Raw genomic sequence first — 72,089 nt, 5'->3', positions numbered from 1 at the left:
TTCCCGAAGAACGCTCCCTAAAAACACTGCCTTTTAAATAAATTCTCTGCCACAAAGCATCTTAAGTGGAAACGCACCTCTATGACATGCCAACAGGGAAAGGCCTCAGAAGCACTGCCTGCTAGGAGACTTTAAGCACCACAGCGTCAGGAGCAAAGAGGGGCAATGGGAAACCATTAGACGCTTTTGAAGGGTAACTCTATTCACATTCCATGCCCATCTCTGTCATAACAGCCAAATGCTCGCGTGGCTGAAGTGAGGCACCCTTTCCCCATTTTAAGCCAGCTCTGCTACGCTGATCTCCAGCAGAATTGCTGGGTGTTCCCCCTCCCTCCAAGAAAACCCATTATCCCATATGAAGGAGCATTGATAAAATAATCATGACTTAAAAATAACTGACCTACTTTACCCAGCCACCTAGGATTCAGCATGTGCCGCCATCCACACGGTGCATTAATCACTGTGCCAACAGGACAAGCCCTCGAGCCGGGCTGGATGCGAAAGCAGCCTCACAAACCCCACTGGAGCTGGGAGCCGACTGGCCGAGCCGCCAAGAACCAACGAGTTATGATCTAATTCACAAGAAGGTGCGGAGGCTGGAGTTGGGAATGCTTCCTCTGCCAGCACACGGCCTCTCCAGCTCAGCACAGCTGGGGGTAGAGATGCACAATGGAAGCTTGGCAAAAAGAGACTAAATAAGATTGCTTCAGACTTTTCAGTTATTTATTCTTTTATTTATTGAAACATTTCTGTCCCTCCTTTCCTCGTGAGGTTCAAAGCTGCTGACCATAATAGTTAAAAACCTTTCCAGTTAAATTCAAAAATAAAATAGCAAACCCCAAATCTCTCCCCCCCTTCTCCCCTCTGCCTGTTCAAACCCCCTCCAAAGCAGGCTTTGAATCACCTCCTGAAGATCTCCAAGGAGGGGCCCTTCCCCTCTTCAGGGAACCCATGTCACAGAGCCAGAGCCATGATGGAAAAGGCCCTGGCTCTGGTCAATGCCAGATGGGCTGCCCTGAGTGGTGGGATACCCAGCAGATGGCTGCCTGAAGTTGGCACGTCTGGAAGGAGATGGTCCCTTGAATATGTGGGACTAAGAGTTTCTATCCCACTTCTCAAATGCTCAGTTGGGCAAACACCAGGCATTCTGCACATCAACCACCCCAGCACTTCAAAGGAGAGGGCTGCAGAAGCCCTGAGCTTGAGACCCCAGAGATCCATTAGCAAGCCCAGGGATCAGGAGTGAGCGAAACAGGGTCTGCAGTAGGAAGCTGCCTTCCACTTTGTGTGAAAGCAGCAAAATCTGTATCCCCAGAAAGCCCAAGTAGACACCCCGAAGCCAAGGCCAGCTGCACCAAAATGCACTTATGAAACTCTTCCACACAGCTGCTCTGCCTGACAGCCACCCCTGGGTCCCAAAGAGCATTAAAGGCCAGGCTGAAAGGTGGGAATTGCAAGAGCCAACAAAACATGAACTTTGTTTGCTTCTAATCTACAATGAACAACAAACCAGCACTGGCCAAAGGGAGGTCTCAACAGGACACTCTGTCCCGAATTCCAGGAAATGATTTGGAATCAGTATGAGTATGTTTGCTTGCTCTCTCTCTCTCTCTCTCTCTCTCTCTGTGTGCGTGTAAAGTGCTCTCAAGTTGCAGTTGACTTATGGCGACCCAGCAGGGTTTTCAAGGCAAGAAACTAACAGAGGTGGTTTGCCATGGCCTGCTTCTGCAAAGAAGCCCTGGACTTCCCTGATGGTCTCCCATCCAAGTACCAGCGAGGACTGACCCTGCTTAGCTTCTGAGATCTGATGAGTTCAGGCTAGCCTGGACAATCCAGGTCAAGGCAAGAGACATACACAAGTCATATGCTATTGCCTTCCTCTGGATAGCAACCATGGAACTTCCTTAGTGGTCTCCCATCCAAATACTAACCAGGGGTGACCCTGCTTAGCTTCTGAGATATGCCAAGATCATGCTAGCCTGGGCGATCCAGAGTTGGGCACAATCTAATTTTATTTCACAACTCAAAAAGATTTTCTTTTAAAAATTCACAGAACAGAAGGTTGGGATCAGGCATAAGTATACTGTGATGGGCATCGGGCGCAGGGAGGGGGGGAGAAGAGCAGCCAGGTGGAAGCACAAGCAAGCTCACCGTTAGGGTACTGACACTCCAAGCCCGTGACCAATGGAAAGCCCTACCCAAGGAGACCAAGAGTTGCCCCAAATATTCAAACTTCTTTTGGCAGTAGTAAGGAAAGGAAATGTGCTCTGAACAAGGGATGCAGATTCTTGTGGATCCAGGGCAGAATTCACTATCCTGCTTGCTTGCATGGCCAAGTCAAAGAGAAAAGCTGCCTGCCACAGAGAACCGGCACCACAGGAAATGTCCAGCAAAGGTTAGCCATCTGTTTCAGATCATGGTTTAGAACCATGGGAACAAGCCCTAGGTGGGCAAAATCCGTCCTCCCCTTGTGAGCTAACTAATGCTTTCAGTGCATCCCACAGTTCCCCATAAACATGTAAGCTATGGCAGTACCTTTCTTCATGACCTGTTGGAGTTCATATGCGCTGATGTGATGTGATTGGCTGCAGATTTTCTTGGTATCTTAAACTGCACCATAACTGTGCCAATTGATGGGAAGAGGGTTTTTTCTGTTCCACTGATCTCCCTGGGAGTGCTTAAACTTACACCAACATTTTCACTGTAGTGTTGCAGGGGACAGGATAAGTCCTGCTCCTACCCTGACCTGCCTTAGCATTGCCTATTTCTGACCCCTTGCCTGGCGTGCTTCCAAGTGACACCACCAGCATGGGACTTAGTTGCTAGACTAAGAGTTCACTGACTGTCCTTAAGATGGTGGCATGACAGGCATTGTCACCAATGCAGTTCCTGAGATGGCTTTCATGGGAGGAGGGCTGGTTGCCAACACTTTGTTTAAAGATTTAATCTTCAATACTAAAATCAAGAGTTTTTTAAATCGTTTAGTATTTTTTTATCACAAGCTCCAACGTTTGCTTCTGGGTGAAACCTGGATAAACCGAGACCTAGATCAAGCCTCCAAAGACACCATCTAGACTTTTTTCCATACATCACCTTGTGGCTTGAAGAGCCTGAGGCAAGAGCCACACAGGAACCAGCAGCCGCTCAGGAGGAAGTGGGGAATCACCAGATTAGCCTCAGAAAGACGTCACAAAGGACCTCCCCACCCCACCAAGAACGCACTGAACTTACCCGATTCCAGGAAGACTTGGGGGCATCTCTCACCCCAAATTGGACACAGAACTGCAGCTGCCAAGACGCAAGAGCAGTTCACCCCCATCTGCAAGAGGACCACCACAGCTGGAATTACTTGGAACCACACCCAGGACCAAAACAAATTCAAGCCTCATTTGCTCCGGAATGCAGCTGCCATAGCTATGAGCTCTTGGCAACACTTCAACCAAAGACTGCAGTAGCTGTTACAACTGCGTCTAAAATAACCAAAGGGAATTTTATTGTAGAGGAATAACCAGTGATAGAGCAGCTATTCAATGTTCAATACTTAGGCCGTGCCCCCTCCCTGAGAGGCATTTCATAGAATCCTACAGGTAAATATTTTCAACCTATTTACAGATCATCTAGGTCAGGGGTGTAGAACTCATTTGTTACATGGGCTAGATATGACATAAATGTCACTTGATCGGGCCTTGGCAGCCCAGATTGAGAGTGGAGGGGTGGTGCTTGCCTTGCGGGCCGAATAAGAGCTGGATCTGGCCCCTGGGCCATATGTTTGACAAACCTGATCTAGGGAGTGTGAGGAGGCACAGTCCCTACCAGGAGTACAGTACAGAGCATACTTAATTGGCAAAGTATTGCTACAATCCCTCATGCACAAAACACAGCAAAGGGTTTTAACTTCAGAACAAAAATTAAAGCAATTTCTACCCTACAGAAAGCACAGCAGACAATGAGGGCATTTGTGGGCACAGCTGCTAGCTCAAGGTTGTATTGAGTCCATGGCCAAAGGAAGGGCAGGCACGCAGGTCGAAAATCCCACAAAGCCAAGAATGGCATGTGTGGGGGACAGCTTACCCATTTCAATTCTCAGGAGGGAGTCTCTTGTTACAGGGGGGAGGGGGCTTTCTGCCCCCTTGCCCGGCACCTGTTGGGGTAGCAAAGCTCCCCCTACTGGCCGCCTGCTTTAACTGCAGTAAGCGAGACTTACAGAGCAATCCTAAACAGAGTTACCGCTTTCTAAAGCCACTGAAGTCAAGGGTATAACTGGGTATAACTTTGTTAGAACTACGCTGCAGCCACCTTAGTACAACACCATCCTATCAAAAACTGACTGTTGCTCGTTAAATCATTACTGTTACTTTTTTGTTAAAAAAACTCCTAAAAAACAAAATTTTGAAATGGTTAAGATCACCGGAGCATTCCAGAATAAAAGATAGAGAAGCCATTTAGTGAATTACTTACATTTCTAGAACTGAATAAGTTAAACACATGAACACATGAAGCTGCCTTCTACTGAATCAGACCCTCGGTCCATCAAGATCAGTATTGTCTACTCTGACTGGCAGAGGCTCTCCAAGGTCTCAGGCAGGGGTCTTTCACATCACCTACTGCCTGGTCCTTTCAACTGGAGATGCCGGGGATTGAACCTGGGACTTTCTGCATGCCAAGCAGATGCTCTACCTCTGAGCCACAGCCCCTCCCCAAAGCTGAAAGCCGTAAATGTAATTCCTACATAAGAACATAAGAAAGGCCCTGCTGGATCAGACCAAGAAGGTCCATCAAGTCCAGCAGCCCGCCCACACAGGGGCCAACCAGGTGCCTCCAGGAAGCCCACAAATGAGACAACTCTTATCAGCTGTAAAAAGTTGAACTCATTATTTCAATATTTAGCTAATCTGTTCTTGAAATTAGTGTAAATTGGACTGAAGTTGTTTTTGCTGTCAAGCCACAGCTGACTTATGGGCCACCCTTGTGGGGCTTCCAAGTCTTGTAGAGGTGGTCTGCCATCGCCTGCCTCTGCCTTGAGGCCTGGCCTTCCTTGAGGGTCTCCCTTCTAAATACTGACCAGGGCCGACATTTCTTAGCTTCCAAGATTTGAGGAAACCAGGCTAGCCTGAGCTACGCAGGTCAAGGTGAACTGAAGTTAATGCTTTAAAAATGCTTATGTGATCAATTAGGGATCTATGGGAGGACCAGAAATTAGCCTCCCTGTTTGATCTAACCCAGGGCTTTTGAGAAGTTTTGATCTTACTCCACCTGGTTATTCACACCAAAGTTGTAATACAGAAAAAGCATCTGCCAACACAAGAAGTGAAGTACATCTAGTAATAAGGGTTGAGTATCCCTTACCCGAAAACCAAAATACTCCAAAATCCAAGACTTGAACGCCACACCTCATGTTGCAGTCAAAACACAGTTTGCTGGTGACTGTGAGTCTTCCTGCCCTTTGTTTCATGCACAAATTTAAAATATTGTATAAAATGACCTTCAGGCTTTGTGTATAAGGTGTATATGATACATAAATGAATTTCATGTTTAGACTTGGATCCCTTCCCCAAGATATCTCATTATGTATATGCAAATATTCCAAAATCCCAAACAATCCAAAATCTGAAACACTTCTGGTCCCAAGCATTTTGAAAGGGAGTCACTCAACCTGTGACTCCCTTTCAATCCCCAGTTTCACATATGCAGAAATCAGAAGTACAGACAAATTCCACGGTGAGAGCTGTTGTCTGAATTCTGTGCTGCTGTTATCTGCAATGAGGTGATCACTTCTCTGCAGCGGGACTTTTACTTACACGCATGAATTTCTTACTCTGGCTCTTGGAGTCAGTTGCCGCTATCTGCACCGTCTCATTAAGTTATGAAACTCACTGCCAGAGGATGTTCTGAGAGCCGCCGGCACAGATGGCTTTTTTAAAAAGAGGACTTGGAGAAAGAATTACAGACAATAATTAACCAGTGTAGCCCACGTATGGGTTACAGTGCTTGGTCCAGGATCCGGGAGATCCAATTTCAAATCCCCACTCTGCCAGTGGAAGCCTGCTGGGTGACCTTGGGCTAGTCACACAGTCTCAAGCCTAACATACCTCACAGGGTTGCTGTGAAGAAAAAATGGAGGTGAGAAGATCAATGTAAGCCACTCTGGGTCCTCATCAAAGAGGACAGAAGGATAAAAAAGTAGTAAAATAAATAAGCTAAACTCAACTTCCACATACATGGACAGGAAACACCTGGATATCACATGCTTGGGTACTAAACAGGAGGGCCAATCTTCAGCAGGTTTTCCTTCAAAACTTCCTGGGACATCTGTCCGATCATTCTTTGATCTAATCCAGCACAGCAATACTTACTCTTGTTTTGTATCCTACAAGGCTTCCAAGGAGCACTTTTTGTATGCACCCTTCACACGTATTGGTGAAAGTTGAAATGTGCTCCCTGCCAACTGGAAGGGACAGCGAACAGCAGGGTGCACACATCGACTCTCCTATCTTGCTAGCTTGAGGAAAGCTCATTCCATTTCAGCTGAAGAAAGGGGCACAGGCAGAGAACCATGCAGTAATAGAAGCTTACGGTAGCTTAAAATACACATGGCCAGGTTGGTTTATGAACAGGTGCATTTAATTTGAAGCTGCTAAACAGAACTCCTGCATTTGGAAGGGTCACAATCCAGTCAGTCTCCTTCCCCTTTGGAAGTGCCCTGAGGGAATCAGCATTGTAAACAGAAGTGCTATTGTCCAAGAATCGATTTGATAATAAAAAGAGCTAAGGGACAATTGTCTTGCCGAAAATGGCTGCCAAGTGCTGCCAGACCAGTGTTGCGCCTTTCTGGGCTATTGGCCAGCCGCTAATCACCGTGGGCCTCTGCTAATTTTAAGCTCTGCAAATAAACTGCACAACACCAGAGGCGGCCTGAGCAAAGTTCTCTCTCATAGGCTGTTATTGAACACCATCACGTATTAGCTAACCTTTAGCAGTCTAGAGAGGCTGCAATATTAAACGAATCAACGAAAGACTGGTGGCTACCTTGACTGAGAAGGTCTCTGGAGAGGTGACATATAAATTCTCAAAATGAAAACAAAATATCAAAGACACCTGTAACGCCAATGTGTATTTGCCTTCTGAAAAGGGGGCCAGCCCGTTCATTTCATCTGAGCTTTAATTTTCATGCTAAAAACAGACAAAGAAAAAGTGACTAAAAACAAATAAGATTTTAGTATTTAACATCAATCATGTGCCAGCCATGATATACCTCTGCTCAAACGGTTTACAGTTGCCATGAGGAGGGCTCTTAGGATGAAGTACAGTCTTCCGGAGCAGAAGAGGGAAGAGTCTATTATTAAAGCCCTGAAGACTTAGAGTTAGGCAGTGTGATTTTACAACATGTTCCATAGGAGGGGATTGTAATTCTTCTTTAAAGGCCTGTGAAGCATATTCTGGTGAGATTATAAAGTTGTGACACGCCTGATCAGACAGTGCCACACAGAAGATGACATTTGAATTGGGATTCTAAATTGGTACTGTATTAGGAGAGCTACACTCAGCAAAGAATTGTACCCATTTAGTGAAACTGCTCTGCTGGATTCTCAGCTAGGAACAGCAGCAGGGGAATTGATCATTGCCAGGGACTTTGGCACACAATGCTGGGACTCGGTCCTGGAGATCAGTCGCGCAGGAATCGGTCTTCACCCAACATGAATTTCCCAATCGTGTCAGTTCAATTCACCTTGAATCGGTCAGTTTAGGTTTCCCACAGATTGTCAGAATTGGACCAGCATGGGTACATCATGTTACATGCTCAATGGAAAACTCCCAAGTAGAACTGCACACTGCCAGCCACACGATACTCTTGAAGCTCTTTGACAACAGGGTATATGCATTCTTGCTCAGTTCTGAACGCTAGACAGCACCACTCTTCATATGTGGATCTGAAAACATGTGAACAGTTACTTCTACACACATTCACTGTTGCACACTTTTAAGAAAACAAACACAAGGACACTGACAGAGCAGCAAAAACCAAACGGCCATCCATGCTGCAGACCAGGCAAGGAGTCTCCAACCCTACTTACGTCACACAACAGTGTTGCCACTTTTAAAACACATCGATCTCCACACCGTGACATCCATGACTCCCAAAAGAACCCATGACACACCGCTCTGTTGGTGGGTGCTAAATTAAGGCCGGGGAAGCAGCCTTCCCTTCTCCTCGCCCAGTGAGCTCACGTGACACCATTTTAAGATGTTTGCAGGTGCTGGCATTGCACAAAGAGCTATTCATAAACTTGCTCCCAGGCGAGACGGCACCTGCACAGAAGCAACACACAAAAGGCAAGGAGAGCTTTGGCCAAGTGCATGGAGGAGGCACGCAATGCCAAAGTTTGCGAGCCAATGGTCTGCCGGCAAGGGCTGATCTTCTCATACCTGGGTAAGCCAGACATCATGGCAAACCTGCTTCCTCAGCCCACTTTCTCACACAGTTCCTCTCTTCATCAGTGTCAGGCACAGTACGTTTTTACCCCTTTTGACTCATAACCCTCAGCACCAGGGAAGCAAGCATCACCTGCCTCCACCACTTCCCTTCTCCTCTACAAAAACCAAAGTGACCTCCAACCTCAAACCCACTCTTTTACAGTACACCAGACCCTGACATATTTTTTTTGGCTTGAGGAGCCAGCCCAAAAGCTTAGCAGCCAGACTCTGAACAGTTTGAATGACCAGATTTCTAATTATTGCTATCACAAAACCTAACCTCTTCAGAGTTTCTTGTAATTTTATTAAAATAACGATGAAAGGGTTCTTCATATAAACAAAGACGCTTAGGGCTGTTTAGCTGGAAAGAAGGGGCTGAGGGGAGACATGATAGAGGTCTATAAAATTATGCATGGTTTGGAGAGAGTGGACAGGGAGAGGTTTTTCTCCCTCTCCCATAATACTAGAACACGGGGTCATCTGCTAAAGCTGGAGAGCGAGAGATTCAAAACAGATAAAAGGAAATATTTTTTTCACACAACGCATAGTTAAATTGTGGAATTCCCTGCCCCAGAATGTGGTGATGGCTGCTAGCTTGGAGGGCTTTAAGAGGGGAGTGGACATATTCATGGAGGAGAGGGGTATTCATGGCTGTTAGTTAGAATGGATACTAGTCTGCTTACCTATTCTCTCTAGTATCAGAGGAGCATGCCTATTATTTTGGGTGCGGTGGAACACAGGCAGGATGGTGCTGATGCAGTCGTCTTGTTAGTGGCTTCGTAGAGAGGCCCCTGGTTGGCCCCTGTGTGAACAGACTGCTGGACTTGATGGGCCTGGGTCTGATCCAGCAGGGCCTTTCTTATGTTCAAACGGATAACCCTGGTTACTATTACCAAAACAAAAACTAACTTCTAACACTCGAACATACATGAAGGTGCCTTATACTGAACCAGAACCACCAGTCCATGAGGGTCAGTATTGTCTTCTCAGACTGGCAGAAGCTCTCCAGGGTTTCAGGTGGAGGACTTTCACATCACTAACTGTCCGATCCTTTTTAACTGGAGATGCTGGGGATTGAACCTGGGACTTTCTGCTTGCTGAGCAGAGGCTCTTCCACTGAACCATGGCCCCTGACCCTAGCCTAATTTTGCATAATTCCATTAGTGTTTTAAAACCCTCCATTTGTAATTGAATATTAAAACTAGCATAGGAGGCAACTGGTTAAGAAGTGAATTCATCCGCCACGAATGAGGTGTCAAGAATGTCATGCAGTGAAAACCAAAATCACTGCTGAAAACCCCAGAGCACCACAATAAAATGTGTAGGCGCTGTGGCAACCTGGGATTTGTTGTACCCTGGAGCATGCCATCAATTAAATGCAGCCGTCACACGCTGAGAGACAGGACTGCATATGTCAACATTCAGCAAAGACAAGACAGACCCCGGGCAGCAACGGAGTCTTCAAAGTCCCCAGACCGGTCGTTCCCACGCACAACAGTTTGGAGAACCTGCTGCAGTCGGGCAAGGCCAGGGGGAACGCCTTGCTGCAGGGACTCAGCTGGTGCCGGCCCCGCGCAGCCACGGGTCACGCTGCGCCTGGCCGCACCAGGAGCCCAGAAAGGGCTCATTAATGGAGCGGGGGGGGGCGCTGTTGGGCCCCAGGCACTGAGGTGCGGCACAGACCCCCCCCTCCCCGGGCTCTCTTAGCACGCGCTACCCTGCAAAGGCCTCAGCCCCCCCCCCCGCAAAGCTGAGAGGACCCCAGGCCCCCTCCCACAAGGGAGCCTCCGGGCAGCAAGATCGAAGACGCCCCCCTCCCACGGCTTGGCACAAGGAGGGTCCCACCCCCAGGGGCTATCAGACACGCACCCCTTAACCCTTTGGGGGAGCGAGAGCAGGGAGGGTCACTGACCCCCCCCCACAATACAGACCCCCTCAGGAGGGGGTCTCCAATTCGAGGGGGGAGGGGCTCCTGCAGGCCTACCGGTGGAAAATACGGGGGTGGGGAGCACAAGGCAGACCCCCCCCCACACACACACACACCGAAGGGGCTGCTTGGCCTCAGTCGTTATTGGGGAGGGCCTTCCCCCCCTCCCGGCGTTTTAACCCTTCCCTCACGACTGAGTGGGGGGGAGGCTCCGCGCCCCCCGCCCGCCCGCCCCACCCCCTTACCTGCGCCAGGCGCTCCGTGAACCGCCGAATTCTCCCCCCTCCTCCCGGGCGGCTCCTCAGCGGGCGCGCGGGCGGCAGCAGCAGCCTCGGCGAGGAGACCCCGCCCACTTCCCGCGAGAGCCAAAGAGGCCGAGAAGGACGGGCGGGGCGGGGCCTCACCCCTCGAGCCCCGAACGCGCCCACTGGACGCTCCCGCCGTGTCGCCCCGCCCACGCCTATGGCGCTCAACCAATCATAGCGCGGCGAGCCTCCCTGCCCAATCACGATCTGGTCGAGGCGGGAAGAGTAGGGGGCGGGCAGAGGGCGGAGCACCGACCAATCGGGAGAAAGAATCGGCACATCCCGCCAATCGTATCATGCCAAGGGGCTGGCCGTCTTCTCTCTGCAAAAAAAGAGCTTGGCATTAGGGGCGGGCGGGGCATTAGGGGCAGGCGTGCGCTCCGCCCTCTGCCAACCCAGCACTGATTTGCATATGCAAATAAATGCAAAACGGTTATTTCTTTTCCGCCTCTTTTGCACAGAGGCTGCTGAGCTAAAAATAGCCTCGCTGCCCCTACGCGGGTCCCTGTTGCTGCCGCTCTCGCCGGGGGGCGGAGGACCAGGTGTGCATCGGTGCACGTGGGCCCAGGTGTGCGAAGGAGCAGCTGCCCCCGCAGATGGGCTGCAGGCGGGCGAGGGGGGTTGGCGTGTGCAGCCCCGGTGCGCCGCATTTAGTTGTGTTCTGAAATTGTACGGAATTCAGACTGAAGTGCGGCAGCAGCAATTAAAACCCAGGCAATGAAGAGGCGAGAGCCGCGCAGCCCCCCTGCATCCAGGAACTAGGGCACCGAGGGGAGAAAACGGATAGAAAACAGGAGGGTCTGGTATCTGGAACACGGCAAAGGCGGTGCCAGGCAGCCGTCTCTGGAGAGGGAGTTCTGCCCAGTGCCCGTAGGTGCAACCACAGAGATGGCCCTGCCTTGAGTCGATACCTTTGTTTGCTTTTTAATTTAGAGATTTACAATCTGCTTTTCTCCCCAAAACAGTTTACAGCATCATCCTTTCCTCTCCTAGTCTATCCCCACAACACCCCTGTGAGGTAGGTTAGGCTGAGAGTTTGTGAGTGACCCAAGGTCTCCCAGCCAGCTTTCATGGCAGAATGGGGAATGCCAACCTGGGTCTCCCAGATCCTAGTCCGAATACGCAAACCACACCGCACTGACTCCCAGCTGCACTTCCGGAGGCAGCTCAGGACTGCGTGTGGGCGAGATGGGCCCTTTCACTGGTTTGCTGGAATCAGGAGCCACGGGCAGTGGAGAGAGAGCTCCCTGTGCCTGAGCTGGGCGTTGAAACCCGCCTCTGGCTTTCACCAAGCCCGGCTTCCTCTCCAAGCACTGCTTGTTCCAGGCAGGCCAACTCTTGCCTTCCTCCCTTACCAACCTAAGAGTGGTAATGGGGCTTTGCCCTTTCACTGATTTTAAATTAACCCAAACAACTTTCAGTAAGTGTCTTAATTAAAGCATCATTTTAATTAGCCACCATTAAGCCGTCCACAGAAGGGAAGGTGTTTTGTATAGACCGTTTCAGGCTCCCTTGATGCGCCAAAAGCCGTTTTGAAGGTCAAACACAACTTAATGAGCATTATGCTTTAGACAAAAATGTTCTTGAACTTTTCTCTCCCCCTCCCCCCGCAGACTAAAAACAAATGGCAGCTCAAAGGCTGCAAAGAGATGCAGGGATAATGAGAGGCTGCCACTTTTTCAGTGCATAAAAGGTATGTCTAACCTCCGCTGGCTGTCGCAGGGAGTCATTTCCAGAAATTACAATTGCAAATGCATTCAAAGTGGTAAGGCAGCATCTAGGTGCTGTTGCCAAATGGAAGAATTCATGCATAGCGCTGCCTTTGTGCTAGAGTCTTTTCAAAAGGATTTCCCAGCAAGAGTTGCCTGCGCAGGCTGAGGTGCCCCACATTTTTTTTTAAATGTCATTAATCCTGTAGAAAACTAGAGCCCCCCCTCCTTCCCTTGTGCATCTTTGTGGGCAAGGCTTGTGTCTCTCGACTGGCACGAGTCTTTTTGTGAGACCAAGAAGTGTGATAATAAATACAATAGAGAAAAGAACAATTCCTACCTGAGCCAGCAAGAAGCCCTGTGACAACCGTGGACACAGCTTGGGGGTCAGGGACTTTGGGGAAAGGGACTAACCTGCCTTGCCCCAATTGTTGGCTGCCCTCACTGAACCACAAGTTGTGCCGAGGCCCCGGGGAGGGGAGTTCTGTGGCCACAAGGGACAGCGTCGCATCTCCCACTGGCTCTGGGGAAGTGGAGCGTGCACTAACCTCGGCGGCTGTGTAGACAGGGGGATGGCACAGGAGAACGTGCCAGTGGATTGCCCCCCCTCCAAACTGAACAAGTTCCCTGTGAACTTTTTCTGAGCTCCTTTGTGACCAGCAGTGCATTCCTAAGGAGAGTTACTCCAGTCTAAGCCCATTCATTTCAATTTCATTTCATTGCAGGCCAAGTTGCCCCCTCTCCTAGATTGCACATTACTGCTGTTATAAACTGGGGGTGTCTCACGGTGCCTCATACTGCACCAGCTCTGCAGACCCACCAAAGGATTGATGACCAAAGGACCGACCTCACGCTTAACCTGCTGCTTCCCACTGTCATTGCTATTTTGCAAGGGTTTGTAATTGTCCATTCGTGATGTGCTGGATCACGGGACTTGTTATTAAGCTTTATGTCAGGGGTGGGGAACATCAGGCCCAAGGGCCATTTAAGGCCTGTAAAATCATTTGGTCTGGGCCTTTGTGGGCCTTGCAGATCTCTAGCTCAGAAGGATCTAAGACTGGTGATCCGCCCCCTCCCACAGACCGGAATAGCCTCTATTCAAGGCAGATGTGAGTTTGTTTTGCCAAGAAAAGGAACCTTTCCCCCCCTTGCAGAACAGTCGTTAGCTATGGAGCTGCTATGACCGCCCAAGAAACTTTATTAACCCTTTCCCACCCGGGCCGTGGAGAAACGTATTCCCTCTGTACTACAAGAAGGCTGGGGGGAGAAGTGGAGACAATGGAGGGGTTAAAGGGGGCAGGGCCAGAATGCGCGGGGGTGGAGGGTGAGTTTTTAGCCAGTGTGTCCTCATTTCACCCCTGCAGGCAGAGGTAGCAGGAGCCAGCTGTAGAATCCGGCCCCGACCATGGGAAGCAGGAGCAATTCCGGCGTGCGGCTGGACGTCTACGCCCAGCTGGTGCCACAGACCATCCTGTGCCACCAGGTTGGCGAGTTCGCCACCAGTTGGATGCCTGCCTGCTTGCCTGTGTTGGGGGTGGGGTCATCTTGGGCAGCTGCCTGCTTGGGGCTTGGTCGGCTAATTTTTAAGTTGATAATTTTGTGTGGCCCGCGAATGATGTTAGAAATATCCAAATGGCCCTTGGCGGAAAAAAGGTTCCCCACCCCTGCTTTATGTGATGCCTCCAGCAAAGGAGAGCAGAGGGAGATCGGGAGGCTGATCCAGTCACACCAACCAGGCCCACCAAGTGAAATCTAAGGACAGGGTCAGGTTTATGGCTAGTGGGGTAGCAGAAGTGGGTAGCGGTTTTCTGACCTCCAGGCTTGGCTTCTAGACATCCAACTCCAAAAATTCAGTTCTGCGTCGAGTTTTTCTCTCTTACCTGCGCTAGCCAAGTTACAGCTACAATAGCCGCTGAATGAGAAGCCCCCAAGGAAGCAGTTCCGGTTGTGTATTTGCCAGCACAATGCCAAGGGAATGATGTCTCCCCAGATGGAGGAGAGACAAAACGTGGTTTTTGCAAGCCAAGCACTGGTGTGGTGTAGTGGTTAAGAGCAGTGGTTTGGAGTGGTGAACTCTGATCTGGAGAACCTGGTTTGTTTCCCCACTCCTCCACATGAGCGGCGGAGGCTAATCTGGTGAACCAGGTCGGTTTCCCCACTCCTACACATGAAGCCAGCTGGGTGACCTTGGGCTAGTCACACTCTCTCAGCCCCACCTACCTCACAGGGTATCTGTTGTGGGGAGGGGAAGGGAAGGTGATTGTAAGCCGGTTTGATTCTCCTTTAAGTGGCAGAGAAAGTCGGCATATAAAAACCAACTCTTCTTCTCATCCTGCATCTCACCTGGTGCCAAAATGCTGCCATGAGGTGTGTGTTGTGCAAGGACTCCTAAAACTCACCAGACCCCCGCTCCACTAAAAAGCAGAGGTCCGTTGGGAGCAAAGCCCGACCCTGGGGGGGGGGGGGCAATCCTAGCACTGCTGGCTGAGAACTTGCTAATTGGTTTAGTGAACATAAAGAGTCCCAGCCTTTCCATTGATCGGCTCAGCAAAGAGCTCCAACTTTCAATACCTGGCAGTAAAGAATAATAGAGTCGCTAATATTTTATTCCCCGCAGTAAACGCCGAAATGCAGAGCTGCATTCCAGTTTGGCCTCTTTGTACTCCCTGATTAGTAGAACCCTGTAAAATCCAAAGTACCGTTTATCACACCGAGTCAGGCCTGTCCCAGCATCCTTAAGGGCCATTAAGCACATGAGGGGACTTGATGGGGGTAGCCATACATACACCCTGTGTCTGTACCCTGCAGTTGCTTAACATCAGCTGAACCCGTTTTGAGAACAGGGAGGCAAAGAAAGGGAGGGAAAGGGGGGGGAATAAGTCTACGACCCACTGAAACTAAAAAAGCCAAGAAAAAAAGTTGAGGCCAAAGGGTATATCTGTTCTTAAAAAGCAACGATACTCAAACTTTAATAAGCACACAGCATTCACATCAAGCCAATAAAATATATAAAACAAACTAGAATTAAACAAAGGACCAAGCATTTCAACAGCATCTTCATCAGTGGTCCATTATCACCAAATAACTACAACATGCATTTATAAAGAATGTGTTATGTGTTATCCATACACACACACACATCTTCTAGCCACACTAAATCCTTTAAAAGCAATGCCCAGAAGATAAAATAACATTTCAACACTATTGGCATGCTGTAACTGTCCCATTAAAGCAACTGAATCAAATTTCCCTTTACAGATCAGTTTAAAATGATATTTAAAAAAATAAAACTTTGGGGGAAATTATCATTATTATTTTTTTGAGAAACTGGAAGCTCCACTCTTTGGTATCCCAGAAAATGCACCACACAATTGACATCACAGCTTCAGACTTGTCAGGGACCAGACGGGACACCGGGGAACTTGTCCCTGAATTGGGACATGGGATTCACCTCATCCCACCCAGAGTCCTTGTTGGCGGGTGTTGGAAGTGGAGGGGGCCACGGGAAGCAGAAGGCCAGTTGGCCAGGAGAGGGCTAAAGGCTTAGCCTCTTCTAGCATTTATATCAGGCCTGGCCAATCCAGAGGCTTCATGTTTCTTGCCAGTCGCAGGGGCTGACACTGCATGCCGCTGTTCCCTTCTGCCCCTGAAGGGCATGATGAGTCCGAGGTAGATTTCTCATTTAGGTGCCAGGCTCAGATTATCAGGCTCCTGGTTCAAGCCCCAGAATCCTGGGCACATATGTGAAAGGGGTCTGAATTGGCCAAGACTGAGAGGAAAGAGATCCTGGGGTTATTGTGGACGGCTAGATGAAACTGTCAATTCATTGTGTGGCAGCACTGAAAAAAGCAAACTCCATGCTGGCGATTATTAGGAAAGGGACTGAATAAAACAGCCAGTATTGTAATGCCCCTGCATAGATCTATGGTGCTGTCTCATTTGGAATACTGTAGGCAGCTTTGGTCACCTTATCTCAAAAACAATATTTGCAGAGCTGGAAGAAGTACAGAAGGGGGCAACCAAGATGACCTAAGGGTTTTGAGCGCCTTTCCTTTGAGGAAAGGCTGAAGAGTCTGGGACTTTTTAGTTTGGGGGGGGAATGGTGTGCTGGGGGTGGGTAAGAACATAGAGTTGCCAGGTGCATGCCTTGAACCCTCAGGAGACTTTGAGGATGGGGCATTGGGGGGAAAACATATAGTTGACAACTTTCAGATAAAACCTGGAAGTGATATCACCGATGGTCTAAGATTTCGCCAGTCTCTATGGTAAAACATTTAGAGATGGGCAAAATCCTAGACTGTTGGATGACATCACTTCTGGGTTTTAACTAGAAATTACACTGACGCATTGATGACATCTTTTCCACCTCCCCTCTGCTCATTCAAGTACCAGGAAGCAGCAGCAGGAGATCGCCTGCTATAGTGGGTAAGTTGGCAACCCTAGGGGAACATGAGGTATATAAAATTATGCATGAAGTAGAGAAAATGAATAGAGAGTGTTTTGTGTTCCTCTCTGGTAATACTAGAACTCAAAGGCACTTGAAGTTAATGTGCAACAGAAACTTCTTTACTCAACAAGTTATTAAATGGTGGAATTCACCGCCAGGGGGTATAATGATGGCCACAGGCACAGACGGCTTTAAAAGGGGGTTAGACAGACCCAGGGAGGAGAGAGAGGTCCATCAGTGGCTCCCAGCTAGGGTGACAAAAGGGAACCTCCACATTCAGAGGCAGCAAACCTCCAACTATCAGGGCTTGCAGTCTGCATCAGGTGAAGGCCTCTATGCCCTGTTTGTTGGCCCTTCAGGGCAACTGGCTTGGCTGCTGTGTGAAACAGGATGGACCCCTGGTCTGAGCCAGCAGGGATCTTCTGATGCTCACTCTACAGCCAGACATAGCGACCGGAACTTCCTCAACCCAACCTTGCCCCTTTGCCTCCAAGGAACGATCTGTAAGGCTATCTTGACAAGATGAAGCTACCTCGTTTGGCAAGAACCCTGATCTTGTACCACATCTCCAACATCAGTCAGGAGACCTTCAGCAAACATGGCCAGTCCCCATAATGGAGGCCACACGGGGAGCTGCACAAAGGACGTGGCCATTTCGTTGGGATGGGGAGAAGGATGACTGTTTGACTGAATTTCTGAGCATGCAAGGCCTTAATGTACATCAGCATTAATGTAGCATCTCTAGTGTGAGGTGGTACCCTTGCACTACCGGTAGGGCTGCCAGCCTACAGGTGATGCCTGGAGATCTCCCAGAATTACAACTCATCCCCAGCCTACAGAGATTCGTTCCCTTGGACAAAATGGCAGCTTTGGAGGATGGATTCTATGGCATTACACCTTGCTGAACTCCCACCTCTGAATCTCCAGGAATTTCCCAGCCCAGAACTGGCAACCCTAACTACCAGGTTTATAGACAGCACCTTCAATCACAGCTGGGCCCACCCACCATATGGTACCACTTTTTCCCCTGGCGCAGCGGCAGCTCAGAAAGACATTGATCGATTTCCCAAATTAACACCGGAAACCAACAGGGTGTGTGTTCCTTCCTGTCTGGATGCTATTTCCACCACTCTGCACACAAGCTGTGCCCAAACCCCAAAGCCAATCTTCACACAGCCCACATTATTCTTGGTTTTGGGTCACGAGGCAGCAGAAAGCTTTCTGGGGCACCATCAATTTAAGCCGTCACTCCATGGTCATCCATACCCTTAGTTTTGTCTCGCCATTTTTACCGTAAGGAAATGTCATTCTGCTCCAGACAGGGATTGCAGACTTCCCCACACTGGACAGGTTAGGGACGGGGGAGGAGTATAAAACAGTTCATATTTCAACAAGCATAAAGGCAGTTTTTAGACATCTCTTTTTCAAAAAAAGAAAGAAAGAAAGAAAGAAAGCACTTGGCAACACCCATCTGTTAATTTCAAAACATGCCGCTAGTAGCTATCATTATGTTCCATAGCAGGACTTCCAGACAGCCATATGTGCCAATCTGAAAACAAAACACCTAACATTTCTGAATCTTACTGTGGACATGGATTTACAAAAGCCATAAGCTTTTGATTACTTCTCCCACCGCATCCGTTATCAAACCTGCATTCATTCTCCCTTCTTCTCTTCACTGACAAAATTGTATCTGATAATCACCCATCACTCAGTAAGCTGCCTGCAGAGATGCCCTGGCTTAATTCACATTAGCAGAGAAGATGAAGGGCCAAACTGATCTTCAGATAAATATTATGATGTTCCCTTCAAACGGCAGACCTAATCAGGTCATCGCAGGAGACAGAGGACAGCCCTGGGTCACTGGCAGCAGGCGGGAGCTTTTAAGCGACCTGCATTTTATTCAACATTTTGTCAATTTGGCAGAGGTCTTTGGCAGGAAAGCAAACCTTAAGCCAAGGAGTCAGCTCATCAATCACTGATGTTCCGGGAAGCCAGAGATAGCCAGCTGGCCACATCTTTGCTGTGGCTTTTCGAATCAGAACAGGGAGAGAAGATGTCAGTCGCTGGGCTCATATCTGTACCGACCCAAACAGACATGTAAGTTTCAACTCTGTGACTGCTGAATGTTCCCTGCAAACAAGCTCCTTAGGAAGGGAACCGGCATCCTAATGCAGGGAGAGAAGCAACATGTTTCTAAAACACATTTCCAAAACCCATGGGAACCTTCAGGACTGGACGGTGGGACACCCTCCCACACAGATGCTTTCTCAAGTTGCAGAAAACAAAACAAAAAGACTCTTTTCAGGTAGGTAGATTCCACTGCACATGGCCAAAGGCCATTACAAAATTAATCTAAGTAAAACATAAATAAAGTGAGAGCCAGCGTGGTGTAGTTGGTGGACTCTAATCTGGAGAACCGGGTTCGATTCTCCCCACTCCTCCATTTGACGCCTGCTGGGTAATCTTGAGCCAGTCACTGTTCTCTCTGAACTCTTTCAGCTCACACAGAAGCAGGCAATGGCAAACCATTTCTGTTCTCCTCTTGCCTTGAAAACCCTACAGGGTCGCCATAAGTCAGCTGTGACTTGACGGCACTTTCCATCACCAAAACATAAAGTACAGAAGAAGGCAAATTGCTTTTCAGGAATTACCATGAAGAAAGGTTTTAGAGACACAACAGTTCCCCATTAATTGCTCCATCACTGTGTACATGACTTTACAGACTGTTATGGGATGTGAGGTGGGGGCTGACCAACCCTCGGAAGAGATGACCCGCTCTTGAGCCAAGCAAAGCGGCTGCAGGAACAGCACCCGGGCCAGCGGCTCTTCCCCCTTCAACAGGCAGTGGCGTCTCCAAGCAGCAGAGTTCAACCTCCCACTACAGAGTTGCCACCAACCATCACGGCATTTGGAAGAGGAAGAGGGTGCCCTCCTCTTCCACTCTGTGTCAGGACGAAACACCAGCAAAAGCAGCAGCAGAGGCAAAGGAAGACCAAACCCCTTATCTGACCGAGCTGTTCCCTGATTCGGACCCAGGCCGCAAAACACTAGAGTCAGACCCCGCTGCTTGGGGAGGGTCCATGGCTCAGTGGCAGAGTATCTGCCTGGAATGCAGAATGTCCCAGGTTCAATCCCTGGCACTTTCAGTTAAGGGGATCTGGTAGCAGGTGATGTGAAAGACCCTGCAGAGCTGCTGCCAATCTGAGTAGACCACACGGACCTTGACTGTCCGATTCCGTCCAGGGCAGCTCCATGTGTTCATGTGCGTGCTTCCCAGCGTCTCTTTCTGAGCTTCAGGGCTCCAGTGTCTTGCCGAGAGCTGTAGAAGAGAAAATGTCAACTGGTGCAAGTTTTCTCTTCTGTGAACAAGAGGCCACCCCCTGTGCCCTATTTGATGTAGCTACTGAAAGCACAGGAGCCGCGCTGCCCTCCTAGGCATCCAGGTGTCTGAGGAAAAAGGAAGGTCATTTTAGGACAGGAGGAAAATGGCCTCAGAAGACTCAGAGCTGCTCTTGGCACTCCTTGACTTCCACCACCCCTCCTTCTCCGGCCCCCAAAGGAAAATCTTCCAGAGGCCGGTTGTTCTTTTTGTTTCCTGCCCGTGTGCCAACACAACATTTCCTGAGCAAAAATGCCAAGATTGTACCAACTGAATCAATACAAAATTTTGCAGCCAATGATGTTTCTTTTCTTTTCTTTTTGTTAAAAAAATTAAGTGTTGGGGTGGGGGAATCCAGTTCAAACTGTTGGGCCGACTCATTGAAAGCTAATATTTTTCCTAAATTGAATTTCAAATGAATTTTACATCCCATAGTTCATTTTGCTAATTCTGTTCCCTGCATCCTGTAATTTGGTGACAGTGATTGATCGCTTGAGTGAATAATATCTATGTAGAAGGAGCACTTAGTAATAAAATATGTCACATGTGATCACACCGGTAATGAATACTGTTTATTGAGGAATTCATTACATATTTGGATTTCACAGGAACAATGAAAGGGCTCTCAGGGCAACACGCAGCCTGGCGGAATGCCGGCGGGGGGTGGGGAGAGAAGGGGAAGATGTGAGCGTTGCCGTTCTGGGGTTGGTCCAGGTTATGCCTTATTGCCTCAGAAAGAAGCTATTTATCTGAATGGGCTAGAAATCACCTGTCATCTTCTCCGTTGCCGAGTTCCACCACCCCCTGCCCATGGCAGAGCAGTTCTGGTGTGTAGTGGAATATTCATGACCATTCCAATAGCTCAGGAGGAAGGGACAGAATATTGGCAAGCTGTGCCGATTCTGTGAGGGAATGGAAAGCCCAGTTTGGCTGGGAGGGGAAAAACCGGAGAGGATGCTCAGTGACTCTGCCCCAGCCGAGTTGACTGGCAGTCTCGCCTCAGGCCCACCTTCTGTTGCACAACCTCCTCCATGCAACATGTTTTCAAGAATGCTGTGGCCACAGCGTGCCAGCGTGCCCATTGGTGACACATGTTCCTTCCTTTCACACAACTGACCAACGTTGCTTTCGTGCTCAGCAGGATCATCACCTGACACCGTAGTCATGATGGCATTTTCTGTGGCTGCATGTGACATCCACGACCCAGCCATTCTGGGCGGCAGATCCGAGAACTACGATTCAGCCCTCAGGAGCCAACCCATGCCTGCCTGCCTGGTTTAGATGCCAGTTTCTGCTTGTTCCACACTCTGCTGTTGCCACCTTTTTCTTGGCCCTGATTCTGTACCATACCCAACACTGTCAAGCTTTTCCTGCCATGTTGTGTTTTTTTTTGGGGGGGGGATTAATCAGACAGATTTCCCCCAGAATTCTGATAGGGCAAACAAAGCAACACCCACACCCCTGCAGCCTTGACAGAGCTCTCTTCTGAGATGTGGGAGAAGGTTGCAGGGGCAACGTTTATCAGGTGGGTTCCTTTGGAGCAATGGGGACTTCTGGAACCCTGAAAAGGTCCCTGAAGGCTTATGTTGTCTTTGTAGTATTGTGCTTTATTTACAAATATACAAAGAGCCCCATGGTGCAGAGTGGTAAGCTGCAGTACTGTAGTCCAAGCTCTGCTCACGACCTGAGTTCGATCCCGATGGAAGTCGGTTTCAGGTAACCGGCTCAAGATCGACTCAGCCTTCCATCCTTCCGAGGTCGGTAAAATGAGTACTCTGCTTGCTGGGGGTAAAGCGTAGACGACTGGGGAAGGCAATGGCAAACCACCCCGTAAAACAAAGTCTGCCTAGTGAATGTCGGGATGTGACGTCACCCCACGGGTCAGGAATGACCCAGTGCCTGCACAGGGGGGACTACCCTTACCTTTTTACAAATGTACAAGCAGAGCAGAGGTGGAGGCACAGAGGGTCTGCGTGTGTCATGCTTTTCCCTCTTGTGCAGAAAGGGGGCTCTATAGGGGATTCTTGAGTAGAGAGTAACTATTTGGGCCCCCCAGGCCAGAGATGGTTGGGCGGAGTGTTCTTTTCACCACCTAGCACAATCCACAGGAACATGGGGTACCAACAACTGGTTCTCTCTGCACGTGGCACAGAGGCACGTGGTCACTTCATCCCTGCCGACGCAGCAGTGCCGCTCTCCAGCCCACGATACGAAGGACCTTCCTGTTGAAGTGGACGTGGGCATGCAAGGATGGATGTTCGAACCGCCACCACGAGATCCTCTCGATTCAAGGCCAGCAGCTCCTTAGAGATTTTTCATCAGATATGAGCTTTCTAGAGTCAAAGCTCATACCCACAAAATCTTGTTAGTCTCTAAGGTGCTACTGGACTCAGAGCTAGCTGTTCTATTCCAGACCATCATGGCTGCCCTCCGAAACTACTCTGCTAGATCTCTGTGGCCAGAGCCCCTCTGCCTACGATGCTGGCCCTGGGAGAGGTCCAGGAGGATAGAAGAATTCTCCACCACTTCCTGCTGTTCTCTGCTCCAAAGGCAAATCTGAAGAACCGGAGAGGTGGGGAACAGGGAGCTGGCTGTGCATCTGCAGACAGAGAGGAGGGGAAGGCATTAATTTTTCATGGCCGCAGCAGAGAGGAGAGGCGCTTGGCGTTCATCATGTCTGCACTGACCTTGAGGCGGTTTCCTTCCCCCCTCCCAGAGCTCTTGGCTACCATCTGCTTCATATTAGCTTGTCTGTAACTGACGGGCAGCTCCCTGGCTGAGAGGCGAGGCAGGATCTGGCGCAAGGGCAGGGCCTGCTGCCCAGATCTTTGACTCTCAAAGACTGAAGCCAACCCGAGCCAAGAGAAGCCAGAAGCTTACGTCAGCTGGCTTGCAGGCCCTTTTTGGCTGCCCCAGCCTCTCTCTTTGCTGTCTGCCTTCCTGACCTCATTTAGATTGGAAGGTCTTCAGGGTAAGGACCTGTCTCCTTTTGTTTTCTTTATGTCACTCTGCAAAGGGCCACTGTGGGATCAGGGTTCAGCATAAACCTATGACTAATCCAGGCGTTCATGATCTGGCTGGGAGCAGCAGTAGCAAATTCTCACTGCTGGGCGACCTCCGGCAAGGCCTTCCACCTCTCCACCCCCGTCATGCATTTGGACACTGCAAAAAGCACCAGGGAAGTCTTGTCAGTTTGGAAGCGACCAACCAACTCAACACCTACGAGTACACCTTGCTCATGCTCCAGACCAGGACAGAGTCCAGCCATCAAGGGCCAAAGCAGATGGGGCTTAGGAGAGACTGGCAGCGCCTCCTGAGGGGGCTTTGTGTTGGAATCATAGAAACATGGAATTGGAAGGGACTACCAGGGTCATCTAGTCCAACCCCTTGCACAATGCAGGAAATTCTCAACTACCTCCCCCCCACACACACACATTAGTGACCCATACTCCATGACCAGAAGATGGCAAAAAATACCCCTTCCAGGATCCCTGGCCAATCTGCTTCCTGATCCCAAACTGGCGATCAACATTACCCTGGGCATGTAAGAAAGGGCCACGAGAGCCAAGCACTGATGAAACCCTTCCTGCCTTTCCTCTCATGACCTGCCTAAGTGCACAGAATCAGCATTACTGACAGATGGTCATCTCGCCTCTGCTTAAAAACCTCCAAAGAAGGAGAGCCCACCACCTCCAGAGGAAGCCTGTTCCACTGCAGCCTGTTGATGCAATGTTTATGTCCCTGCCAGCTTCCTGGTGCAGCTTTCCTCGGCCCTGTCTCTCCAAGCTGGTACAGCTGGAACATTACTGCCCTTCAGGTCTCCTTGAGAGGCACAGTACCCCAGGGGCACAAAGGAGTGGCAACTCCAAAGAGAAATGCTAGATCCTCACTGCAGCTGCGGGGCTCCCTTGCAGTTTTCACGGCACAGCAGGCAGAGACCAGACCAGCCTCTGCTTCCCTTGAAGTCATCCTGGTTGCCTGCAGAGAGACAAGGGGGACTGGGAGGGGTGGGGGGTAAGGAACAGCTGCTGCAGCAGAGACTTCCGTTCTCTGGAGGGCTCAGTGGGTGAGTGACAGAGCACCACTCCCTCCTCAGCTGCACTTCCCCCACCGGTCCCTCTCCCAAGGCTAGCATGGGGGGTCAGACTAGGCTCTGGGAGACCCAGGCTGGATTCCCCACTGCCACGGAACCTCGCTGGGTGACCTTGGGCCAGCCACACTGCCCCAGCCTAACCTACCTCACAGGGTTGTTGTTGTGAGGATAAAATGGAGGAGGGAACAACACAGTTGCAAGCCATGTTGGATCTCCTTTGAGAAGAAAAGCAGGGTGTAAATAGCTAAAAGGAGTAAAATAACAGAATTAGTGGTTTATCAGTTGCTGGTAGAGAATGCTTAATTTAAGACAATCAGGCTGAGTAAATCCAGGTATTCATTTTTCTATTCCCCACTCCCACGGGATCCACCTACATCCAGCCTGCGTGGTGTAGTGGTTAGGAGAGGTGGTTTGGAGCGGTGGACTCTGATCTGGAGAACGGGGTTTGATTCCCCACTCCTCCACATGAAGCCAGCTGGGTGACCTTGGCCTAGTCACAGCTCTCTCAGCCCCACCCACCTCACAGGGTGTCTGTTGTGGGGAAGGGAAGGTGATTGTAAGCTGGTTTGATTCTCCCTTAAGTGGTAGAGAAAGTCGGCATATTAAAACCAACTCTTCTTCTTCTTCTCTTGGGTCAAATCCCCCACTACAGGCAGAGGAGGTAACCCAAAAAATGCTATAAATCCCTCTCCAGTTTTCCCCCAGTGCTCTCACCTGTCCCTGTGGACATGAAAGATGAAAGAACAAGCAGGCAAGAAACAAAGAGCCCAGGGACAGAAGGTTGTAGAACAGAAGGGAACAGATTTGGCCAGGAAAGAGTTAACTGGCTCAGCTCCAACTGGCTTTGCAGTTTGCATTCCGCTGTTCCCTCCCAGGAAATCCCTTGGAAAATGGCTTGCATATTTCTCCTTATATCTCTGCAAAGAAAATGCCTAAAGATATATATTTTTAAAAAATGAGAGCTAGAAACTCAGAGATGGGGCAGGGCATATTTCTGAGGGGACCATGTTCTCACATTCCTCCTGTAGCTATGGGCCTGAAGCCAGTGTGGATGTTAGCTCCAAAGTAGAAGGCCCACATTCAATCAGCCAGGGCATACATTCATGGCTTAAGTACCCCTTTTCTCTCTCCTGTCTAAAGCCGTTCCTAGTCATCCAAGAACAGTATTAAGTGCTGAGATTTTATGCAGCTTTTTATACCCTAACGGGGATCCAAATCAGCTTACGACATCGTTTCCCTCCATCTCATCTTCTCAATAACAGCCCTATGAGGTCGGTGAGGCTGAGAGAGTGTGACTGGCCCAGGGTCACCCAGCGAGCTTCCCTGGCAAAGCAGGGATTCCAACACAGGTCTCCGAGATCCTGGTTTGCCACTCAACCCATTCTATATAGCGGATGGGGAAATCCAGCTGCTATTTATTGGAGAGATATTCCCGAGACAGCTATCAAACAGCTATCAATAAATACAAGATCCAATAAAACATCGCCTGTAAAACCACTGCTAACTCAAATCCCAATTTAGAATTTGAAACAGCCCAATAACATCATCACATTCATCAGTCCCTTTCAGGAGGCAGTCAATCAGTGGAAAGAAGAAATTGAGGACTGTATGAAACCCAAAATGGCATTCGCTCTTGTCTGTGCTGGGAGACGGTTCCCAAAACTGGGCACAAATGGCAAAGGAGCTCCAGTCTGTTTTGCTCATCGGCCTCACCTGGCCACCCCCAGCACAGTCTGACTCAATCCTGTTGGTTGGTGAGCAAAAGTGGTGAGAGACAATCCACTGGGAACGAGGTTCCCAGACTCATTCCAGCATCTTGAACTGGACTAGCTGCCAATGCAGCTGCTAGAAGACCAGTAGGATGGGGTCGTGATATCCAGGGCCAGACCAAGAGAGAGTTTGGACCAGTGGAAGATTCTGGTTTGTCTTCAAGGTCAGCCCCAAGGACAGAGCATTGTGGTAGTCAAGCCCGGAGGTTGCTGATGCATGGATCAGCACGGTGAGATCAGAAATAGACTCTTTCCTTTCATCTATCCCTTAGAAGCTCCTTGGTCCATTGATCTTGAGCAGCATAGTTTTAAATCTAATGTTTGAGGGATATAAGGACTGAGATAAATCTTGCCACTGCCAATGTAGCCTTGGGATCCCTGTCACTTAATAAAAAAGGCACCATATCAGGCACAGAGGCAGCTACTGACCTGGGCCCAAAAAGACCCCACAAGATGCTTCACCGGCTCCAAAGGGGGCCGGGGGGCAGTCAGGCAGAGTCTTTGACAAGTGCCAGAGGCCTTCCAGCTTCTGAGTTGGAGGCACCGGTTGCTTTCTAAGCAAAGAAGCGCTGACCGAAGCAACGGAGAGGATGCCCGGAGGCCTTGACTGGTGGCCTCGACTACCGTGATCTCAGCCCAGGAGCCAGCTGTTTTTAGGCCAAGGCTTCCAAGGGAGCACAGAGGGCAGACCTGGCAACACAGTTGCACTTTCCCGTTTTTTGTTAATTAGGGGGCTTTCCAGGGACTTCCTCGAGGTTTTATGTTCCGGTCCTTCCTTGCCAAGGTTAATGGGAGCGAGGTGCATGAAACTGCATTTGGCGAGCCTGAGGCGACGTCTCCCTTTGGTATCCCTGCCAGTTACTGTGCAGGAAATGGAGGCGGCAGACTGTCCTCAAAAGAGCTGGAGGGGGGGCACCCTTGCCCGTGGCATGCACGTTTCCAGAGGTCAAATGTAATCTCCGGCTGGACAGATTTGCAGGTCTTTGGAATGTTACAAAACTTACCAAGCCTGTTGACCAGGAGAAGCTGGTTAATTTATGTAGAGAATGTATATGCTGCTTTGTGATATGTGGAAGGTGAGGGGATGGTAGCCATGGGTGGCAGGGGCTAAGGCAAGGAAAGTATGGGGGAAACTGTGGTGTGGATGCTCTGCTGCAGGGCCGGTTCCAGGTTTTGCCCCCCCAAATCCTCTGCCTACTACCAGGCCCCGTGCTTGTGCCTCCCTTCCTTCCCTCCCTCCCTCTCGCCCACTTGTCTTCCACTGGCTTGTGTACTCTGCTCAAGAGGCCTTCCGCTGCCCTTCCTGACCGCTGCCTGCAGCCCTTTCCCCAGTGGCACAAGGCAGCATGTGCAGCAGGGAGCATGCGTAGTGGAGTCCTGGCAAGTGGGCATGCAAAGGGCAGCAGCAGTCACAGGCCCTGCCGGAGACTTGGCAGCTGCCCCACCTCAAGGTGTGTTGACACCGACCCTGCTCTGTGGCCACTGTGGACGCCTCGGCATTTGCAGCAACAGCAAGAGCTGCACGGAGAATCGTCTCTAGCGGAAGTAGCTCTACCAGGCCGTCCGAACGCCTAAGCAGAGTCCCACCACTGACTTCAGAAGACTTAGAAGGCTGCAAAACACCTCCGAACATCTCCTGCCTTGAAAACCCAACAGGGTCGCCATAAGCCAGCTGTGACTTGGGGGCAAAAAGCAAAAGCATTCCTTTGAAGAAACATATTTTATATCTGATGTACACATTTGCAAAATGATCCCAAGCTTTAATTATTGTTTTTTTTTGCCGTCAAATCACAGCTGACTCATTGCAGTTCCCAGCCGGAAAGTGGTGTGGATCGGAAGGTCCATGCAGTCCAGGTGTGTGTGTGTGTGTGTGTGTGTGTGTGTGTGTGTGTGTGTGTGTGTGGCTGCCTCAGTTTGCGGGCCGGATAACAGCACTCAAAGGGCCAGATCCGGCCTGCAGGCATTATCTTTACACCCTTGAGCTAGAGAAAGCTTGCAAAGGAACTTGGAAGACAGACAAATGAACCTGAGTGAACTCTTCTCTTATTGAACACATGAAGCTGCCTTCGACTGAATCAGACCCTTGGTCCATCAAGGCCAGTGTTGCCTACTCAGGCTGGTAGCAGCCCCCCAGGGTCTCGGGCGGAGGTCTTTCACATCACCTATTACCTGATTGTTTCAGCTGGATATGCTGGGGATTGAACCTGCGACCTTCTGCATGCTAAGCGGAGGCTCTACCAATGAGTGGCAGCCACCTCTTGTGCTGCTTCTGAGGGATGGCTGCTTCTTGAAACTGCCCGGGAAGCCCCGCCCCTCTTGGCTTCTTTCAAGAGGATGCAAAATCATGGCTGGCCAGGCATATAGAATAGGGTTGCCAACTGCCAGGTAGTAGCAGGAGATCTACTAATTCAACTGAACTCCAGCCGATTCGCCTGGAAAAAATGGCCGCTTTGGCAATCGAACTCTATGGTATTGAAGTCCCTCCCCTCCCCAAACCCCGCCCTCCTCAGGCTCCATCCCAAAAATCTCCTGCTGGTGGCAAAGAGGGACCTGGCAACCCTAACACAGAAACACAGCATGATTGGGAAGAGGGCTTGGCTGGACCTTTCCTCTCTGTGCTGCTAGGTTTCTATGTGTGGGGAGTTTTCTGCATATGACAGAATATTCAGTCCCATGCAGTCCGCAGTCCAGACCGCAGACACAGGCTGGCCCCCTTTCAGAGAGCACCAAGCAGGGCCGGTTGCAGATTTTGGGGGCCCTGGAAAGAGAGTTTCCAGGGGAACCTATGTGCCTGCGCATTTCTCCCCTGCCCTGCTGCAAGCCCTCCTGCTGCCCATGCTCACAACCACTGGCACTGCCCTTGGCCCGTTCCCTGATGGCACTGGGCAGCATGCACCCAGTGACGGAGCACTCACAAGGAAAGGGCATGTGGGGGGGGGGGGTTGGTCAGCATCAGTGGGCCCTGCCAGATGCCCCACCTGAGGGAATGCTGACGCCAGCCCTGGTGCCAAGCCCTGATCTGCCTCTTCGGTTGTGCCCCTGGCCCTCTTTGGGCCAGAGCTTTCTGGATCGAGTCCCTTCCCTTGGGTTCTGGCATGTCTCCTCAGGCTCAAGGGGCGCGGTTTCAGCTGCAGGCTGGAACTCCTGAAAGGGGGAGGGAAAACTCCCTGAGCCGCCCCCAGAAACCCCCCCCCACTCAAAGCAGGAACTTCCCGGCCACTGGATTGGCCGGATAGTGAATGGCCAGAGCCGGAGGCAAGTGGGGGCTGGCCGTCTGGCTTCATGCCGGCTGCCCGTGCTGGTGCCAGGAGCCATAAATCTTGGGGGAGGGCAGAGGCAAGAGGCAAAACAAAGGAGGCTGTCTGGACAGCTGGAAAATGACTGCAGGAGGAGAAAAGCAGAGCAGAGAACCAATAATGGACAACCTGATCGATCAGAAAAGATCAGCCAGGAGGCTAAATGTAGACCAGGGAAGTCCCTGCTTTAAATCTCACCTTGCCGTGAAGACTTAGCAAGCGATCTTAGGCAAGCCCACTGCTAAAACGTTTGGCTTACCTTGCAGGTCTATTGTAAGATTTGGAAAGGATACACTGGAAATGAAGCAGCCTTTTTAGCATCTCTACCTTGAAATGTTATTTTTCTAAACAGAGTTTTTGAGGATATCGGAATGCTGATGCATACATTGCTGGCATGCTTTCTTATCCCTACTGAGAAAGCAACCAGAAATGGGGAAGAGAGGCATCCAAATTCAGAAAACGCGTGTTTCCTTGCCTCCTGGGTGGAGTGCAGAGAGCCAGTGTGGTGTAGTGGTTGAGAATGGTGGTTTGGAGTGGTGGACTCTAATCTGTAGAACCGGGTTTGAGTCCCCACTCCTCCACGTGAGCAGCAGATGCTAATCTGGTGAACTGGGTTGGTTTCCCCACTCCTCCACATGAATTCAGCTGGGTGGCCTTGGGCTAGTCACAGTTCTCTTAGAGCTCTCTCAGCCCCACCTACCTCACAGGGTGTCAGTTGTAGGGAGGGGAAGGGAAGGTGATTGTAAGCCGGTTTGATTCTCCCTTAAGTGGTAGAGATAGTTGGCATATAAAAACCAACTCTTCTTCTTGTTGTGTCTTAAGAAAGGTACGGGAAGAGACAGAGATTCATCCAAGAAGAAAGGCCACCCAAGGCCTTTAGATTTTTTTCTTTGCCGTTTCCCTCTGCATTGGCTACAGCCACAAGAGACTTGGAGAGCCCATTTCGTCAGATGCATGAAGTATAACTTCCATTGGCTAATTATATATACCTACAGGAGCACAGAGGTGAAAGAACCCTGCACTCAGCAATGGGCCAAACTAGAAGTGCACAAGGAGTTCCACATTTGGAGCTGCCAGATCTGAGCTTCATTTTCCTGCGCGCAGGGGCCCAACTTGGATTGGGACCATAGCATACCAGGGGAAGGGGTTGAGCCTCTCCCCTCTCCGTGTGCCCCTCTGTGATTGGCTGCAGTGGCTACCAGCCCTGGCGCCTCTTGGCTCCTGGGAGCCCAGCCTCTTTGGGCATTTCTTGCCTCTGCTGACAGCACAGAGGAGGCCAATGAGCTGCAACAGCCCAGTGCTGAAGTAGAACAGAGCCTCCACAGGTCTGGTCTTTGGACTGTGCTGCCCCACGGGAATGACCATGGCTACGTGTGGCTAGTGTAGATATAACTCTGACAAAGCTCCCACCCCACAATGCCACCATCTGAAGCAGTTGCACCTTTCTGAGCCTGCTGAAGCCAAGGGTGTAACTCACATATGCAACAGGAATCTGTTAGGTAGGGTTGCCAACTCCAGGTTGGGAAGTTTCTGGACATTTAGGGGTGGAGCCTGGGGAGGATGGGGGCTTTTATGGGGGGGGGAGCTCAGCAGGGTGTAATGCCATAGAGTCCACCCATCAACGCTGCCATTTTCTCTGGGGAACTGAGCTCTGTCAACTGGAGATCAATGAGCGCGGAATTCCTGACTGCATTTGGCCTGTTATACCCCACTTCGAAATGCTTGGAAAGCAGCTTACAAATCTGGTAACCAACCAAAGCAGCTAGAAGAACCCAATCGCTTCTACAGCCCCTCCAGAAAAATGACTGAACCGATGTTTCTTCCAGCGGGAAAGAAGAGGAGGAGGAGTCTGCAGCCACCTGATGATGCTGTTGCACCCCTGAGCTTTGCGGACGGCCAGAGCAATGAGCGTCAATGATGCAGGACTGCTTGGCTCCCTGATTGAGGCTGCCTTGGCTGTGGGCAGAGCAACGAGGTCCCAACCTGTCAGGGAGCTCCTCCCACCTGGTAGACAATGGATTCCCCCCTCCCTTGCAGGGCTCTGCAGTGTCCTCTTGGCACAGTGATCGAAAGCAGGAGCAAACCACAAGCCGAGTCTGAGGCAAGTCCGTATTTCATCCTTCAGTGGCAGATGGCTGAAGGCTTCCACTGTGTAAATCCTGAGCCGGGGCCCTTCCTGACAGGGCTGTGAGCGAGAACAGAGATCTCCACGGTCGTAGCCATTCATCTTCATTTGCAAAGTAGCCACTGATGCATCGGTTGGATTTCAAAGCTCAAGTTCTGCTGGGCTACTGAAGGCCCAAGATCAGAACCGGCTGGACCCAAACCAAGCCCTTTCAATAAAGCTGCCCTTCTTTGCTTGCAAAAGACCACAACTGTTAAGTCCGTGTGGGAAGGATTCACGAGATCAGAGACGGAGTTCAACAACACAGCTTTATTTGATTTCAGCACAGAACTAACACACTGAACATGCCCTGCTTATATGCCCCCCTGGCTGCCTGCAGGCACTCCCCCCCTGATCCGTGATGGGGGGAATACCCTCTCGGTGACCAATGGGACATGCTGGCTTAGGGCCAATAGGATCCGTTTGCTTAGCCAATAGGGCGAGCAGGGTTTAGGATCCTTTGTGCGGAACTCAAGCTCCTGAGTCTCCCCTTGCTTACTACCCTACTGAATACATACACAACACCCCTCCCCCCTAAGTTCGAGTGATCCTAGCTGTGCACTAGGAGCCCACAAAGTCTTGGAGGTAGCTCAGCCGCAAGTGGTTCCGCTGGGAAAGGCGCGGCGCCGGGACGGGGGTCAGCAGCGGTGCAGGAACTGTGGCTGCTTCCAGCAAGTCAGCGGGACAGCGGCATAGCTGATCGATGTGGCGCCGCAGAACCAGGCCGGTGGTGTCCTGAACCGTGGCTGGGATCCAGGCGGGGCCCGCTCCATAGTTCCGGGCGAACACGGGGTCGTCCTGCTCAATGACCCTCGGTGTGGCGGTCGAGTCCTTGTGGCCTGGGTACTCAGGCGCCAGGTCAGGGTGCAGCCCGTCGAGCAGCGTTTTCGGCCGCCGACCCATGAGGAGTTCCACGAGGCTCTTGCCGGTCGCGGAGTTGGGTGTAGTGTGCTGAGCTAAGAGGAAGTCTACCAGCCCCCTGTCCCAGTCACGGTAGTCGATGCATCATAACGCGTTCTTTGTGGTTCGGACCATCCATTCCGCCTGCCCGTTGGTGGTGGGGGCTGAGGTTGCATGGCGGATCAAGTTCTTGGCCATGAAGTCTTTGGATTCAGAGGACGTAAATTGGGCCCCGTTGTCGGAGACCACAGTGTCGGGCAAGCCGTGGGTTGCGAAGACCTTGCGCAGCGCATGGGTGACCACACTTGAGGTCATGGAACCCACGTTGACCACCTCCAGCCACTTGGAGTAGGAGTCCACGATAATCAAGAATGTCTTACCCTGGAACAGCCTCACAAAGTCTATGTGGATGCGGGACCAGGGTGTGTGGGCAGACTCCCAGCGCTGGGTCGGGGCCTGTGGCATCTCCGGGCGTGACTCCTGGCAGGGTTGGCAATGGCTCACCCACTCCTCGACAGCAGCATCGATGCCCAGCCACCACACATAGCTTCTTGCCAGGGCCTTCATGCGCACGACCCCTGGGTGGCTAACATGTAGAGCCTCCAGAACTTTCATGCGTAGTTTGGCCAGAATCACGACGTGGCTCCCCCACAGCAGGCACCCCTTGTTCAGGGATAGTTCGGTCTGGCGGGACGCGAATGGTTTGAATTCCCCATCCAGCCGGGTTGCTGGCCACCCCTTCCCCACCCAGTTAAGGACCCAGGCGAGGGTGCGATCCTTCACAGTGTGCGCGGCAATGTCCGATGCATGGAGGGGAGGGGAGGGCAGTGACTCCAGGAGCATCACCTCGCAGGCGGGATGAGGGTCGGGATCAGAGGCCTCCAGCGGCAGGCGGCTGAGGGCATCGGCATTGCCGATGGACTTCCAGGGCTGATGGACGAGCCGGAACTCGTAGGCATTCATGAAAATAGACCAGCGAAGCATACGGGGCGACAGGATCTGCGGCGTTTGGCAATCCGGAATGAACAACCCCAAGAGCGGCTTGTGGTCCGTCACAATGGTGAACTGCCGCCCGTAGATGAAGTCGTGGAACTTCTTAATGCTGGCCACAACAGCGAGGGCCTCCCGGTCGATTTGCGCGTAGTTCCGCTTGGCCGGGGTGAGGGTCCTGGAATAGAAGGCGATTGGGACCTCCCGGCCGTCCGGCAACCGGTGCTGCAGGACCCCGCCGACGCCGTAGGGCGAGGCATCGCAGGTCAGCACCACCGGCAGTCTCTCAGCGAAGTGGACAAGCAGACTGGATAAGGAGAGGAGGCCCTTCGCGGCCTCGAAGGCCAGCTGCTGCGGCCTGCCCCACACCCACTGGGTCAATTTGTCCAGGAGGCAGTGGAGGGGTTTGGCAACCAACGCCTTATTGGGCAGGAAGGCGTGGTAGAAATTTAAAAGTCCCAAGAACACCTGAAGCTCCTGTTTGCACTTGGGCGGGGGAGCGCTGTGTATCACCCTTACTTTCGATGGGGTTGGGTGGATGCCGGCAGCATCGATGAGGTAGCCCAGGAACTCCACTTGCGGCAAGCCCAGCTGGCACTTGTCGCATTTGACAGTGAGCCCCGCGGTCCTGAAGCGGCCGAGCACCAGGCGGATGCAGTCTAGGAGTTCCCCCTCGGAGGCAGCGGCAATCAGGACGTCATCGAAATACAGGACGACACCAGGCAGGCCTTTCAGGAGGTCCTCCATGATGAGTCGCCGTCGCTGGCGTCCCCAAAATGGACGAGGGTCGCTTCGTGGGGCGGGGTTGTGGTGGCGCAGTCGCAGCGGTGGTCGCCCCTGGCTGCAGTCTCGGCTGCAGTGGCCTCCTCGACGGCGGTGGCCAGAGTCACTTCCTTCTTGGCCACGATGTGGCAGCGGACCTTCTCGTTGCAGAGGCCGAAGGTGAGGCGGTCCCGCAGGGTCCTATTGAGGTCCTTGAAAGTGCAGAACCTCGCGATCTGGGGCAGCGCCGTGAGGTACTCAGCGACGGACTCTCCGGGATCCTGGTCACGCAAGTGGAATTCCAGGCTTTGGGCCATCTGAGTGGGCTATGGAGCGAAGTGTTCGCCAAGAGTCTTCATGATGTCGTCGAAGGACAAGGCGCTCAGCTTCGCCCAGGCCAGCAGGGTCTTGGCCAGCTGGAACGTTCGGGGACCGCAAACACTGAGGAAGGCGTCACGCTTCTTCTCGGCGTCCGTCACGGAGTTGGCGGACAGGAAGGAAGTAATGCGGTTGGCATAACTCCCACTCGCAGGGGCAGGATATGTCGAAGGCTTCTACGGAGCCTATGGTGGCCATCGTGCGGCATGTGTTGTCTCTCCCGAGAATCCAGCGAATCAGCAATCGGGCCGGCTACCTGGACACAGCGAGGTCGCGGAGTGAGGCGGAAGCTGCGGGTCAGCCGGCGTGTGATTCAGCATTGTGGACCAGGCTGCCTACCGGTCACTGTGAACAGCGGAACGAGAGTGAGTCAGCAGGTCAGTCGGGCCGCTCCCCAATCTTCGTCGCCACTGTTAAGTCCGAGTGGGAAGGATTCACGAGATCAGAGACAGAGTTCAACAACACAGCTTTATTTGATTTCAGCACAGAATTTACACACTGAACGTGCCCTGCTTATATGCCCCCCTGGCCGCCTGCGGCCACTCCCCCCCTGATCTGTGATAGGGGGGGAATACCCTCTTGGTGACCAATGGGACATGCTGGCTTAGGGCCAATAGGATCCGTTTTCTTAGCCAATAGGGCAAGCAGGGTTTAGGATCCTTTGTGCGGAACTCAAGCTCCTAAGTCTCCCCTTGCTTACTATCCTACTGAATACATACACAACAACAACCTGGCGAAGTAGGTCAGGCAGAGCGATGGTGAGTGGCCCTAAGTCACCCAGTGAGCAGGGGTCTGAAGCGGGATTGTCCTCGTTCAAGTCTGGCCTCCTTCCTGGCCTCTTTGGGGCTTGTGAGGCAGCAAACATCATTATTTTCTTCCTCTCCCAAATCTTGTTGCTGGAGGCATGTGTGTTGCTGCTCCAGAAGAGATGAAAGGGACTGGCAAGCAGGCCGGCAGAAGGAACCACACGCTGCTCTGCTACTGGCACTCCCAAGAGCCGAGAAGGAGGGAGGCGGATGTGTCAACAGGAGGACCAGCTCCACGTAGATGGTTTTTGAAATGGCCGTCCCTCTCGAGGAGGAGAGTCTTTCCTGCTCCCTTGCACAGGGCCCAGATGAAGCCCAAGCGACAGGCAGGGCACCAGGCACACCCCTGAACTCCGAGCACGAAGCCTGGCCGAGGGAGCTGTTCACACCACCTACAGCGCGGCCAAGACTGGAGCATCCCCGTGGGCATTGGTGGGCGCTGCGGTGGTTGGGAGGAGTCCATCCGGTTCATTCTCCTTCCCAAACAGTTGCTGTGAACAAGAGGTGCTCTTTCGGGGCATCCAGCTGCAAAAAGCCACTTGCTTTCCAGCTGTAGCAAATGATACGATCTTTGACTCACAAAAGCCTGGACAGCTTTGTTGGTCTTCCTGGCACTACCAGACTCAAATTTGTTTTTTCCACAGTAAGTGTAACCTCTGCTTCACCTTGCCAGAAGGGGAAAAGACTTTGCCCATGCACCAGGTGTGAGCAGGGGCAAGGCAGGGATGGCACAAGATCGAGCCAAGTTGTCCCTGCAGAACTCCGTGGATCCGGTCGGGGGTGATGGGGAAGGGCACAGGTTTGACTCCTCGCCCCTGCCACAAGGCTTGCCTTTGCCCCCCCCCTGGCAAATGAAAGGGCCCATTTGCCTTTGGGTGGCGGTTGATGCCCGTGGCTAGGAAATTTTCCTCTGTGCCCTTGGGGAGATCCAGCCCCAGAAAGCTGTGCGGAACAAGTATGTTCCCGTTCCATGTGGAAGTGGAGCAAGGCTGGGTTGCTCTGCATCTGCCTTTGGGACTCATTATTGTCAATTTATTTGACATGCACAAACAGGTACACTTCCTTTAAAAAAGCACTCTTGGCTGGCTTTGGCACAAAATAAATGTCTTCCCTGAATGATTTCCCTCCCTTTTTTAAACAGAAGAGTCAGCATATTGCCTAGGCCCGTCATAAAAAAAAAGACATATACATCTGCTGGGAAATGTGGTTTTGCAGGAATATTTGTGTCGGGAGGCAACTGGTCTCTCGTGGGCCATTGATAATAAAGATATACAGTCAACTGGACCAGAGGAACGGGGAGCCCCCCCCCTCCCATTCCCGTCTTCTGCTTCAATGTGACTGAGGTTTGGGGCTAAATATCTTTGACTGAAGCTGTTAATAAATATTTGCCAAGTGAAGCCTGGGCATAGGTCCTGAAATAAGAGGTGCCCTGCTGGATCAGACCCGGGCCCAAATCCTGTTGCACACAGCAGCCAACCAGTTGCCCTGGAGGGTCAAACAAACAGGGCATAGAGGCCGAGGCCTTCCCCTGTTGCCTCAGAGGACTGGGATTTGCTGCCTTTGAGGATGAAGGTTCCCTTGACTCATCCTGGCTAGGAGCCTTCGGTGTACCTCTCCTCCATGAATCTGCCTAATCCCCTTTTTAAAGCCGTCTACGCCTGTGGCCATCACTACTTCCTCTGGCAGCAAATTCCACATGTGGTATAAAGAGGTATTTCCTTTTGTCTGTCCTCCAGTGGAGGGGCTGGTCCAGAAGCACACTGGCAGCAATGCCTGGAGGGGTCAGATGAGCTCCCCCCCCCCCAGAGGCTTGGGGCCTGGGAGACTCTGGCCATTTCCCACCCAGAATCATAGAATCACAGAGTTGGGAGGGGCCACACAGGCCATCTAGTCTAACCCCCTGCTCAATGCAGGATCAGCCTAGAGCATCCCTGACAAGTGCTTGTCCAGCCTCTGCTTAAAGACTGCCAGGGAGGGGGAGCTCACCACCTCCCTAGGTAGCTGACTCCACTATTGAACAACTCTTACTGTAAAAAAAGTTTTCCTAATATCCAGCCAGTACCTTTTTGCCCTCAATTTAAACCCATTATTGCGAGTCCTGTCCTCTGCTGCCAACAGGAACAGCTCCCTGCCCTCCTCTAAGTGACAGCCCTTCAAATACTCACAGAGAGCGATCACGTCCCCCCCCTCAACCTCTTCTTCTCCAGACTAAACATTCCCAGCTCCCTCAGCCTTTCCTTGCAGGCCCCCATCCTCCTCGTCAGTCTCCTCTTCCCCCTCTCCATTCTGTCTGCATCCTTTTTGAAGTGAGGCCTCCAGAACCGCACACCATACTCCAGGTGCGGCCTGACCAATGCTGTGTACAGCGGAAGTATGACATCTTGTGATTTGGATTATAAGCCTTTGTTGATGCACCCCAAGATTGCATTAGCTTTTTTTTGTCACAGCATCACACTGGCAGCTCATATTTAATTTACGGTCCACCCGTACCCCAAGATCTTGTTCAGGTAGGTATCTGAGGGCTGTTTTTCTTTTGTCCTAGCAGCACGGGGTGGGGGTGGGGGGAGACTGGACTGAAGGCAGGAGTGGGCGGGGGTCCAACTGCTCGTTCCCACACCATTTTCCAGACTTCAGTTACCTCCCCGTTAGTTGGTCTGCAGGGGAAGGATGCAGTCACCATCAGAAGAGAGGAAGTGGCATTTTTCTGAGAAGGAGCGGGCGCTGCCAGTCACCAGGGCGGGCATCTGCTTCGAGCTGCAGGATGTCACCCTGGAACACTAGCAGCCAAGGGAGATGAAAGTTTCTCTGAGCAGGTGCAGAATGAATTTCTCTGGCCGCCAAGTGACTGCAAAGGGTCCCCATACGTTGGGCTTCCAGATGGATCCCTCAGCAGGGTGCTTCGGCCTCTCTCGGGTAGAAAGAGAACCCTGCGGGAGAACAACTACTGGGGCCATACGCAGCCAAAGCCATTTGGCAGCAGATTCAGAAGCAGCTCTGCCCAGACGCCTGGGGCTCTTGGACCACTGAACGTTCATTCTGCTGAACACGGAAACCAACCGCAGCTGAGCTCTTCTTCTCTGGGACCAGCACAAAAAAACCCGTCTGTGCAAAACTCCAACCGCGGCAGCCTCCTTTCTACCAAGCGAGATTCCAGACTGTGAGGCACCAGCGCCCTCTGGTGGTGATGGAGCTTAACGTTGGCAAAGGAAAGGGGAAACGTCTGAGCGAAAGAGCAACATAGGTCGTTTATGCCATGGGAGTTTTACCTGAGGTTTGTTGCTCGCTGTTGGGAATCTCTGCACCAGCCGTCTCCAAGCTCAGACCAAGTCCCCGCCCCTTTAAATGCTGGTTTGTAATTGGCTTACATTGTAGTGTTTACTGTGAGAGAAAATACCCCTCCAACCCAATTGTAGTCACTGGAAAAGACCGTCATGATAGGAAAAGTTGAGGGCAGCAGGTAAAGAGGAAGACCCAACAAGAGATGGATTGACTCAATAAAGGAAGCCACAGCCTTCAACTTGCAAGATATGAGCAAGGCTGTCAAAGATAGGACATTTTGGAGGACTTTCATTCATAGGGTCGCCATGAGTCGGAAGCGACTTGACGGCACTTAACACACACACAACCCAATTGCCACATAAAAAAGCATTTTAAGAGCAAAAAACAAAAGACAGAGCAATCTGAAAGGAGGGGGGGGGAAATCCAAGCCTCGTTTTTAAAAAGCCTTTCTTCTGCTCAGAAAGGGCTCCGAGGAAGCAGGAACCATTTGAATCCCCACCTCTTTACATGCTTCTTTGTAATTGGCTGTGAGTGAAACCAAGCTTGTGTGTCCTGCGCTTTGCCTTCTGCATGGGGATTTCACCCGGGCTGAGCTCAGGGGAGAGGGAAGAATTGGGTTAAGAGAGGGACGGGAAGTCCCAGGATTTGTGAGGGCTGGCAGCGAGGTCATCTCTAATGGAGGGGAAACTTATGCATAACTCCAAGAAACAACTGAGACAGACCAGGGGCAAATGTGAGTGAAGATACCCATGCATAAACGACCATAAACTCCCAACAGGAAAGTGTGGGTCCAGCAAGCAACCAACCTCAGGTAAAACTCCCATGCATAAATGACCATGGTGTCCTGAACGGTCTCATTTGGGGAGAGGGGCCAAAGGGGTAACTGTAATAATCCTCAGCATTTATGTGTTTGTGTGTGTGTGTAAAGTGCTGTCAAGTCCCATAGGGTTTTCAAGGTAAAAGACAAATAGAGGTGGTTTGCCGTTGCCTGCCTCTGCATAGCAACCCTGGACTCCCCTGGTGGTTTCCCATCCAAATACTAATCAGGGCCAATCCTGCTTACCTTCTGAGATCTGGCTAGCCATACAGGTCAGGACAAAAGACATACAAAGGTGTCCCACTGCGGGACACCCACTCTCGCCAGAAAACATCTGGCAGAGAGGGTGGAAAGGCACTGCTGTTCTGAAGCCAGCTTGCTGGGAAACCGTTGCCGCTCAACCGGCATGAAAGGGATGTTGTGTTGGAAATACAATGTCTAGTGCACAAAGATTGATTAAAGAAAGGAAGTGTCAGGCTTCAGCAAATACACAGCGTTTCAGGCAATAGATCTCCAATCCAGGCAGAGCAGCGATTCAAAGGTTTATTCCAGAAGACAGTGATTTCAGTAAGAGACGCGCAAGGTTGAAATACATGACAGGGGGAGAGTGGATACATTTATAGGACTGATACAATAGGGTTACAGGAACAAAGAGACAACGTAGTCGTTTCCTGCCGGTAACAACTTAAGTAAAACTGAACAGAAACAATTGTGAGCAATCAGTGGAGGAGATGGCCGAGCTCTCGGCTTTGTGCACGGGACCCGATATCAGATCGGAGATTTACACGGGAGGGTCCCAATACAATTGTAAATCTCTGGCTGAAGCTCGTGTGCAAAACGGTGGTGGGGGGGGAAGGAGTGCACGGAGAACTCCATTTTGTTTGCGGGGAAACCATCTTGTTTGAGCACGGAGCTGTCAGAAGCCCTATCTGACAGGAAGATCAGCAGGGGGCAGCAAGTGTGAGAGTTGGATAGATAGAAAGGTTGTGACCCTTCTCCCTTCTCTTCCTGTGTTCTTGTTTGTTCCCATCACGCACCCCTCCTCTTCCTTCTAGTTACAGGGAAAGAGAGGAGCCACAGGCCGCACGTTGCCCTGTTAGTTATGGACCCTAGTTAGAAATAAGCCTGTCGCTCAGTCGTTTACCAAGTTTGTGGTTTCTGAATAAACTCACTTTGTTTAGTCCTTAATCAGACTCAGGATCATTCTTAAGAAAAACTCCATTTCCTTCATGTTGTACTCAGACTCATTGCCTGAGAATGTTTTGTTCATCCATCGCAAAACAGGGAAGTGGTTTTCACCTTCCAGGCTTCAGAGCAGGCAAGGCCGTTTCAGAGCACACCTTGTCAGCTCCTGCTTCTTAGCCCTCGACAAGCAGGAGCCGGCCTCCACCTCCTCTGGGCAGGCCTGCTGAGGGTGCGCCTCCGTTCCTCAAGTCAGCCCAAGCCCGACAGGAGGCAGGTGGGGTGGGGCTGAGACACCTCGCAGACAGCGGAGGGATGGGTGGGGAGAAAGGCAGGGGAGAAGGAAAGACATGTGGGGGGCTAAAGATTTTAGCCTCATGGTGGCATTTCCTGTTATTCACCAAAGCTAGCTCCACACTCTTGGGGTGACACTGGCCTGACAAACTCAGCCAAATGCAGGTTTATTTTGCAAAGTAACGTGAAAACTTAGTCTCAGGGTTGTACTACATTTCTCAACCGCAAACCTACAAAAGAGGAAAGCAAAACTGCTTCTGGGGATCTTTGAGCAAAGGATACAGCACGCCAACGTGACGGACGGAGCCATCTCTGCAACACACCCCTGAGCCCCGCACTGGCTCGCCACCTCCACCCAGGAAGGCCGGAGGGGACCCAAGTTGTGTGTGTGTGGGGGGCTCTTAAAAGTGCTCTTTGAAGAATCGGAAGCTGAACTGCTCACAGTGGGCTCTGATGACCTTGGCGAGAGCTGGAGAGCCGCAGAAGAAGACATGGACTTTCCCTCTGCTCTCCTGAGCCAGTTTCTGAAAGATCTGGCATCCCACAGCAGGAAGCAAAAAAAAAAAAGGGGGGGGGGAGAAAGTGACAGAAATGAACGGCTGCTTCTCAAGCTTGTCTGAGCATGTGATTAAAAGGAGGCTTTGCCATGAGCCTTCCAAGACCCACTGGATCAGTCGCAACTGAGACGCCGCAGCCTTTCCCCCTCTCAAATAAACCCAGCCGGCTGTGGTGACTCCACCAGATCAGCACCATTGATCTTTGTGGTCCTGTAAAATGCCAGAGTAAGAGCCGACGAGTGCTGCCCGCAGCCACCCCATGACAACTAGCGGCTGCTGACCTGCAATCCACAGTGGTCCGCAGCAACGTCCACCCTGTGCAATCCCACTAACTTTCCCTTCCTGGGGGCATCCTCAGCCACCCCACAGGGTATTCATTTCACTCTGTAGGAGCAGAGAGAGGGGACAACGGGGCTTTAACTGAGAGCAAAGGAAAGCCTTGGGAAAGGAGCCACAGGCTCGTCTGCAAAGCCTGGTGGAAGGTCCAGGTGCACCTCCCTGGGGAGGTTGGTCCATCATCGTGGGGCTGCCACCAAAAAGGCCCTCTCTCGTGCGCTTACCAGGTGAGCTTCTTTGAGTGGAGGGACAGTCAGGAGGGCCCCTCCCTGCCATCTGAATTCCCGAGCAGGAACGTATGGGAGATCGTATGGGAGATTTCACTCACGGTCGGCGCCTGAAGTAACTATCAGAGCCCCGCTGCCCCCTCTATCTCTGAAACACGGGCCCGAGGAGAGCTGTGTGAAGGCCGGCCCCTGCCCTGGTTTGCACCTGGTGCTTTGGGAAGCCTACCTGGTTCCAGTCCGGTCGCCCAGGCTGGGTTCTGGTCTTGAGGCCGGTGATGGAGTCCCTCTTTTCCTTTTTGGCCAGCAGATCTAGTGCCATCTGCAGGCCGATGGCCTTCACGTCGTTCTTGCAGAGCGCAGAGGTCATGAACAAGTGCATCTCCAGGAAGCGGCCTGAGCGTCGGGAGGAGAGCAGAATTTCAGCAGTTCCAGATAATGGCAGCAGGGACAGGAAGGGGACGCCTGGCCATGAGCCAGCTGTGACCGCTGGGAGAGCCTCTGCCGTGGAGGGCCCTTGGCAAAGGGACTGTTTCATGAGGGTTCGGTGCAATTGTTTAACAGCAGATGGTTCCCTCCTGCTTGTTTGGTCTTTTATTTATTTATTCTTCAATTTTATGTAGTCCTATTTATTTAGAAAAATGTGTATGTCGCCTCTCCAAATATCTGCTCAAAATATGATAAAAATAATAAATACAGTATGAAAATTATCATTAAAATTAACAAGCCGGCGGGGGGGGGGGGAACCTAGCCAGAAAATGTAAAAAGAATAAAACATTTAGCAGCATAAAATGATGCTCATAAAACAAGCTAGAAGCAATCTGTAAAAACATTTTTAAAACATGGAACTCCTCAGTTAAAAGCCAGGGTGGAAAGAAATGTTTTGTCTGAGAGCCTGAAAGATAAGGCGGGCACCAGGGGGAGGGGCATTCCACACAGGAGGGGTCACCCCTGAAACTCCCCACTGCTGGTCACCATCCCCATCTCCTCTGCAGAGAGCAGGGCTTCCACGGACAGTGTGGTAGGAGGGGTTTGAGGAAACGGAGGCGGTTCCGTTCTGTCTGGCCTGGGTACGGTGCCCAGTTTGGGACCCAGCTGAGCAAGGACCCAAAGTGTCTCGGTCTCCTACCTCCAGGGTCACTCTCCGCCTGATCCATTTCCAGCTGCGTCAACAGGCTTACAAACCACTCGAAGGATTTCTGATCCCGATTGATCCAGATAAAATCCACCTGCAGATGAGAAGAGCTCGACACGTTCTCCTTGCCTGGCCTTTGGGAACTCCCACCAAGCCATTGCCAAAGCCCCCGCCTCACCTTCCGGAGCCTCATTTCCACGTTCTTAAGGTGCTCCCCCTCCGTGGTGCTCTGGCTGGAGGAGCCTTGCCATCGCATACGATACCTGAGAGGGAAGAGTACCAAACATTCCAGGGTATCTCTGGCAAGGAAGAGAAGCATCCATCACTGTGATCCACCTGACATGATTGTTGGTTGCACTTAGGAAAACTGAAAAAACGGTTCTTAAAAAGATCTTGCCATTTTTGTTTTAAAGTCTTCGGGAAAAGAGATAAGCAAATGTCCAACTATACTGTTGTTTAAACAAAAATCTGGCCCATTTTAAAAAGTTTTGAGAAAGTGGGGAAAGGCAAACAATCAGAACATGCAATCCACTGCAGATCTGTAATGAATAGTGGTTAGTGCCACACTAGCATCTGGGGGGCCAGAGTTTGAATCCCCACTCTGTGCTGGGTGATTTTGAGCCAGTCACGCATTCTCAGCCTAACGTACCTCACCGAGTTGTTGTGAGTAAGGTAGCCAGAGCTCCTCGGAGAAAAGCCAGATCAAAATGTACCAGGCAGACAGACAAACCTGTACATGATGCTTTGCAAAAGGGACGCAAACGGGGTGATCCCAATTCCTGCCCCAATCAGCACTGCATGTTCTGAAGTGAAGATTCTTCGCGTGGGAGTACCGTAAGGACCGTCAATGTAGCACTTCGGAGAGAGAAGGAGAGAAAGCGTTGCCCCCTAAGCTTGCACAAGGAGGATTTCTGTTCTTGGCAAAGCTGACATTGTTCTATCACGGTTCATCCTCAGCAGCGCTGCAAGGATAAACCAAGGCCCAGTGGCTAACCTGATTCAGCACAGAAAAGGAACTCTAGTCTCACAAAGCAAACACTACAAAATGTACATTGTTTCGCTTTGGCTTTGCCCAAACAACAGTGGGGCCGAACGCTCTCAGTATATACTACGTTTAAAAAAACGTGTTATCCAGGTTAGATCACACTTCAGACCTCCCATTTCGGCTTGGAAATGCTTTGGAAGCGCCAGACATCTGTTTTTCCCCAAAACACAATGTATTTCGTTATGTCGTTTCAAAACCGGCAATCCAAGGGGTGCGTTCAGTTACATACGCTATTCAGTTCTCCTCCTCTCTTTTTGCAACAACCAATGAAAAGCCTTTCTCCTCCCATCCCACCTTCCCCCTCCCCTCCCGTTTGCACCCACCAGTCATTATTGTTACTTAATTCCCCCCCCCCCCCAATAAGTGCTTGTGGTCTTACAAAGGAACACGGGAATGTTGGACCATTAGATCAACCATTTTTATTTGTGCAGGGTCCCAAACATTTCTCTCATATGGAATATCCTTGAAGTGGATTTTGTAAACGGTTCGTGGGCTTGAGGGGGAAGGAATGCAGAGGAGGGCGAGGGCTGGAAAAGTAGCGAAATTGCTGTGAGCGGCAGATGGGGGAGGGGGAAGCAGGAGGAGGAGGAAGGGAGAGAGACTGAGGGATAGAGAGAGCACCCGCGCGCGCGCGCACACACACACACACACACACACAAGTCAGAGCTCTCCTGCCGGCACAAAGTTTCTCCCCGCCTGTTCCTCCCTTTCTCCTGCTGCCGGGGTTGAGTGTGCCTCCCTGCTCTCAAAATTTTTTTTTTTAATGTGCTCATCCCAACGAAAAAATGCAAGATCATTGGACCAACGCCCAAAAAGATGGCAGCTCTGTGATTAGCACTGTGATTAGCAAGGAACGGTTCATTTTGGGTTTTTTTTTGCGGGGGGAATGCCTGCATAGGTTGTGATTAGGGTTTCCCTGCCGTGCAAATGAGGCAATTCTTAATGGCGTACAGCGCTCCTTCGCATCAATGATATTGCGCATGTGTGGGGGGAAAAGGGGAGGGGGGAAGCATCAGTGACGTAGACATGACGCAGTGCTCCCCCACGCTCCTCCTTGCGATATGACGATATGACGATAAACCGTCTTGGGAGCAATCTTAACAGGTATGGTGCGATCGGAAATGAAGAATACGCATCCAAAACACACACACCGAGCACGATGATAATATGCTGTAAATTGTTGGTGCAATAAGCATCAGTGTTTGTTTCCTGGTTCCTGTTTGTGGGTATTCCAGGAAAAGAAACTGAAAGAAGGGTGGAAAGGAATGATCTGGCACACACTTTGGGGTCAACCAAAGTTTGATTGCTCTCTGCACTGAATTTTTGTTGAAGTTTCATTTTCGGTGTGAAAACTGCTGTTCTGGAGAAGAAGGGGAGGAAAGAGCCCAGGAAAAACCTCCTACTCCCTTAGGGTTGCCAGGTCCCTCTTCACCACTGGTGGGATATTTTTGGGGCAGAGCATGAGGAGGGCAGGGTTTGGGGAGGGGAGGGACTGCAATGTCATAGAGTCCAATTGCCAAAACAGCCATTTTCTCCAGGTGAACTGATCTCTATCAGCTGGAGATCAGTTGTAATAGCAGATCTCCAGCTAGTTCCTGGGGGTCGGCAACCCTGTTTGCCCCATTTCACAGCCACTGTCTCTGCAATCTGCGGCTCTTTTCCCTTCAAGGCCACTCTTCAGAGTGGGCTCACAACCAATCAGGGACTACACTGTGAACAAGACAACGTCATACTCAACTCCTTGGCAAAGCCTTTCCTCAGCCACACCACCTGCAGCTTCCACACATCTCCAGAGCTACTGGACACACCCTGAACTCGCTCATGCTTCCTCTTCGTTTGCCTCCCAACCCCCTCTCCCATTTTCTGGGGATAGACATCTTTTCATGTTTCATACAGCAGCTGGCACATTGCTAGGTAAATGTTCAAAAGCAGTAGTAGACCTTACCTTGATGTTGCAACGTTGCCGATTGGCATCCAGCTTGCCAGAGACCTGTTGCTCCAATCCCAAAAATATGTTTGGCAGCCACAGAGAGAAACAGAGGGAGAGAAACCCATTTGAAATGGCCACATATTAATTCGTCATTATTTATTGACATAATTGATGTCCTAGATTTTTTCTGGTCACAGATTCTAAATGAGGCTTTCAGTCTTCCTAGAAATGTTAACTTTAAATTATATTTAGCTCACAATTCTTTTAAAGGGAGGAAAAAAAATCTTTGTTTAAATATTATGCCTGTTGGATATTCATCAGGAATGATCAGCTGGGATTTCCTCAGCAGGAACTAAGGTCTCAAAATACTGTCTTCAGTCAGCAATTTACATGCAAGAGGAGGGTGGTTGGGTTGTAGTTTTAATTTGGAGAAAGGCCAAGGTGGAAAGCTGAGGGTTTGGGACTGTGAGTTGAGCTAGATTGGAGGCAAGAAGGGCAGCCACCCACCCTTTGGGAACCTGATGCAGGATTAGTGGTTTTGCTACCTGCCAAAAAGGTACCTCTTTGTGAAGTGCTCCTGTATTACTCAATAGCCAATAATAAATAATACAGTCAGAGGTTAGGAGATTAACGATCTGTTTATTGTGGCCAAAATAAATACAGTCGGGTGTGCTTGCCCCAAAAGAATCTGGGCAACTCACACACCAGAACAAAGGGTTGTGGGAACCTTTATAACCTCTGGTCAGGGGTGGTACAACACACGTAATATTGAGCATAGACATACAAAGATCCAATAATGAACACCTTTGGATTTGCATAGGCCTATCAGTGGGGATTGAGGCGGCACCTTAGCTGGTTACATGATCTGGGGCAGGGAACATTCCTTAGGCCGCAGGTAATTCTGGGCTGTGTCTTGGTGGAAGGTTGTATCAGACACCGACAGCCTGATCTACTGACTCCTGACTCCTGGTTGCCACCTCCCCAAAGCCCTCATGTGTGTGTGCACATGAATGCATAGTATTTCAAACCTGTTCTTATACTTTAGGTCTAGCCTTTCCATAAGAGCAATTATGCAATCTGAACACAAAAGCATACATTCAGCTAATAATAATGATTACAGGCATTTCATTTGCTTCCACTATGCTCTGCTTGCGTATTTGCCGCTACAACAGATATCTGGTGGCCCCTCCAACCCTCCTGTGCTCAAAGGAAACAAAACCCTGTTGAACTGTCCCTCTGAATAATCAGGGAAGCAGTGAGTGTGTAACCATGAGGCTTCTCTTGGGGAGCGTATTTATCCTAAGAACAGAACATATGCTCATTTGCCTGGGAAAGCACAACCTTTATTCTCTGGATCGTGTGCTCACCTCCTCGCACCTGCTAGCAATACCAGTGCTTTCAATTCCCCAGCTGGGACACCTGGTAGGTATGTATGATAGGATCTCAATCATCTCGTCCTCATTGGTGGCCACAGATGGATCCAAGTCTGAGGAGCCCAGGAGACATTTCTGAAACAAAGTCCAAGCACACGCCCAGGTGAGCAGCTAGATCCAAACTGTAACCAGCTTGAAAATTTGCACACATGAAGCTGTCTTCTACTGAGTCAGGCTGTTGGACCATCAATCAAGGTCGGTGTTGTCCACTCTAACTGGCTGCAGCTGTCCGAGATCTCAGGCAGAGGTCTTTCACACCATCTACTACCTGATCCTTTTAATGGGAGATGCTGCTGGGGATTGAACCTGGGACCTTCTGCATGCCAAGCAGGTGCTGTACCAGTGAGCCACGGCTCCTCCTCAGCTTTTTACATGCACCTGGCTTCATCTCTGCCTTGCCTTGCCCTGCCCACACCCGCAGCTTGACAGGAATGTTCTGCATATGCAGATTGCAGGAAGGTTGTTAAGGTTCCTTGCAGAACTTGCTCCCTTTTGCTGGGTAAGCTCAAGCAATGAACCCTTCAAGGCTCTACGAAGCACTCTTACCACCCAATATCCCATCTGGTGGCTTGCCAAAACCTGTTAATGCCTGACAGAAAGAGGGCCCTGCAGCAGTGGCCGATTTTATAACGCAAACCTGCACCCGTTTCTGGGACCAGCCCTTGTTCCTTTGATTTCTGGGCAGCCAATCAGGGTCATTGTCAGAAAGTTCACAACGACGACTGCAGCACTCGTACAACCGATTGGTCCACTGTCCCAGGGACCTTATATGCAGCCAGATGGTCCCTTTGGAGAGACAAGAGAACATTATCCAGTGGAGGCGAACCCCACCCACCCCCGTCACCCCCAGCTGATGTGAGCCTTTCGCCTGGAGAAATAGGACCTCGTTTTGGACTAAGGCACCAGTGTCCATATTAGCAGCTCCCTTCAATAACCGCTTGATGACCTGCTAGGATCTGTGGTGGTGGGGAGGCTAGTAGCAAGGTGGGAAAAGGGGCATCGGGTAGGATTAAAAGTTCTTGAAAAAAGATAAAGCTCTGCTGGGGGATCCCATTCTAAAATATTTTGAAAAACTCAGACATAACAGTTTGAAACAAACCCTTGTGGCCACCAGCAATAAAACCACTATACACCAGGGGTCCCCAGCCTTTTTAAGCCTGTGAGCAGCTTTGGAATTCTAACACAACATGTTGGGCACAGCCACACAATAGCTGCCACAAAATTAGGGTTGCCAACCTCCAGGTAATAGCTGGAGATCTCCCACTATTACAACTGATCTCCAGCCAATAGAGATCAGTTCACCTGGAGAAAGTGGCTGCTTTGACAATTGGACTCTATGGCATTGAAGACCCTCCCCTCCCCAAACCCCGCCCTTCTCAGGCTCCTTCCCAAAATCCTCCTGCCAGTGGCGAAGAGGGACCTGGCAACCCTACACAAAATGGCTGCCCCACCTGTGCTCTGGTGGTAGTGGCTGCCAAAGGAACATTTTAAAAAATCTGCACAGCCAATAAAAACTCCAATAACCAATCAGAAGCCTTTCTGGGTAAAAGCCCCACCTGGCCCCGCCCACTTGGCAGGTGCCAGGAAAGGTGTTGACAGTTGCCTTGGCGCTCACGGGCACCACGTTGGGGGCCCAGGTATACATGTTTTGAAACTAGCACATTCACAGGCATGCACACAAACACTTCCCCCCATCCCTTAAGCACTCAAGCCTAAGCTTTGGGTCTCTTTTACGCTCTAGGTCTGTGACTGTAATCTTGAATTTGGAAGAAAATAAATAAACTAAACAACCCCAACACATGTAGCCATTATACCCCAGCATGGTGTGGTGGTTAGCATTTTGGACTAGAATCTGGGAGGCTTGGGTTCAAAATCCCACTCTGCCATGGAAACTCGCTGGGTGACTTTGGGCCAGTCACACTTTCTCAGTCTAACCTACCTCACAGGGTGGGTGTTGCAAGGATAAAGTGGAGGAGGGGAAAGCAATGTTGGAAGCCACTTGGAGTCCCCATTGTGGAGATAAGCGGGATACAAATAAATAAAAATAAGTAAATATTTCACAAGAGACATATATCTCACACAGTGGCAAAGTTTTTTTTATATAGCCAGTAGAGTAGGGAGATCTCTGGTTGGTGTAACAAAATTGTAACCTTGGTTCTGTATTGATATTTTTAAAGTTTTTTTATTTGCTGGCCAAATGACTGTAAACAAATTAACTAAAAAATAATAAATACAAACAAGCAAATAAAAGTCTATTTCCCAACAGACATACATCAAAACAGCAAATTTGGGACATTAATCTTTTTTATGATAAAGACAACAGGTTCCTGCATGTTTTGCAGCAAAGTTGTTTTTTTCAAAGAAAAGACATGATTCCACAGGAGATCAAGACTGCAAGTACACCAGAGGTCCTGTACATGGTGCCCGTGGGTGCCACCACACCCACAGACACCTTTCCTGGCCCCCACCAAGTGTTTTTAGATAGTGGGTTGGGCTCGGTGGGGCACTTGCCCGGCAAGGCTTCTGATTGGCCGGGCAGATTAAAACGGCATCGTTTCAGTGGCAGCTGCCACCACAGTGTTGGTTGCACGCTCTTGCTCCTTTTTCCTAGCATAGTTTATAAATTACCCCTCTTCTCCCCGGCACTTGGTTTCTGCCCGTGGCAGCAATTTTGTGGCTGTGCCCACCGAGGACGAGGCTCCCTGAAGTACACGGTCCTGAGTTGTGCAGTGCCCTGGCCACTCTCTGGGCAGCCAACTACCTGGTTGCTCTGGAGCACTGCTGATGGTAAACGGATGCCATTCATACTTGGCGATGGCTGGGATGTTCAGGTAGATGTAGTCACCTGGTTTGTAGTGGAAAAACGGAGGTCTCTTAATCACTAAGTGAGTCACCTGGGTTGGAGGAGAACAAGGGAAGATTCAGTTTCAGAAGGAAGAAAAAGAAGAAGAGTTGGTTTTTATATGCTGACTTTCTCTACCACTTAAGGAAGAAAACCGGCTTACAATCACCTTCCCTTCCCCTCCCCACAGCAGACACCTTGTGAGGTAGGTAGGGCTGAGAGAGCTGTGACTAGCCCAAGGTCACCCAGCTGGCTTTGCATGGAGGAGCGGGGAAACCAACCCGCTTCTCCACATTAGAGTCCACCGCTCTAAACCACTACACCACGCTGGCTCTGTGCAGCTGTGCTGGGTAGAAAAAGAAGAAAGAAATGGAGAGAGAAAATGGCAGAATATGCAGTGACGGCCAAGCTGACACACTTGTTGAACAAAAGACCTTTAGGAGAGTTACAAAGGAAATGGAAATGCTATTATGATTACGCAAAACTATATTCTTGTATAAGTATAAATAGAGCAAATAAAAAACAACAATTGATTGAAAATCTAAGAATAGCATTGCATAGATTTTAAGATGTTTAATAATAAGCAGGACATAGTATTCAAGAAAATAACTTGTTTTAAGATTATGCTAAATGGCTATCTAACATAAGTACTCATAACGTATATATGTCGAATATATTGCCTGTATTAATTAGCGATCATTTAAAGAAAACTGTAGACTAGGTTTTAAGGGGTATAACAATAAGTATGGTACACATGTATTTAAAAAACTATTAAGTTGTATAATACAGTATAATCAAAGGATATCAGAGCTATTCAAACACAGATTTTTTAATAAAGATACTACTAATTATTTTGTGGTTAACTATTGTAGAGTGATTTGTCATATGGCACATTTTAGAAGGTTTGGAACGGTGTATGTATGGTGTTTTGTAATGTAGTGGGTAGTGTGCGTTTTTGTATTTTTGTTAATATTAAATAAAAATATATTAAAAAAGAAAGAAGAGGAGTTGGTCTTTATACCCCACTTTTCTCTACCTTTAAGGAGTCTCAAAGCAGCTTACAAGTGCCTTCCTTTCCCCCCACCCCCACAACAGACACCTTGTGAGGTCGGTGGGGCTCGATTCGAGTCCAGCAGCACCTTAGGGACCAACAAGAGTTTCAGGGTATGAGCTTCCGATAGTCAAAGCTCCACGGTCAGAGTTCATTGGTTCTTGTGGGTTATCTGGGCTGTGTAACCGTGGTCTTGGTATTTTCTTTCCTGACGTTTCGCCAGCAGCTGTGGCAGGCATCTTCAGAGGAGTAACACTGAAGTAACACTGGAGAGACACTGTCCTTCAGTGTTACTCCTCTGAAGATGCCTGCCACAGCTGCTGGCGAAACGTCAGGAAAGAAAATACCAAGACCACAGTTACACAGCCCGGATAACCCACAAGAACCAGTCAAAGCTCCCTTCGTCAGGTTTCTGGAAAGTTTATACCCTGAAAATCTTGTTAGTTTCTAAGGTGCTACTAGACTCAAATCCACACATCACACAAAGTAGTGTTAGACTTCTTTAAACCCGTCCCAGTTCTTGCTACATTCTTTAGGTCTGCATCTACCCTCTTCAGCACATTATATACATATTTTGTCAACACCTGGCCACTTCTTCATTTGGGGGACGCACCTTAGAAGGCAAGAGGTTGATTTCCACTATGTGCAGCCCTCGGATGTGCATCAACGCAACACCGACAATCTTCTCCAAGAGGAACAGAAACCCAGGCACGACAAACCACTTCCAGAAATTAGGGCCGTGGACAATTAACAAAGCCCAGATGAAGATATAAGAAAGGTGGGTCCAGTAGAAGACCTGTCAGTTATGTAGAAGAGCAAACATCTTGTTGGAGAGACCGAGGAGCTGTTTCAGTCACAAAGCTCAAATAATCCCCAACAGCTGCAGAACACATTTGGGATAACGGAACAAAAATGGAAACAGGGCCACACACATGTGTCATGTACACGTACTTTGAAAAGATGCTCTGATGAAGGATATTTACAGCAGGGAGCAAATATAATTTTGAAATGCTCATCTGAGAAGTTCTGGGGCTCATGCCCACCCAGATGTCCCCAGCTTCTATTCTTGAAGCCTTTCCTCCAATCCCAGAGATGTGGGGGCAGATTGTTCTTTGTCAGATGCGAAGAAAAGGCTCTCTGCACGTACTCAAAGACGTGCTTCTTTATAAGAAAAGGTGGTGCATGCCTTGGAAACATCTAGATTGGATTACTGCAATGCGCTCTACGTGGGCTGGAAGACTGTCTGGAAGTTACAATGGGTACAGAATGCTGACTGGAGTGGGTCATAGGAACCATGTTACTCCAGTCTTGTTCCATCTACACTAGTTTCCCATTTGCTTCTGGGTTCACTTCAGGATGCTGGTGTTGACCTTTAAATCCCTGTATGGCCTGGGACCAAAATACCTTCTCCCATATGAACCTACCCATACACTCTGGCCATCCTTGGAGGTCCTGCTTTGGTTGTCCCCACTATCTGAAGCTAGATGGAAATCCCTCCCCAAGGAGATTCATCTGCTTCCCTCTATGGGTGTCTTTCGCCAGCGAGTGAAGACTTTTTTTTTATTTGGCATCCCTCCAACAGTGGTTGCTGGCCCTCCTCCCAATTTCTGACATTGTTTATGTATTTTTATTTAATTATTTAATCCTTTTAATTGTTCAAATGTTTTAATGCTTTTTTATGTTTGCCACCTCGGGGACCCTGATCGGGTGGAAAGGTAGCATTACAATGTCTTAAATAAATAAATAATCACGGGGCATTGAAAATGGGCTCTGGAGCTGACTATTACACGGGGGTTCATGCATCACTTTCTTTTGTGTGCTTGGTGCTTCTTGGAAAGGGAGCAAAGTAACTAAAGAGGCCGGTCCCCTTACCTCAAAGTGGCCACCCTTGCGGATGAAGGGGCAGGAGCAGACAAGCATCAGGCCAATGAGCAGCTGGAGGAGAAGACCCGAGAGCGAGGTGGTACCGTAGACCCAGCCAATCCCAGGACGGGTCGTGAACAGGTATTCCCAAAGGCAATAGCTGTCCTTGGCCTGAGACATTCTCGCTGCAGGGGAAGGAAAGCCAGAGGAGTCAATTCAGGCCATGCCCAAGGAAGAACATTCCATATATTGAGATTTGAAGCTGGGCGCCTGAACTGGCTAGGTGGAGGAGCATTCGTCACTCCTGAACCGAGACCCATGCAGCCTTATCACCCAGGTTCCTTGGTCATCATGCTCATACCGTATGCAATTGATTCTTAAGATTTTAAACATGCATCCAGCCAACTGATCTCCAGCTTTAGATATTAAAACGAATGGCAATTATTTCTGAAGAAAAGGCCCAGAAATTGGTGCTCACCAAAGTTGGCCACATGAGCCCCGGTGTGGAGGGTGGCCAGCGCCACCACGATGTAGCCCACCAGCTGGTGCAGAATGACGTTCTGGTCCAGAGGCAGCACCCCAGCAGCCCAAGTCGCCCGGAGCCACGTTAGACATCGACGTAACATCAGCACCTTCGAGGGAAAAGTGAATCATGGCAGAATTTATCTGGGGAGCCGCCCTCTCGAGGAACCGGGGGTTTGGCAAGGGCAATGAGAGTCCTCAGTGAGTCAGTTCGGGGCCCTTGTTCGGTATTTCCTTTTGTATCTTGGAATGTTTCTGTTAACATTTTATTATGCTTTTGATTTTAAAAAAATGCAAACCATTTTTTAAATAGTGGAAAGATTAGGAAGTTGGGATTGAACCTACTCGTACACTCCATTAGAATCATAGAATCATAGAGTTAGAAGGTACCACCAGGGTCATCTAGTCCAACCCCCTGCACAATGCAGGAAATTCACAACTACCTCCCCGCTGACACCCCCAGTGACCCCCTACTCCAGGCCCAGAAGATGGCCAAGATGCCCTCCCTCTCATGATCTGCCTAAGGTCACAGAATCAGCATTGCTGACAGATGGCCATCTAGCCTCTGCTTAAAAACCTCCAGGGGAGGAGAGCTTACCACCTCCCGAGGAAGCATTAATCTTCGGAGGGCCTGCTTCGGTTGTCCCCACCCCCTGAGGCTAGACAGGTGGCCACCCAAGAAAGGGCCTCCTCAGTCATGGCAGCAAAACTTTGGAACTCCCTTCCCCAGGGAGATTCATCTGTCTCCCACTATCGGTGTCTTTCACCAACGGGTGAAGACTTCTCTGTTTCGATTGGCATACCAATAACAGCTCCTGGCTCTCCTCCCTGGTTCTGGTGTTGTTTGTTTATGTTTTTTGATTGAATTATTTTCTAATTTTAAATGTTTTTACTTGTTCAAATGTTTTAATGTTTTTATGTTCACTGCCCTGGGAACCCTTATCAGGTGGAAAGGCGGCATAAAAATGTTTTAAAATAAATAAATAAAAATATTCAAACAACCTGATCAGAATATTGATCGCTGTGTTTGGAACAGGATTCGTTTCTTAAACCCAAATATGCCCAAATGTTGTAAGATCCGTGCAATCAAAATATCACACCACGCAGGGCTGCCTTTGAAGATGACTTGGAAACTTCAAGCTGATCAGAATGCAGCAACCAGGCTGCTGACTGGGGCTTCCCATTGAACCAGATCTGAAGGGGTACAGAAAACTCTCATTGTCTTCCAGGTTTTTTTCCAGGCACCATTCAAAAGTGCTGGGTTAAAGCCCTTCACAGCACGGAAGATGCTCTTACATAAAAACACGTCTTTCCTTTAATTTAATGAGCCCCGTGGCGCAGAGTTTTAAGCTGCAGTACTGCAGTCAAAAACTCTGCTCACGACCTGAGTTCGATCCCGACAGAAGTCGGTTTCAGGTAGCCGGCTCAAGGTTGACTCAGCCTTCCATCCTTCCGAGGTCGGTCAAATGAGTACCCAGCTTGCTGGGGGTAAAGGCAAGATGACTGGGGAAGGCACTGGCAAACCACCCTGCAAACAAAGTCTGCCTTGGAAACGTCGGGATGTGATGTCACCCCATGGGTCAGGAATGACCCGGTGCTTGCACAGAGCCTTTACCTTTACCTTTAATGAGGTCCTTCAGAGAAGAGGTGGGTCACAACCAGGACCTTCTCTGTGGTGGCACCACATGCATGGAACCCCTTCCCCTTTGGCAAGGTGCCTTTTCTAATTGGCTTTTAGGGGCCAGATTAAAAAAAACATTTTCTTTTCTTGCGTTTTTAATTGATGTAACTGTTTTTAGGCTGCTGCTGTTTCAACTGTGGGTCATTGAATTAGTTTTATTGTTGTGGTTGTTCTTACAGATGATGTGATCTATTGATTTTTATTTGTGAACCCTTTGGAACTTCTCTGCTCTGAAGTGTGGACTATAAATATATTTAATCCAGCCAACCAATCAATATTGTGCTAACTCCTGTCCTTTGGGACTGACATGGCAGCCACTGTCTGTCAAACAGGAGACACGCTGCGTGTTGTTTAGATGGAAAGATTATTCATGACATGCAGATTGTGGAAGGAAACATTAAGTCAAGGAAGTTAAGAACTGTCTTGCCACAAGCAGAGACAGAAAAGGGCACATCTGAACTACAAACGCACCCGCTTGACTCCAGTTTAACCACAGTGGTTTCCCTCAAAGAAGCTTGAGAATTGTAGCTTAGGGAGAAAGTTCTCCGGTGGAGATCTCTGGCTGAGCATTTGTTTATTATTTATCAAGTATTCCTTGAATCAAGATATACTTTTTCTAATTAAATAAATTATTCAACAGCAAAGCAACAGACTAAAGCAGACTAAAAATACACACACCCAAAAGACAAGATGGATCAAATTCCAGCCACAGTCATGGAAAACTCTACAGCCAAAAAGGCTTTCAGGAAAGGCCAAGTCACTGATTACACTGGTGGGGCTCCTGTGGGGAAAGAAAGCATCTCAGGTATGCAAGCCCCATCCCATGAAAGGTCTGAAGGGGTTTTGAAGGGAAGAGCTGGCATCTTGAATGATGGCGGCCGCCAGCCCCATTACAGAACTACAGCTCCCAGGTTTCTCTGGGGAGAGGGAAGGACTGTTGAAAGCCAAGGTAAGTGTGTGTGTGTGTGTGTGTGTGTGTGTGTGTGTGTGTGTAGACTGTCTTCAGTCTCTTTCTTCTCACCAGGCCCCGGAAACAAGCACAGAGGGAGAGGATGTGGTATGGTGTGTGTGGCCACCAGCATGTCGCCTTGCTTGTGGAAGTCTAGCCAGTCAGCACCCAAAACAAGGCCCGGATAGTTCAAATATTCATAGCCATGTTTTCTGCTTTCCTGATGCAGCTTTCCTAATCAACCACATGGAAGAGAACTAGCTAGACACACCTTAAGAAAGCACGGGGGAATAGGGTTGCCAACCCCCAGGTGGTGCTGTCAAAACAAACACCTATGCTGAAATAGAATTAGCTAGAGGAAACAGCAGCACGAGGCTCTCAATTCAAAATACCATAAGCTGTGGAAAATTGAATAATAAAATCTAACTGCCCAAGATAGGTATATTGCAAGCATACACCAAGTAAGACTCAAAATTCAAAAAACAAACAAAAATATATTCCAATTGTTGGCACTTTACAAAAATAATGCTCGTTACCGTACTTCACCATCAATGTAATAATACAAGAGTAGTCTCAAAGAAAACAACAACGTGTTTTGCAGGTAATGTACAGATTAAATAGCCTCAAATACCAAATACAATAATCCATCAAAATTAAAAAAGAAACCTCACATGTTTCTATAGGTATAGTAACGTGATTACTCAAGTCTTTTAAGGCAACTCCAAATTAATTCATTTACAGCATCAAAAATGTCCAATAAATTCAATAAACAGAAATCTCTCAAGGCAACATAAATTCATTCAATCACAGCATCAAAAACAAGACGACACCTTATTTTACCTAGAACTTTTTCTGATCACAATCCTGTTACCTTTGATTGGAACAATAAACAAGCATTTAGATGGCGAATGAATGATAAACTTTTAAAAGACAACAAGATACAAAAGGAATTACAAGGTTTAATGAAAGACTTTTTTGAAATTAACCTTAATGGGGAAACTTCTTTAAATACAGTTTGGGACGCATTCAAAGCTGTTCTGAGAGGTTTTATGATACAGAAACATTCGGCCTGGAAGAAGACTCAATTGCAATTTACAAACAACATACTTTGGAATTTACAAAATTTGGAGCAGAAATTGGTAACGGTAACACAGGAAGAGGAGAGAAGAGAAATTCAAATAAAGATTTCTGCATCTAAACACCAATTAAATTTGGTAATAATGGAGGAAATGAATAAAAATCTGAAACTTGCTAAACAAAAGTATTTTGAATATGCAAATAAACCAGGAAATTTTTTAGCAACACAACTGAAGGACTCATTTCAAAAGAAGATTATAACAAAAATCCAAACTGCTAAAGGACCAGTTTATTCAACTTCAGAAATTCAGAAAGAATTTGTTTCATTTTACTCTAAGTTATATCAGAAAGAAAATACTCCAAAACAGAAAATAGATAAATTTCTAAACTCAATACAGATGAAAGCTTTGTCAATGACCCAGAGAGAATGTATTGAAGCTCCAGTAACAAGGGACGAAATACAAGAAGCAATACTGAGACAAAAAACGGATAAAACACCTGGACCAGATGGAATTACTGCACTATTTTATAGAACATTTAGTGACAATTTAGTTGGATTTTTTGGTTCACTTTACAATGCAATTTTGGACGAGGGAACATCCCCGGAGACTTGGTCACACGCATTTATATCACTGATACCCAAAGAAGGAAGAGATCCAGAAAAAACATCTAATTACAGACCTATATCGCTCTTAAATGTGGACTACAAAATTTTTGCTTCGGTTTTGGCATGTAGGATAAAGCAATTCATTAAGGATCTTATACATGAGGACCAAGCAGGTTTTATACCAGGAAGGCAAATAAAAGACAATGTAAGAATTTTACTAGACTCACTGGAATATTATGACCAGAATATTCAACAAACTGCGGCTTTTGTATTTTTGGATGCAGAAAAAGCCTTTGATATGGTCTCTTGGAACTTCTTGAAACGGATTTTGGATAAATTGAACTTTGGAGATCGTTTTCAGAAAGGTATATCGGCTATTTATACCTCCCAACAAGCTAAAATTTTGGTTAATGAATCAATGTCAGATAACTGCCAAATCACGAAAGGGACTAGACAGGGATGTCCCTTGTCTCCACTTTTATTTTTGTTGGTGTTGGAACCGCTATGTGTGAAACTAAGAAGTATGGAGGACATCCGCGGGCTAAGAATTAAAAAACATGAATTTAAGTTGAGAGCATTCGCGGATGACCTACTGCTAATTTTGGAAAACCCAACACAGTCAATGAATATACTTCAGGAGACTTTGGATGATTTTGGAAAAGTATCAGGCTTTAAAGTGAATCAAGAAAAAACAAAGATAATATTTAAAAATTTATCGGAAATACAACAACAGGAATTTATATCATATACTGGCTGGGAGAAAGCTAACAAAGTTAAATACCTGGGAATTTGGATTACTGCAAAGAATAAAGATCTGTTAACCAACAATTACCTCAAGCTATGGAGTAAGATTAAAACTGATATGATTATATGGTCAAACAAAAAATTGTCATTAATGGGACGTATCTCAACGATCCAAATGAATGTCTTACCGAGGATGCTCTTCTTATTCCAAAATTTACCAATAATATCACAAACTAAATATTTTGAAACTTGGAGGAAAGACATTTCAAACTTCATCTGGCAAGGAAAAAAACCAAGGACTGCTTATAAATACTTGGTGGATCTAAAAACTAGAGGAGGTTTAGCACTGCCTAATCTTCAACTTTATGCTGAAGCGGTAGCTTTAGTATGGCTAAAAGACTGGATAAATTTGTCAAATGTACGTTTGTTAGACTTGGAAGGTTATAATAACTTAAGTGGATGGCATGGTTATTTGTGGTATGATAAAATTAAATTACAAGCAACATTTCATAATCATATAATCAGGTCCTCTCTACTTCGTATCTGGATGAGATATAAACACATTCTGGAACCAGAAACACCGATGTGGATATCGCCCCAAGAAATGCTAACTTTGCGCCCACTTAGACCAGACAAATTTATCACTTATCAAGATCTAATTAATTGGGAAGGAAAGAAATGCTCACTAAAAGACTTTCAACTTCTTAAGGATGATTTACAATGGCTTCAATATTACCAAATCAAATCAGTTTTTGTACAAGATGCTAAAAAAGGTTTCTCTAAAGAAAAATCTCCTTTTCAAAGGATTCTACTAGACAATAATACAAAGCTGATTTCTAAAATGTATAATCTCCTTTTAACAATATATTGTGAGCAGGACACGATTAAACCAACTATGATCGATTGGGCTCAAAATGTGGGACATGATATTGTTTTAAATAAATGGGAAAGATTATGGTCTAAAGATTTAAAAGGAATAAAAGCACAGTCAGTGCGAGAAAACATCTATAAAATGATGTATAGATGGTATCTAACACCCAAGAAAATTGCAAAGATTTATAAAACGATGTCCCCTACTTGTTGGAAATGTAACAAAGAAATTGGTTCCTTTTATCACATGTGGTGGACCTGTGACAAAGCCAAAGACTTCTGGGACATGATCTATAATGAATTGAGATTAATACTACAAAAGAATATACCCAAAACACCAGAAATGATGTTATTGAGTATGATTCCAGACGACTTAGCAACACAAAGAACTTTTTTGATTTATGCCACAACAGCTGCGAGACTGCTTTATGCAGCGAAATGGAAAGGGCTAGAAACTCCCGAGAAAAAAGACTGGATTGTTAAAATGTTTGAAGTGGCAGAAATGGCAAAACTCACAGTTATTCTAAATGAAGAAAATGACGTTCGGTTTTTGGGGGAATGGGGGGCGTGGATGCATTATTGTGAATATGAGTTAAAATTGGGAAGAATGGAAGAATATTTTCTAATCTGATCCAGAGGATTATTTTTGATCTTTTTTATATTGAATAAGCATAATTATATTTACTAACAGAATATGGTTTTTTTTATATATGGTATTGATATTTTATTAAGATTAGATTACCTATGACGGGATGAACTTTTTATTAAGAGGCAGATAGAGGTGAAGGGGAAGTCAAAAAATTTTCCATTTCTTTTTTCTTTTCTTTTTTCTTTTCTCTTTTTTATTATATGATATGGGATTATAACAACTTTAGGTTAGAATTGAAATTTGACATTGTTATGGATGTTGTTTAATGCAATGGAAAATTTCTATTATAAAATCCAATAAAATTTATATTAAAAAAAAAAAAAAAAAACAAGACGACACCTCCGGATTGGTGAACGTTTCGCTTGGGAACAGCTTCTTCAGTTGTGCATTAGGGGCAATGCCTCTGCAAATAATATATTAAATATACTGTGACTATATAATTAATACAACAAATGCTATTAAAAAATGTATAACACTTAGTCTTACCAGTGTCATGATTGACTTCTATCTTATGCTAATTTAACACATTTCTGTAGGTGGGCATAAAAGCCTCTGTAATAGAAAATATAATAGATGTAATATCTAAACATAGATTCATCACAGATAGCTATTAATGTGAGAGAACAATAAGAATATATCGACAGAGAAACAAGGTAACAACTTGCCCAGATACAGAGACCACTGACCCAGAGGGTTCTTCTAATTTCAAATAGATAGAAAGGTTTCTAACAAACTAGTAGTAATTTAAGGAGCAGATGCAAGATTTCCCAGCTGAACGAAATAATCCAAAGACCTCACACTGATGTCATAGGGGAATAGGTTAGCAAAGACTTACAGAAAACAGCTCAAATCAAAATCGTTATTAAGACCGGCAGGGGCCAAGGTTTTAAAAAGAAATATCATTTTCATCTCCTGCCTATGTAATATAGCGGAGATGTCTTCTTTCTGGTAGGGTTTCGCAGAATACCTCCATAAAACAAAAAATAATATATCATCCTCTGTATGGCCCTTTTTCAGATAGTGCTCCGTTAGAGGGGCATCAAGTACGCGTGCGCGTCTTCGCGTTCTGTGTTCAGCAATGCGCACTTTTAACTGTCTAGAGGTGGAACCTATGTATAAGAGAGAACAGGGACTTTTGACCGCATAAATCACATTTTGGGACAAACAATTACTGAATTGTTTAATTTGATAGCGAAATCTAAAGGCTGTGGAACTGACTTCCTTCACGGGTAAACAAAACTTACACATAGCGCATGCGCCACATCTGAAATGGCCATGCGGTTTAGATTGCTGTTTCTGAGGGAGACAGTCCGTTTTAACTAGATAATTTTTCAGAGATTGTGTTCTCCGTTGGCCCAATAATGGTGTTTCCTGGCATCCTGGTACGCTCTGTAGTAAGTACCAATGGCGGGAAATTATTTTTCTAATTTCCCCTGAGAGATGGGTAAACTGCAAAGAAGCATACACTCTGGGAGTTGATTCCTGCGGTTCCTTGCTGGATAGTAATTCCTTCCGTGTTTTGTCTGCCACCTTCCTTTTTGCTAGTGCAGTGACACAGTCATCATATCCTCTGGAATTTAATCTATTGATCAGACGTTCTGCAGCTTGATTGTAATCTTCTTCAAAAGTAGAATTTCTTTTCAGTCTTAACAAGTGACTGAAGGGAAGATTGCGCTTCAAATGTAGAGGGTGATGCGATTGAAAATGTAATCCTGCCCCCAAGTCAGTAGGTTTATGGAAGGGCTTGACAGCCACTGTATTCTGTGCGGTCCTAAAGACCGTCACATCTAGGTAAGCCAAAGAAGTGATGTTGCAATTACCTGTGAATTTCAAATGTGGATCCAAAGAATTGATCCAAGAGAGTAAACACTCAAAGTTCAAAGAAGAATCTATCATCAGAAACAAGTCATCAATAAATCTAAAATAAGATGATATATGGAAACGAAAAAACTCACTTTCAAACAAATACTTCTCAAATGAAATCATATATAGGTTCGCTATGGAGGGAGCAAAAGCTGCCCCCATGGCTACCCCCTGTGTTTGAACATAAAATTGATCTCCATATCTAAAGAAATTATTTTTGAAGATAATGTCAACCAATGACATAAGAAAGTGTGTAGGAGGCTGAAGAACCGGACGAGAATCCAATTTGTCCTGGATAATGTTGCGCACGTCTTCCAAAGGTATATTGGTGTACAAAGCAGACACGTCTAATGTAACAAAGGCTGCTGCAGGTGGTAGAGGTAAATTTTCAATATGGTTAATAAAGTCCCGTGTGTCCTTAATATAGGAAGGGGTTAATTTGCTAAAAGACTGCAAAAAGGAGTCTAGAAATTTAGAAAGGGGTTCCAATAAACTTCCCACCGCCGAAATAATGGGGCGACCCGGAGGGTCGATTAAGGTTTTGTGAACCTTGGGAAGACTATAAAAAATAGGAACCCTGGAGTTAGGAGCCATTAAATATTCAGCTACAGAAATGTGTTAAATTAGCATAAGATAGAAGTCAATCATGACACTGGTAAGACTAAGTGTTATACATTTTTTAATAGCATTTGTTGTATTAATTATATAGTCACAGTATATTTAATATATTATTTGCAGAGGCATTGCCCCTAATGCACAACTGAAGAAGCTGTTCCCAAGCGAAACGTTCACCAATCCGGAGGTGTCGTCTTGTTTTTGATGCTGTGATTGAATGAATTTATGTTGCCTTGAGAGATTTCTGTTTATTGAATTTATTGGACATTTTTGATGCTGTAAATGAATTAATTTGGAGTTGCCTTAAAAGACTTGAGTAATCACGTTACTATACCTATAGAAACATGTGAGGTTTCTTTTTTAATTTTGATGGATTATTGTATTTGGTATTTGAGGCTATTTAATCTGTACATTACCTGCAAAACACGTTGTTGTTTTCTTTGAGACTACTCTTGTATTATTACATTGATGGTGAAGTAACCAGCATTATTTTTGTAAAGTGCCAACAATTGGAATATATTTTTGTTTGTTTTTTGAATTTTGAGTCTTACTTGGTGTATGCTTGCAATATACCTATCTTGGCCAGTTAGATTTTATTATTCAATTTTCCACAGCTTATGGTATTTTGAATTAAGAGCCTCGTGCTGCTGTTTCCTCTAACCCCCAGGTGGTGGCTGGAGATCTCCTGCTATTACAACTGATCTCCAGCCAATCGAGATCAGTTCCCCTGGAGAAAATGGGCGCTTTGGCAATTGGACTCTATGGCATTGAAGTCCCTCCCCTCCCCAAACCCCGCCCTCCTCAGGCTCCACCTCAAAAACCTCCCGCTGGTGGCGAAGAGGGACCTGGCAGCCCTATGGGGGAAACACACAGCAGGATGCCCTGAGCTGGCTTGCTGGGGAGGGCGGACGACAAATATGAAAAATGGATGGATGGATGGATGGATGGATGGATGGATGGATGATGCGGAAATCTTTGGACTCAGAAACGGTTCTGTGCTTTGCTTTCACTTGCAAGGCACTGTCTCTGTTCTTACGCATTGGTGCATATGCCAGTTGTGCCACTCTACTCACCACTACAAACATGCAGTTTAAGTTCAGGCACTGCCCACAACCTTTGGCCAGCATCATCCAGACGCCAGAGCCAGCGTTCCTCAGTGCCGCCAAGGTGAAGAGGAGGACGTTCACACACCCGTAACCACCCAGGAAAAGCAGCTTGCTGCTGTTGTTCTGCCAGTAGGCCTGGCTCAGGCAGCGTGGCCGGCCAGTCTTCCTTGGAGCTTGGTGGGGCTTCAACCAGTTTGCAGCGCTGCAAGAGAGGAGAGCCTGAAACATCCAGGGGCTGCTTCGCCTATACTGGATGGCCACAGCAATACGGGATGGACTTGGAAGGTCAAGATTGGGGGAAAAGGTGCCTCTTCTATTGCACATGCTCACCAAGTTCACCCTTCCTTGCTAGTTAAGCCAATCCAAGCGTCCAACCCATGAACGCACAGAACTGTTTTACAAAATGCTGACATTTCAGGGATTTGTAGACCTGAAAAAGTTCTCCTGGTGCCCACCCCAACCTGAGAAATGGAAACAGCTGGAGGGTCTGTATCTCCCTCAAGCAGGCTGGCTGGCGACCTGGAATAAAGGGCGGGGAGACAGAAATGTTCAGGCATGGCTTACTAGTTTGAGTTGCCTACAACTAGGGTTGCCAGGTCCCTCTTCACCACTGGCAGGAGGTTTTTGGGGCAGAGCCTGAGGAGGGCATGGTTTGGGAAGGGGAGAAACTTCAATGCCATAGAGTCCAATTGCCAAAGTGGCCATGTTTTCCAGGTGAACTGATCTCTACCGGATGGAGATCAGTTGTAATAGCAGGACATCTCCAGCTAGTACCTGGAGGTTGGCAACCCTACCTACAACTACTGTTCTGCAGGCACCGTGATGCAGTCCAGCTGCCCTCTGACTGATGGCTCACGAGAGACTGCATTAGGTAGGCCAGGCTGGTGGCAGATGGACATTCCTGTTTTGGGAAGACGACTTAAAATCCGTCCAGCTTACCATTCAATGGACATTTTCCCAGGGAGGACGAGAGTGTGCCCAGATAGTTCAAAATATTCGTAGCCATAATATTGTCGAAGGCTTTCACGGTCAGAGTTCATTGGTTCTTGTAGGTTATCTGGGCTATGTAACCGTGGTCTTGGAATTTTCTTTCCTGACGTTTCGCCAGCAGCTGTGGCCGGCATCTTCAGAGTAGTAACACTACTCTGTTACTACTCTGTTACTACTCTGAAGATGCCTGCCACAGCTGCTGGCGAAACGTCAGGAAAGAAAATTCCAAGACCACGGTTACACAGCCCGGATAACCTACAAGAACCAATTCGTAGCCATGTTTTCTGCTTTAGGTTATTGGGAATTGCAGTCAAGAGGAAAAACTGCCCAACTGGATCAAAAGGATCCACAGAAAAAGCATTAGGATCCAAACTCTGCTCTTGCCCGGGAGGGACACCTGAATGCCAACGCAAACGATGTTTGCACCAGTCTTGCTTAATGGCCTTCTGGGATTGCAGCCTAATGAGCCATGCTGCCCTGGTTTCCCCCCTAGCCATGTTCTTGTGTGCCATCAGTTGTCCCTTCCAAATTATTTGGAGAGGAACATCACAACTTAACATGCAAAGGCCCTTGCAGGAACGCAACCTTCCAAAATTAAATCACTGAAGGTACACATGTAATGGAGTGGGTTCTCCTGCACGTGACTGCAGGGAAAGAACTGGGATCGACAAGAGGACCCCAACCCTGCTCACACTTCCCGATAGGATCATACTTTCAGGAGGGAAATAAGGTTGCAGAATATGGAGATTGTGAAGATGCTCTAGAGGAAATACCTTATTGTTAAGTTCTCCATGACCTCTGGAAAACGTTCCAGTTCCCCTCTGAGCTCTTCAAAGGTAATGGATCCGCTGTTGTCAGTATCAGCTGATTCAAAAAGGGCTGTGGTGAGGTCATCTAGCTTCTCTTCTGGCAAAGATATTGAGCTCTCTTTCAGGCACGATTTTAAGACAGTGCGCAGTTCATCAGAGTCTATGGATCCACTGCCTGCAATGTAACAGGATTTGCTGTTGACATGGGTGGAATTAACTGCAAGAGCACAGACAAGGCCTACCTGACATTGATTAATTTAACCATTGAATTGGCCAACAAACTGGTCTCTAAAGGATGAGCCAATTGTATATGAAGTACAGGAAAAAATGGAAGTGTAGAATTGAGGAAAGAACTGAAACTTGCATGTAGGGCTCCGTTTTATTAATTTAAACATTTCAGTCCTGCTCTCTCATACATTCAGACTGACACCAGATGACAAGAGAAATAAACCAACTCTGAAAGCAGCAGAGGCCTCTCCTTTGCTCTTCAAGCAAAGCCCTGACCGGGATGGCCTGGGCTAGCCTGATCTTCTCAGATCTCATAAGCTAAGCAGGTGCTGGCCCTGGTTAGTAGTTGGATGGGAGACCACCAAGGAAGTCCCCGGTTGCTCTATACCACTGGTTCCCAACCGGGGGTCCGCGAGAACGAAATTAAAGTCCATGAAACAAAGTTATAAACCCATAATAAATTAATATTTTCAATTAAAAGTTCTCTATTATAAAAATATATATTCAAATATTATTCTAAGTTTAATGTTTAACTAGCAGTTATGATTAAAGTTTATTTTCAAATTCTCGGAATTTTTATTTTAAACCTTGGGGTCCCTGCACCGAACAAAAAAGTCCTAGTGGTCCCTGGTCAAAAAAAGGTTGGGAACCAGTGCTCTATACTAAAATCTCTACTATGTCATGACTTTATCCCATCTAAGAAGATTTATTTTAGGTTACCGTGAATTGCAGCCAAGTGGCATGCTGGCACTCGAGCCAAAATGAGATGCTGCAGAGATCCAAAAACGGTACCTCTTTAATTTCTGCTTGTCCTGCACAGCTGTTAAAGGCACAAGACAGCAGCAGCCCAACTGTTCTAGGTTGGCCTGCAAAGTCCAGAGGTTTTCTTGCAGTATTAGTAACGGGCATAAGGAAAAGGCTCTGCAAAATAAAATATTGTTTTGATAAAATACAAAGAAAGCAGATATGCAGTTTGGAATTTTACCATCCACGTCATAAACCTGGAAGAGGAACCGGAGCTTGTCAGTTTCAGTCCCGTGGATCAGCATTTTCAAGGCCTCCAGGAGTTCATCCAAACTGATCGTGCCGCTTCCATCGGAGTCAAACAAAGCAAAGAACCGCTCAGCAAAAAAAGACTAGAGGAAGATGGGGAAAATGTTGGCAACTTCGACAGAGAGGGGGGGTGGAAGCCCAATCTTGACATCCTCATTGCTTTGGACTTTATTAAAGGCAGGTAAGAAAGGGGCTAAATTCTTACACGATTGGACTTGCAGGCACAAGTTTGACTGATGATGTAAATAAAGACATGACAGCCTGTCCCCTCCATCCATTTGTACTTCCTTGTGGGGTCCCCTGCGGCTCACACTCCTGCCAGCCCCCGTGCTGCCTTGCTTATCCAACCCCAGGTACAGGAAGAGCCTGAGGGGCTCCTACCCGGAAGGAACCCTGGTGGGCAGGACTGAGCCGAGCCAAGCCCCGGAAGGGTCTCCCCCATCACCTCCCCAGTGCCGCAGACGCAGCTCAGCTCAACTTGTCTCTTGGCCAGCTTAACATTCCAGTCCACCCCTGATTTACCCCTCCCCATAAATGCCCACCACTCCCCCTCAATCCAGCTGGACACTTCCCCCCTCACACATTGCTTTTTCTCCTTGGGCCCCCTCCATTACTGAGCTGCCCCCTTTGACCACCCAGCACCCTAGACTTCATCTATAGAGAGTGCATGCAAAAATCTATAGGCACAAACAGTGAAGCCCCTTGGTTGCCTTCTCTTGCACAAGAGCTCCAACAGATGCGCTGGCCCCTCTCCTCAGACTGGCTTCTTCCCCCACCAGTGAAACTTGCCTCTTTCACCTTGAGAGCCGTTTTGAATTCTTCCAAGTCAATCTCTTGATCGTCCCCAGCAATGGTCTCAAACTGCCTGGCTACCCACTCCAGCCATTTTGCGTCGTCATCTAAATCCATGAGCCCCTAGGAAATCAAAAACTAGAACGACATTTGAGGAAGGATCTCTGTAGCCCCTACCCTGCGTGGTTTTCAGCTCTGTGTTGAAGATTGTGAGCCTTCTGGGTCCAGAAATGGGAAAACTGCTGTGAGATCCCCCAAGAACTTATGGGAGTAGAAATCAAATCAATACATATATATTGGTTCTTGTAGGTTATCCGGGCTGTGTGACTGTAGTCTTGGTATTTTCTTTCCTGACGTTTCGACAGCAGCTGTGGCAGGCATCTTCAGAGGAGTAACACTGAAGGACAGTGTCTCTGTGTCAAGTGTGTAGGAAGAGTAATATATAGTCAGAAGGGGGTTGGGTTTGAGCTGAATCATTGTCCTGCAAAAAGTATCAAAGGTAATGTGCTAATCATTGTCCTGTAAGTATCAAAATAATGTGCTAATGAGGGTGTGGTATGTTAATATGGAACCATTATATCCTGAAGTGATCTGTTAATGTGTGAAATCCAAAGCTAATCTGCATGGCTATTGTGGACTGTAGTCTTTGTTAGTCTGGAGGTCCACAATAGCCATGCAGATTAGTTTTGGATTTCACACATTAACAGATCACTTCAGGATACAATGGTTCCATATTAACATACCACACCCTCATTAGCACATTATCTTGATACTTTCAGGACAATGATTAGCACATTACCTTTGATACTTTTTGCAGGACAATGATTCAGCTCAAACCCAACCCCTTTCTGACTATATATTACTCTTCCTACACACTTGACACTGAGAGACACTGTCCTTCAGTGTTAATCCTCTGAAGTTGCCTGCCACAGCTGCGGGCGAAACGTCAGGAAAGAAAATACCAAGACCACGGTCACACAGCCCGGATAACCTACAAGAACCAATGAACTCTGACCGTGAAAGCCTTTGACAATACATATATAATCATTAACGTGGTTTCCAGTTGTCAAAATGTGAAAGGATTGGTTCGGGGTACCATGGAACCATCTAATGCGGGGAGAGAATTCAAGTTATGTGAGCAGTTAGTTGCTACACCCTCTCCGTCAAAAATAGCCGAGGCCTTTTGGCGCCTAGGGCAGAAAATCCATGTAGCACCCGTGCCCCGCCCATAACGGTAAGAATGTGCTCAATTAAGCAATTGACAGTTGGATGGGAAACCACCAAGGAATATCAGGGCTGCTATTCAGAGGCAGGGAAGGGCAAACCACCACGGTTAGTCTCTTGCCTTGAAAACCCTGCTGGGTTGCCACAAGTCGGCTGCAACTTGATGGCAAAAAAATAAAATAAAAAATCCAAAATGTCTCCTGAGGTGGGCCACCTTCATTACTCCCCTTTACAGGGGAGGGGCTGTGGCTCAGTGGAAGAGCCTCTGCTTGGCATGCATAAGGTGCCAGGTTCAATCCTCAGCATCGCCAGGTAAAATGTGATGTGAAAGACCTCTGGAGACCAGAGACCCTGGAGAGCTGCTGCCAGTCTGAGTAGGCAATACTGACCTTTATGGATCATGGGTCTGATTTAGTAGAAGGTACCTTCATGTGTACTTAATGGCTAGCCTTGCATGCTGCTCTTTGCTCTTAGTTTCTTATTTAGAATACTTTTATGCTGCCTCTCCAGGGATCTTGCCGGAGGCAGTTAAGAAAGACAGAACAATAAATAATACAATTAGATTAAAATAAATTCTCAACAATAAAACATAATCAGTAAAGTTGGCAGTATACAAATACATGGTAGGCAATACATGGTAGGGAGTTAAAATTATCAGAAGAGGGTAAAAATGATCCTGTGATCTTGGACGCAGGTAGAACGAATGGGGCTTCCCCAGGAGTCACACTCTTCTTGAGCAGCGGAGGTTTCATCCCGTTTGCCTCAGACCACCACTGGCTGCCTGAGATCCTGGAGAGCTGCTGGCGGTCCAAGTAGCCTCCTTCAGAGGGTCTAGCTCAGGGTCCCGGACCTCTTTGAGCATGTGGGCACCTTTGGGATTCTGACGCAGCACAGTGGGCGCGTAAGAAAGATGCTTGGGGCTGTGGGGCAGCTGCTACCAAAGCAACATTTTAAAAAATCTCAACAGCTAATCAGACCAGGCCAAAAGCCACACCCACTTGCTAAAAACCCTTTGTGGGCACCAGGAAAGTGTTGGCAGGTGCCACATGGTGCCCAGGCCCACTACGCTGGGGATCCCTGGTCTATTGGTCTAACTCCATACAACTCACAGGCTGCCTGGTCAAATTGGCTACTGTCCACTGGCAACTTTAGTGATCTTGGGTCATTTAAGGGAGCTCCCTAATGCCACCTGCTTTTTGAATGCTCTGATAGGAAATGCCTTTCTCCCAATCGTAGCACATTGTGGGTTGGGTTTGCTAGGATGGCACGTGATGGATGCTGTTGGGACGCACCACTGGACTCGGACGATCCTAATAGTCTATGGACCGAGGCACTCCAATGTAAAATAATCACGAATGACAAACCCAAGAATGTCGACAGAGTAGAGAATAGGCAGACTTGAGGATACTCACCACTAGCACCAGGCTGGCCCTTGAACCTGCTGGGAAAGGGCCTTTTGGGGCAAGTTGGAGGGACAGTCAGCCTCGGGCGATGAGTGTCGCCAAGTCAGAGGTGCTGGCTGAGCCCCAGGTCCCACTCCGTTCTGATGACGGTAGCCGCAGGTTCGCTCACGCCAGAGGCAGTGACTCCAGTGCCAAATCCTTCTACTCGTCGGTACCACTCCTGTGAGGCCCTTAACCACTGGGCACCACCGTCCTTGGAAGAAGCTGTCTTGAAAGAGTCCTGCTTCCTCATGGAGTTGACCTGACCTTACCTTGCCTGCCTTTCTCCCACACGATTCTCTGTCCGAGGCTTGCCACCCTCTTTCCACACTAAGCACAACTGTTGGATGTTATTCTTCTAAATTCCCTTTCTGCTCACGAAACCTCCCAACCTTAGAAAGGCTGGACCGTGTCCCACCCCTGAAGACTCTGTGTCATGCTGGGCCTTTGTCCGGTTGTCAGAAACATGGGCGGAAGTGGGGTAGGGGGAAAGTGTATTTTTTGTGTGTGTAACAGACCTTTTCAGTAGTCTTTGAGCAAATCCTGTCTGTCAGGCAACACCGTGGGTGAGGTCAGTACTCCAAAACTGAGGGTGGGGTTGCTATGGGAATGTCAAGACCAGGCAGCCATTTGCATTTGACACTTCAGGTGGCAGAAACAGGCGCTAGACTCCGGGGCCAGCTGGGCATCTGAGGGCGAGGGCATTTTCACCAAGGGGTGTTCTTAGTTCAATGGTGCAAAGGGGTGCAGTGTACGGGGGGGGGGTGCAGGAAGGTCCTAGCATGGGAGACCCGGGTTCTAATTTGTGAAGCACCCACTGGTGGAGGGAGGGGGGCTGCCTCTGTCTCAGCCTAACATACCTGGCAACTTTGCAGTGGCCACAAGTAAGAATTGTAGCACTCGGTGCATTCAAAAGCACTTTGGGAGCCATGTATGTATAGATAAGACAGATCAGGGAACTGCAGGAGACCGAAAAGGGATTTAATCTAACTTTCCTGCCCAGAGATATGGCATTCCTGCTCTCCTGCCTTCCACCCCCATAGAGTAATTCACACAATTCATGTCACAGTGCGCATCACAACCGAGAGCATTTGCAGTGCATTAAAGGGCTAGAAGAACAAACAGCACCAAGAGCAAGATAAGGGCTCAGGGGTCTCAATTTCTACTTGTTTCTCACAAAGAGTGCTCCGACTCTTGAAAGCTCATTCACCGAAAAGCTTGTTGATCTCTAAGGTTTTGTAATTATGTCTTATCACTATTGATTATTCATTGAATGTTGTGAACGCCCGGAGCCCTGTGACCCAGGGGAGGGAAGCAGTCTGTCTAAAATAAATGAATAAAAAAATAAAACAAGGTGCTACTGGACTCGAATCTTGCTTTTCTACTGCGGACCAACACGGCTGCCCACCTAAACAGCACCAAGACAGACACACACTGGAGGGGAAGCCCTCCCCCCGCATTATCTGACACCACTGTCCCA

The 72,089-nt window shown here is 48.4% G+C and overlaps 1 protein-coding gene across 1 annotated transcript; it reads right to left on the bottom strand.

The window, feature by feature from the left end:
• Positions 1-41,373: 41,373 nt before the first annotated feature.
• On the bottom strand, positions 41,374-68,060 carry NOX5 (NADPH oxidase 5). The gene is given in 14 exon segments (XM_056865886.1): positions 41,374-41,505; positions 42,319-42,485; positions 43,219-43,397; positions 43,955-44,176; positions 48,027-48,068; positions 48,364-48,418; positions 50,394-50,526; positions 52,139-52,321; positions 53,398-53,573; positions 53,867-54,020; positions 64,039-64,273; positions 65,835-66,045; positions 67,084-67,234; positions 67,941-68,060. Coding segments are annotated over 14 exon segments (2,160 nt in total).
• Positions 68,061-72,089: the final 4,029 nt, after the last annotated feature.

Source organism: Euleptes europaea, chromosome 20 (assembly GCF_029931775.1).
Source record: "Euleptes europaea isolate rEulEur1 chromosome 20, rEulEur1.hap1, whole genome shotgun sequence".
Lineage (NCBI taxonomy): Eukaryota > Metazoa > Chordata > Lepidosauria > Squamata > Sphaerodactylidae > Euleptes > Euleptes europaea.
The sequence above is the reverse complement of the archived record's forward strand: the minus strand, read 5'-3'. Positions and strand labels throughout refer to the sequence as shown.